This window comes from Cupressus sempervirens, chromosome 10 (genome assembly GCF_028749045.1).
Source record: "Cupressus sempervirens isolate cs-2001-9-10 chromosome 10, ASM2874904v1, whole genome shotgun sequence".
NCBI lineage: Eukaryota > Viridiplantae > Streptophyta > Pinopsida > Cupressales > Cupressaceae > Cupressus > Cupressus sempervirens.
In genome coordinates, this window is record NC_143127.1 from 604,047,834 (window position 1) to 604,119,922 (window position 72,089).

General features: G+C 35.0%; 2 protein-coding genes across 2 annotated transcripts; one reads left to right on the forward strand and one right to left on the reverse strand.

Annotated features, from left to right (window-relative positions):
* Positions 1-733: 733 nt before the first annotated feature.
* On the forward strand, positions 734-35,227 carry LOC149535307 (succinate dehydrogenase subunit 7A, mitochondrial-like). The gene is made up of 3 exons (XM_089803144.1): positions 734-903; positions 10,684-10,786; positions 34,770-35,227. The coding sequence occupies exons 1-3, from the start codon at positions 781-783 to the stop codon at positions 34,841-34,843; spliced, it is 300 nt and encodes a 99-aa protein (XP_089659270.1). The 5' UTR covers positions 734-780; the 3' UTR covers positions 34,844-35,227.
* Positions 35,228-65,781: 30,554 nt separating this feature from the next.
* LOC149535308 (lectin-like protein At3g16530) lies at positions 65,782-67,721 on the reverse strand. Its single transcript, XM_089807562.1, has one exon. It carries the CDS (start codon positions 67,236-67,238, stop codon positions 66,114-66,116), a length of 1,125 nt encoding a protein of 374 aa, XP_089663688.1. The 5' UTR covers positions 67,239-67,721; the 3' UTR covers positions 65,782-66,113.
* Positions 67,722-72,089: the final 4,368 nt, after the last annotated feature.

The window sequence follows — 72,089 nt, forward strand, 5'->3', positions numbered from 1 at the left end:
AAGTCATAATAGTTAGAGATAAATACTTTTATTACTTTGTTAAATACCAACACAATTTTTAGTGTGACACAAATAGATGGATGAGACTAAAATAAATATAGAAATAAATAATTTTTATCATGTATATAATTTGAATATAAATATTATAACAATAATAACAATAACTAGATCCAATAATTTAAGATTTATTGAAATAAGGAACACTTCAAAAATTAAATGAAGAGTGCTTCCCCTAAACTATCCTTAGGCTGGGGTCCCATGGAAGCCAGCTTCCTTAAAAATAGAGCTACACCCGTTTAGATTTTTTAGGAAATTTGTAAGCTGAGCGGTCCTATGGATTTTGTAATTTGTTTCACTTTAAAGTTTCAGCTCCCAAATTTAAGGAAAAATTTCTAAAATTTATTTTATGATAAAAGACTTTTTCAGTTTTAAAGTCTCATTTTTGACAAATGGCTAGATTTTTCCCTAAGTTGGTGAGGGCCCCACCCTATTTTTATCGGCTTCTTAAAAAAGTTGAGCTCCTATTATGAAGGAAAAGATTCTAATTAAACCTGTAGCCCTCAAAAAAATTCTTATGGGACCTCCTATACCTAAAAAATAGACTTGTAGCCCCCTTCATAGGACCCCTGCCTTATTGTCATGAACATCAAAATATTCTGCCACTACAAGTGCTTTTGTGAGAAAGCGATGTTTGTATGTTGTCATAAAACCACCACTTTTCCTTCGCAAAAGTGGTTTCGAGAGTCCGATTCGATTTGAGGAAGTGTCGAAGAGGCGAGAATGCAGAGTTTAAGGAAACACATGATTGATCGCCTTCATGGTACTGGAAAGGATTCGATTTCTGAACCTTCTTCGCTACAGCGACGCCAGATACACATCGAGCCAGGGCTTCGAGAGAAAGCGGTAGACCCTGTCTTCTTTTCTTTCCTTTGTTTGCAAATTGTCTTGATATTTTTTTGCTTCTAAACTTAAATCCTCGAGTATAACTCTGGATTATTTATTTGATTATCGTCACTCGGGAAAATATCAGTTATCATCACTGGTATATTATAGGCCAACGCAGAGAGTGAGATTCTCTACCACAGTATGGCTGGCGATTTTTTCACATTATGATTATTGTCGTGTAAAGGTACCCGGGACATTGTCGTTCCTAGACCGATTGAGAGTACAGATGCTTCCTAGTCCCTCTGCATACTCTGCATTCGGACATCTAACATTTATGGCTGCGATTAATGATATTCTGAACTGTGGACTGCCTTTATGAAGTGTGAGGATTTAAACTTGGGTATCCTGTATATACTTGCAGCCGATTTTTTCTTGCTGACAGCTCTTTGAAGGGTGTTCTGTACATTATAGGTCATACGAACCTTATATATTTTGAAACAATTATGTGCGCGCATGAAACCTAAAGCGCTTAGTTTGCAGCAAACGAGGGATTTGTGGATCTGTGAATGCTCCATGTGTAGGTCACTGATTAAACCTCATTGCAAAATAAACTCGAGAACTTTCCACGGGCTGTGCCCCGAACTGGATTGGATTTTAGGGCGTTTCCATTTTTAGAAACATTAAATGAATCGTGAAATATACGTAAATGTAATTTCCTTGTTATTCCTTTAAGATAATCAACTTCTTAGTTGGGACCATTATATGTGAATGTTATATCTTTATCTTATTGATATTATAAATTCTAAGTTTTTGATTGTAATAGTAATAGAACTGGTTTTTGTCAAATGAGAGTTGTAGTCTTTGTAGTGTTTGCTGTGGTGGTTTTACTTAATTGTTTCATGTTCAGTTCATCATACCTCATGCATCTAGATCTGGATTTCATTGAAACAATTCAAGACTGATAATCATAGTGCTATTTGCAGTCTCATCTTTGTCAATTTTATCATATACGAGTACAGCATAAACAAACATTAATTTCCAGCAAGCTGAAATATTTGAGATTTATAACTCATATTGGTAGCGGGGTAGTTAAATCTTTTGAGTTTTGCTGCTAGTTGTTTTCAGTTTATATGAAAGTGACAAGATTCCAGAAAGAGAAATTCCAGCCTTATAAGTCAGAGATCTCAGATTCTCAACAATTACGTAGAATTAAGAAGGTGAAGAAACTTTTGGAAGCAGAGTTGTTCCATTGAAGGTGGAGTTCAGGTTCATGACAAAGACAAGGAATGCCTTGTGAAACAGCAATGTTGTCTGCTAAGAATCAAGCATCCAAGGATACGTTGATACTTACTGCTGCTAAGAAGCTCGGAGAGGAAGATAATAGCACCTTAATGAACATAATAAAGGAGAAATGAATAAGGAATGGTTTATGAATGTAAAGGAGTGGCACAAATAGACAAAGGCAAAGCTAAGTCAAACAAATTCAATAACCCCTTTTTAAAGAAGAAAAAAAGGTAGACTTCAATGATTTTGATGAAAAGATTAACAAAATAGATGTTTACTTTAGTGTCCATGAAGTCACCAAACCACATAAAACTTCTTTTGTGAGTTTCAGAGTGAGTCTCATGCCCTGCTTTGGTGGGAAAGCTATCTAATAGCTTGTAAGAAGCGTAATTGGCTATTATTGTCTAGTTGGGAAGGGCTTAAATAGTTGCTTGAGAAGAATTTCTATCCTATTGGGCACATATCTAACCAAAATAATGTTCAAGATTTTAGGAAAGACAGCAACCAAAGTGTGCAAGACTATAATGAATTTGGTCTAAGAGGAAGAGGATATGATGGTAATTAAGACTCAAGATAATCCCTGTTTATTTGAATTTTTGATTGTAGGGCAAATTATAGTGTAATTCTGAAAGGGACATTACAATCATGTGAAAATATGAGAGAACTCTCATTCGCTTGGATTGCATCCACTCATGAGGATATACTCAGAATTTAGTTGTGAGGATTTGCATTTATCTTTGGCAAACGTATTAGATGATGAAAAAGGAGGACCACCACCACCCTGTATTGAAGACTTACTCTTGGATTGGATTTTTGAGAGTTGCAGGTTGTGGTGGTGCAGAGAAAGGTCCAAGAAATGAGAACCACAAGGGTTCTGGAAGATCAAACTCAAGGGACAGAAACAAAGGCAAGCAGGATGTTTGCTCAAGGAAGAAGAATCTCCTGAAAAGAGGTACAATTCATACTGACCCAAGGAAAAATTAATTAAACAACCAAGGAATCCATTAAAAACAAAGGTGGAAAAAGTGATGTTGTGTATAGTGGGAAACTGACGAGTAGATCAAAGTGACAGTTTTGTTATTTTTAAAATGTTTTTGCATGTGATACTGGTGGCTGCAGAAGTGTCATGGCATTTTGTCCTACTTTCATGGTGGTTTTGCTCCATTTCAAACAAAGAAGCATAGTAATGACTAGAAAAATTAATTTTCAGGCTTTCTGACACTAGCAAGTCATGCTGTGCACAAAATGACTCTTTCAATAAATTATATCTGTTGAAGGCATAAGCTTATGCAAATATAAGAGTGAGAATTGGAGGGTGGAGCTGGTTTTCAGAGAATGTGATAATAGGAAGGTTGTTGTATATGCTCTTTCTGTTCTCTTTGTAACTACTTTTGGCTGAAGGAAGGAGAGGAAGTTATGCATTGAGAATTTCTAGCTGGTTTCCTCTACACCAGGTTTTCCACTTTAAATTAGCATCATGTTTGTTGTACTTAATTGTTTGATTGCTGTTTCGTCAACTTCTTACAAATACATTATGATTTTGCTCCAAAAGTTAAGTACACTAATTCCAAACTATTTGCATTTTGGCCTCAACCATTTTGAATCATAGTTCATGTATGACAACATTGACATTTATACTTTTTAATAATGAACATAGAACCTTGATGCAATACAATTCAAATAAGCTGCTTCTTTACTACAAACAACATTAAACCTGGAGTCAGTCAGGTTTTCTCCCAACAATCAAGATCAAAATTTTACCTATATCTTCCAGGTGAACTTAGCATCCACGACTATGTTGATGCAGGCCAGATCAAGCAGTATGAGCTTATTCATTTGGAAGATGTTTCTATTAGGATAATATCTTCCAAGATAGAATGTTTCTTTAATGGTCATCTAGCCGTCTTTAGTCTGTATAGCAAAGTTTCCTACTCTGTCTTCTGTCAACATTTTTTTAAAGAAACAACATCTTTGCAAATCTATATAAGGAATGTTCGTTCCCCTGTTTAATATAACAATATCATCTGGCTTGTGTAAAATGGTAGTATTGCTTAGGATTTTTTTTTCAAAAAAATTAATAATTTCATTATAAAATATTATGTTTTTTTAATTTTTCAGAAATAAATCTCTATTCAAATTCGTTTATTCACAGACCCGTCTAGGGATTCTGTTCAAAACTCAGTTTGCAGCATTTTCGGGGTTTTCTTGTGCTACCTCTGTTCAACCCATCTACAATTGTCTGCAACTTGCGTGACCATTTTTACTTGCAGCTTCATTTTTAGCTTATCTGCAAATTTTTTGATTTTTTTTGACAGTGACTAGAGTTTCATTCAAAACTTTCTTCTTTGCATGCTGGTTTGAAAGACTAATTGCAGATTCTTGGTGTGTTTTTTGAGATCTCAACTAAGTCGTCATCAATTTTTTGGGCACCTCAGTTTTTGTGCCTTGAATTCTGTGTAATCAAAATTTTATTCTGATTTCAGATTCGTTCTGGGTCTTTTGAGAGATCTTCTGGGTCAGCCAAAACATTGTCTTGAAATCCGTGCTTGTTTGGTTTTGATCGATGATTTGCGCAAAAAACGTATCCAATCATCTGCAATCCACAATATTTGCATTAGTTTTTGTTTTCTAGGTTTGTTTATTTTTCCTCAAAAATCGTTCTTTGTGTTCTGTAATAGCCAAAGTTGCCTAGGATTTAGGATTTTTACCATTTTTTCTTAGGAAAAAACAATGCATTGTAAAGCTTCAGTCTCTAGGATTTTTGGTTTTTATAAAAAAATTGTGGTTTCTTGCAGTCTGTTCCGAGTCATAGTACTCTTCTACAAAAGTTCTCGGTCTCTAACATTTTGTAAATCCAAGGAGGGTCTCAGCCATTGAAGAATGTGTCGACATCTGTACAATCAATCCCAGAAATATACTGCATAATTATGGATTGTGAAAACCTGCTATCTTTAATCCGTACAATGACCATTAAGGGAGGGTATTAGGTAAATATTTTCCAAGATAAAATGTTTCTTTAATGTTCATCTAGTTGTCTTTAGTTTGCATAGGAAAGTTTCCTATTCTGTCTTTTGTCAACGTTTGCTTCTTTAAGAAACAATGTCTTTGTAAATCTATAAAGGAATGCTTGTTCCCTTGTTTAATATATCTATCATAAGAAGCAAACTCATGTATCCGGTTGCGCTCAAAACTTTTGTACATGCACCAACCAAAATGGGTTCTCCAAGATTGTTTTTGCAAATAATGTTTTTTGTTTCCATTTTTTGCTATTGTTTAGGGGGAAATGGAAGCACTCAATAAAATATGTATATCAAATGAGGCTTCTACTCCCTAACATTCAAATGTAAAAGGAAAGAGGGGATTCCAAGCATCACCCTCAATACAACTCAAGTTTGATTAGCAAGGCCCAAAAGATGAAGGGATGCTAATACAAATCTAAAATTATGCTATAAGGAAATATATGAGAAAGTCTCTTTCATGCAATGTAAATTAACCTTATATGTGTTATGTGAAAGTACATTGATTAATTTGAATTGAAAGCTAGAGTACTAACTTGCTTAGGGTAAATTAATTTGATTACAAGAAACACAAGTACAACCTTAGTTATGCAAGAAAACAGATCTGAAATGTAAAGGGATAAGAAAGAATGCAACTTACCTTGAGAGTATGAAGAGGAAGACACTTTGAAGGTCTGAACATAGTATTCTAGAAATAGCAATGATAGAACAAAAACTAGATCTGGAACTAGGAAGTTGAGTGGAACAAAAATCAAAAAGTAATTTGTAAAAATGTTACTTAGAGCCGATGTATATGTCACAATTTTGGGTATAGGTCGTTTTTGAGGTAAGTGTCTCTTTTAGTTGATGTATCCTTGTGATTGAAACTTTTGCAAATCTCGAAAATTCTACGAAAAGGGTACTCAAATCTATATCCGAAACTCTGATCCCAAACCGGCAAATAAGAGAAGAATGGTTTTGTTTGTTTGGGGAGGGCTTGCCTTGGTGAAGCCCTAAGTGAGGAATTAACCTTGAAATGAACTGAAATGTAAAGCATTTAAGGAAGCAAGATAAATTGTAAATAAATTACCTTGCTTGATGAAACCCTTGTTAGGAAGGATTTTGCAATGCTTGATGTTGTTGATATTGAATTTTCAATATGAATGTAGGAAATCTCCACAAATGCAATGGATCTTGTTAATACCAACTCATGGAGCCATGGATGTATATGTGCTTGAAGGAAGAAGAAGAAATGGATGAATGCAATGGATGCAATGTAGATCTCCTCCCTTGATGGCCAAAAATGGATGCTAATCTCAAAGAGGAGATGCTTCTCAATGAATCCTTGACTGCTTTGAATGGTTGAAGATGAATGCCTTAGGTCTCTTCTCATGTGTGTATGCAAGCCTTGATGATCTTGTGTGTATGTGCAGTGAAAATGAAATGCTCAAGCTCCCTTATATACTAGTTTTTGAGACCGAAAACAAAGAGAGCCAATCAAGGTGTTGTAGAAACAAATTTTTGGGAACCCGAGAGGACATGAAATCCAAAATTCTTTTGGTCCCAAGTATAGGTTGACTTAGGTTGACTTAAACCTGAGGAGATCTTGAGTCCATGTTTGTAGGGTCTCGGGGGTTGTGCCAAAAGAATATGGAAATAAATGCAATCTGAGTGGGAAATAAGGTCAGAAAAAGAGCCCTTCTAGCACAAAACAATCCATGGACCATAAATTCACTAAAGGGAGCTAAAGTCTTGAATGATGGGTGCTTCCATTTTAAGGTAGTACAACTACCATGCTAAAGGCCACTCAAACTAGATCAGTATCAATTTGATCTCCCAAGTTTTCAATTATCTTTGTAGTGTTTTTGATACTATTGTTAAAGACTTTTGAGACTGGAAGGGAGATTGAAAACATTTGTGTTAGTTTGTGGAAACAAGAAACATTTGTGGGCTATTTCTGCATTGTTTAGTTGGTAAGAATTTCGATGTGTCTTGGCTTCATTTTTCCTTGTTTTTTCTCAAGATTTACTTAGAAATTTATTAACTATGCCTCTACAAATGCTCTTTTCACTTTGTTTGTGATGTCCCCTTGTTGAAATAGGATTTTAATAAATAATAATAAAATATATATATAATGTAATGATAAATTTAACTAAATTTAATGAATCATCCAAAGGCATGAAAGGAAGGGTGGTGACTCCTTCGAGCATGAGATATAAAAGGGAGAAGGGTTTATTTGAAAGAGAATATGGAAGGAGGATGAACGAAAGAATGGGTGTATGTAAATCAAGGAAGGATTATTGGAAGAAGAAAGGAATAGTTTGAAGTAAGGAACTGACTCTTTCAAAGGGTGGTAGTTGCATAGTAATGAGAATCGCGACAATTCATGTGATTCACCTGATTCGGTGATTCAATTCAAGCCAAACGATTTTTTGTGAATTGGTGAATCGAATCTGCAATAAAGGGTTTATGAAATAAGTTACTCAGTAAATTTCAAGGGCTTTTTAAATTTAAGGATCTGTGGCCGATTCGATTCCAATTCTTGGCCGATTCACGATTTGATTCGGCCTTGCCGATTCCGATCCGTTTCCGATTCTCGTTACTTTGGGTAGTTGTGCAAATTTGCGACTCTTGCAAAGGGAAGACATGACGGCAAGATATGACTTGTTCGTCACATTGAAAGATACTAAAGAGGAGAAGGTTCATTTGAGGAGGAGATGCAAAAGAGATCAATTTTGAAAATAATTTGTTACTCTCAAAGGGCAGCAATGGAGTGGCGACTCAGTCTTATGAAAGGTGGTGACCCTTTCACCAATGAACTATAAAAGAGATCATTCCAATCATTCAAAGATCACAATTGATCATTACTTGTGAATCCTCAAAGGCAATCACCAATAATCAAATCAAGCAAACAATCAATCAGCAAATCAGTATTCGTTCGCTGTCACCAATATATCGTACCAGCATTCATTACATCATCACTCATCAATCATTTAATCAAGGATCTCTTATTTGTCACTCACCAATACTTCAAATCATACAATCAAGGGAGTTCAATAAATCAGTGAATTAATATTCATACTAAAATCAATCATTCAAATAACAATCGAATGATCACATCTGATTTGAATAAAAAATCAGAAAAAGTAAAGTAATCTAAAATATTAAGGGAAGTGATAGATATGCAATATTATTGTATTTTTTATTTACTTATCCATAAATTTGTTTGGAAGATGCAGCAATACTGGTCATGCCTCAAAATGCATGCCACCCTGGGTTGGATGTACTGGAGGTCCTGCTATACTTGTGGGCCAAGGGGCTAAATGTCTTGGAGGCTCATTCCGTGCCATTGGGCTTGGTTGAGGAAGATAGTCTCCCCATGTCCTAACAAGAAATATAAGATTTGTTATTAACTTATTATTTATTTGGTTGTCATGGAGCAATCATACCCAGAATCAGTGTGAAATGTTTGGTAGGGAGATGCAGCAGTACCACTCCCTCATAAAGTACGCCAACCCATAGCTGGACGTGCCATGCATACTAGCCAAGGGGCCAAATGATTCAGATGTTCATTCCGCACCATTTGGCTTGATTGAGGATGACAGTCTCTCAACACCCTATAATGCTTTTCTATCAAATACTTAATATGGTTGGCTGTTGGAAATAGCTTATAAGCTATGAAATGGATCCAAATGCATTTAAGACATTATATTGTCAATGGGGGATTATTTACCTGATTAATTAATTATGATTTTCTCTAAAGTTTAATCCCAATTATGTATTTTATTTATGTAATACGTATTGTGAATAAGTTGTATTGTTGGAATTTTTATTTTGGACAAAAATCAGGTATTATCCCAAAAGGGGACATTACCCTGTTTCAAGAAGTTAAAGAACTGGCTTGCTATCCTCTTTAATAGTTAATATTTACACCATTTCAAGAAGCTAAGGAACTGGCTTGCTACCCTCTTCAATAGTTAATATTTATGCATGCATATCGGCCTCTCTTCCTCTACAAAGTGGACAAGTTATAAATTTTGAAGCCACTAGTTTAATGCATATCAATGGATCTCCACTTGTCTCCATCATTTTATTTTTATAAACATCAAAGTTATATCTGTTCTTGAGAAGAAAATTAGGTAATCAAACCAAATCAGCTATCACTAGTAGGGAGGTATCAAAATTCCCTGAGCTTCAATTGGACCAGAACTAGGAGGATTAGGAGAATTTGATAATCCTCTAAGCTATCTTATTTTAGCAAGTATCTTTTCTTAGCTATTTGCAAGGAGAACTGGGAGGTCATATCATATCTTGTTGCATGGGATTTAGTATCTCTGCCTTTGTGTTTTCTTACAATGGTATTCTATTAAGCATCCCATGGAAATTGAATACAGAAATCTGTCAAATGTTTTTCTCTAAGTTGCCGATTTGGGTTCGGGGAAGGATTTGGGTTCGAGTTTGAGTTCGTGGATTCGATCAAAAAGATTTTTCCCATTTGGGTTTGTGAGCATATATAAATATATACAAAAAAAGAGAAATGTGCATAATTGCAAAACTAAGTCATTTCACAGTATGAATATATGTTGCTTGATCATTGATCAATGACAAATGTCAATGGTAAACATTAAATACTTGCTCATCAATCTATCTTCATGATTGTAAAGAAAGTTATACATTGAATTACTAAATTGCAAACCATAGACTAGTTCATCAAATAATAAAGTTTGAAACATAATGATAAATAATAAGTGTTTATCAATGATCATAGTATGAAATGCCTTTCAAGGGTCAAATGTGTCATCAAAAAATGAGGGATCAATGGCTTCGTCCCTGGCTGCAACTATATCTAGATCCTCATCATTTGAACCCAAACTGGTTACACTAGTCCCAGATGCTGCTATATCATCCTGAGATTAGATGAGCGAAATGTTTTTTTTAGGTACCTTTTAGGGTTTCATAAAATTAAAAAAAAAAAAACTCTTTAAAGTTGTTTTATTTCACATTTTGGACCCTACTGCCCGGGTCCTCCCAGGATCGCCGTAGGTTCGTTGTGGGTTCTCCTGGGTTCGCTCCAGCATGGAGCCGGGTGAATCCACAGTCCAAAATAAGGACCCTGCCCGGACCCACAGCGAACTTGGATGCGAATCCAGACCTGAATCCAGGCAGCAAGGGACGAATCCGGTAACAGATGTTTTTCTTCTGTTAGGAGTTGATATTTTACTTTTTAGTAGTCATTAATTCTCCAGGATGACACACTGTCTATCAAAGGAATCATTTTTACTAAAAATAGTGTCAAATGTTTTTCTTGTGCTAGTTCATATTTTTAGCAGTCATTAGAAATCCAAGATGACACATCGTCTCAATTCAGCATTTTGGCTAAGCAAGGAGGAAATGGAAAAACCATTGCCTTTGTTTTCAATATCTGTATTGTTATAAAATATTTGTTATTATAATTTTTAAATTGCTTGACCAACTATAATACTTTGTAAGTGCTGTTCTCATCTGTGTTTATAATCAGCTGTTGGAAGAAGATCCTGCACTGAAGAAATTCAAGTCATACAAAAAAGGCATTTGGAGAATTCAGAGGTTTGGGGATGTTATTTCAATAATTGTTGTTTCAGGTATGGTTATTCTCTATTACTTTTTTCTGTTGAAGCTCTTTGAAGTCTTATGGTAATTCAAGTTTATGCTTCCTAGCAATTTTCTGTCTCTTTTAATATCAAAGCTACATGTTAATATGAGCTAATAAATTCTGAGAATTTGTATTTCACCTTGAATCCCTAACACATTTGACAAAATTTTGTTTAAGCAACTTGTTTTGTAGTTTTTTGATTTTTAAATAAGTTCCTGGTAAACTTTTTAACGTGATCAGTGACACTGACATGGCACATCCTCTGGCTCTACGTGAAACACTTTTGAGCTAGAGCTATAAATTGGTGGGCCACAATCAGGGGCCCTTGACAAAATTTTGTTTAAGCAACTTGTTTTGTAGTTTTTTGTTTTTTAAGTAAGTGTTTGGTAAACTTTTTAATGTGATCAGTGACACTGACATGGCACATCCTTGGGCTCTACGTGAAATGCTTTTGAGCTAGAGCTATAAATTGGTGGGCCACAATCAGGGGACCTTATCGCCATTTAATAAAGTTGAGGCTTGCACCCGCAAGCACATTGGATCAGCGAAGGCGCAAGCCCGTTATCACAATGGCCCAGTGGGAGTTTGAATTTTGTTTGACACAAAAACACCACCAATACTCAACCAACACATTACATGGTGAAACTCCTTGTTTTTGCTTAGGTGCTTTAATGCCTTCGTCTCCATTTTTTGCCACTGTTGATGTTTGATGTGTTAGATGTGTGATTGTGACGTATACAGAATTATCTGGTGGTCTTGTAGTACATACGATCAACTCTTATATTAAATTTGAATGCATTTAAATGCCAATGTCAAGTGAAAATGCCACGTGAAAATGTGGTCTAAATATTGAGTCGACAGCCCAAATATTTGACATGGACTCAGGACTCAAAAGAAGCATTATTACACAAAAAGCAGAATTTAATGTGTTATATGTTTAGGGAACAGAAAAAACTATTCTGATCAACATTTTGTCATATTTCATACATTGCATGTCATATGATCTTCAAATGTTCAAGATTTGAAATTTCAAAGTTTCAATCAGATAACACAAATATTAACAATAACCATACAATATAATGTTCCCCTTCTGAAATGAGATTTAATGATAAATAATTAAAAATAGAATAAATAAATAAATTGTAATTTAAAAGTTCAATGAATTGTCAAAAGGCATGGGAAGAGTTGTGACTCCTAACATGAGCTTTAAAATGGTAATCATTTCATTCGAGGACATCCATGAATCATCAGTTGAGAAAGAAAATCATTAATTGATTTGGTACTAAATGATTATTTTTAACAACAAAGGGTGGTGACTCATTCAAATAATGGGTACAATCCTCCAACCAAAGAAGGGAACACTCCATTAATTCATTCAAGCATCAAGCCATCCATAACATAAATCATAAATTCATTCAACAATAAATCAACCTAGAAATCCATATTTCAAGTATCTATTAACAATCAACTCACTATATCAATTTAGAATCAATCAAAATATACAAGCAGAGCAGAAATTCTGAATTGCAGTAGATTTGTAAAGTATTTCTTGTTATTGTTTGATAGCTTCTGTGGGATGAACATATGTATAATTATATAATTGAGTTATATATATATATATATATATATATATATATGTATATGTATGTATGTATGTATGTATGTATGATTAAATATATTATTAATTATCTGATTAACAAATAGACATGTTCCATGAAGGGACATGTCTATTCATTTACTTATTCTGAATATATATCTAAAGAGGATGTTGTATTTGGAAAACATATACCATAAACATGGCAATGCGAATACGTTTGTAGCAGACCTCTAAAAACTAACATGGTATCAGAGCAAAGCCTGGGATAAAGATTCTTGAAGATTATTTCAAACAAAGAAAATCTGGGTAACATTTGGTAGAGTTTCTTGATTGTATGCTCGCTGTGATTCACAAATATTGATACAGAGTTCACGTGAAGTTATGAAATGGATTGGATTACAGATGGCCAATGTCTTTAAATGATCACATATCTGTGAAATAAAATTTCAGATTAAACTGATAGACTGAGAAAGCAATTGTAACCTTTTAAACAAATATTCTCGTTCCAAAATCAGAATTGTGCAGATAAATTTTGCTGCTGCATCTACTGTTCAGTAATGTTTCCTCTTTGCATAAATTGATTTTACTTGGACTGCTTCCAAATAGTAAGCCTTTAATGACCAATATCTACAGATTTTAATATTTCAGATTGTAGTGGTCTCAAAACTAAGTTTGTCTTTGATATTTGAGACATGATTTCATCTCCTATCATTACTTTGAGTACAGAGCACATTCACCACGTTCGGCAAGTATTTATAATAGACAATCTTCAGTTTTAATGGTTTCAATACTCCTTAACAAATGATACTAAGAGAATTACGCTTATTAATTCAACACTTGAACACAGTGATTAGTTGTACCGTTTCATAAAATCATTGAGCTGTCAAACAAGTCAAAACTTCTGTGGTTTCCATGTTAATAAATAGTTACCTGACAAAGTCTCGGTAATATTCACGAAACAAATGTTTCATTTTTCTTATTCCTGTAGTTTCCCAATGATATGTACATAATAACAAAAAATTTAGTGCCACGTCTTGTTAAACCAGGTCTTTGTTAGATTTATTTTCATCGCGGTAAATCTCAAAGGATGAACTGTGACATAAGTAATGCTTTCTTCATATCAATGATACATTGAATATACCTGTGCTTAGCCATTCGTGGTCTTCATTCATGGACTTTGGGTGAAAGACCCTAAGGAAAATAATGAGTAGTAGTGATTAAGACAGGCAGGCCCCATCTTATTATTAGACATTGCAGATATATGTCAGTGGTCTCATGTACTCGACATGCAACATTTCAGGTGTGATTTGTCTCGACAGAAGAGAGAGACTTTGACAACAAACAAGGGCAGTTGATTTAGTTTAACGACTTCGGGAATTGATCCCCTTAAGGTAATTAAATATAAGATGATGATATATGGTTTATAAATAAAATGAAAACATATATGATGAGATTTGATCATTAATATTATTAAATGTAAAATGAATATATAGTAAGATAGAAATAAATTTTATAGGTTAGATTAATTAAAATTTCTATAGTGCTAGTGTAGGAACTACGCTCACTCCTATATGAATGCTATGTGCCAGTGTATAGTATGGGATTGTTCCTATAAGAATGGCTAGAGAAGCAAATAATATGTTGAAAATATAGATTAAAGTATACGTGTATCAATATTATATTGAAAATTATACTAGTCTCTCATAGTTTTTGTAATTTATTACGTACTATATGAGTTATGTGCTTTGATCTTTTCCTTCGAGAATGTTATTGCAGGAAAATGAAGGATTGATATTAGATTCAGTGGGAGTCTGACACTTTGTCAAAGACAAGAAGCTCATAAAATTGATGTTAAGAGGGAGTCTGACATTTCATTAGAGACAACCTTGAAAGAGAGGGAGCAGATAGAGGATATGATTCAACCTTCGGTGATCCAGAGGGAGTAAACCACATTGAGATGGATTCTCCAATGATCATTAAGTTGTACCAGTCAAGAGGACTGTGATTCATGTTCATATACCTTGTGACTATGTGAATTTTTAATGGGCCTACTCCCTGTGTACATCATGAGGAAGTGACGACTTCCAAATGATGTCACTTATATTTGGAGAAGTTGTTGTAAGGTGACGATCTTACAATAACTTGTATTATGATATCAAACAAATTGAGTATATGGTGAATGTCTTGCATCTCAACATTCTGGGAGGCCATTACTCTAAGAGTACTTGGTTAATATCTTTGATATTCTGGGAGGCCAATACTCTTGATATCAGATGTGATATCTAACCTTATTTTGAGTAATTGGGGAATATTGTATGATATTTTGGGAGACCAATACTCGTGATGTCAAATGTGATATCACACCTTACTTGAGTAATTGGTGAATATCATTGATATTCTGGGAGGTCAATACTGTTGATATCAAATGTGATATTAAAACTTTTTGAGTACTTGGTGAACATCATTGATATCCTAGGAGGCCAATACTTGTGATGCCAAATGTAATTTCAAATGGTGGAAAACTCTTAAGGTATCAAATGATACATCCGTAAAATTTGTCATTCTACTAATGGTGTAATATTTGTCTTTTGTTCATCCTCCCTAGCTAAGAGGGAGTGTTAACGTTTGATGCTTCTGTCGGATGAACATATGTATAATTATATAATTGAGTTATATATATATATGAGAGAATTATATATATATATATATATATATATATATATATATATATATATATATATATATATATATATTATTAATTATCTGATTAACAAATAGACATGTCTATTCATTTACTTATTTTGAATATATATCTAAAGAGGATGTTGCATTTGGAAAACATATACCATAAATGCAAATACATTTGTAGCAGACCTCTAAAAACTAACATTTCTGGAGAATTCTTCAATTGATCAACTTCGGGTATTGTCCTATGATCTATTGACTTGAATATATATCATACAATTGTAATATTGAATAAAACATTTGCAATATTTTGAGTAAATGTTAATTTCTTAAAAGAATATCCCAAAAGGAGTCATTACATATAAAAACACTATATCTGTTTACATGTGTCAAAAAACAGTCAAATACTACATACAGCCTTCTCTTCTACCACCTAGTGCAAACGTTTTGGGCCTTGAACTGGAAGCTAAGTCGATATTAAAATGATGATTGGATTGTTTCCTCAAAAATGTCTTTATTTTTCTCTAACATATCCACCACTGTTTCTTTTGTTGCCTCTCTCTCCAATTTAGTAATATTTTCATTAGTAAACATGATATTATTACATACCTTTTTGACAGTTCAATTAACAAACTGATTGATGCCATCCAAGTTGATGACATCATGGGTATTCTTCATCTTTTTGGTTTGAAGGTATATTTTAGAGCTATATTTTGCATAAAATTTATACTTTTAAAATTTTTTTTTGTAAAATTAAAGTGTTTTTCAAGGTTTGCAGTTAGTCTAGTGTATGCTCTTCACAAGCCTCAACATGTCCTATAATAGAAAATCAACATTATGTGAAAGAGAGTCAGGTTTTTCTTACATGAGGTAAGTGTGCAAATAATTACATTTTTTGTTGAAATAAGTGAAGGGAAGATATTGCTGCTGTACATTCATTTTTTGCAATAAAGTAGATTCATCCCCTGTATGCATAAGATGTGATTTCAGATGAATAGTCTGTCTTATCCAGAAAATCTAATTCTTGAGGAATCTTAAGATTTTGAAGATGATGGCAGTAGTATGTATCAGAGATGCCTATCTCTATGATGGAGAAAAAAGTGCGGACCTTTTTTCTATCTTCCAAGTGGGTTATGTTCTTGTTTGTTGAAGGAAACTTGTTTTTGTCACAGGTTTCTAGTCATTGATTAGACTACCTTTTTGAGGATGTTGCTGAACTTTTGGGCACAAAAGAAATGATTCTATACCGGTAGAAGGATGTACTCATCTTTTCAGAAGGGGGTGAACAAGTGTTAGCAAGGTTTGGTTCAACACATACACATATCATGCATTTGAAGAGTTGTTTCATTGACATTCAAGAGACTTCTGGGGAGTGCAGTCCACCTAAGCCAAATCAGAGTGAAAAACAAAGGATGATTAGCAGTGTTGAATCACCATACTACTCATTTGGGAGCATATGCAAGAATTTTAGCTCATAGATTATTGTTTGTCATATCATAAGTCAAGTTATGATGAGTGCCAGAGCAAGTTGAGCTTCCAATCAACACATCGAAGGGGAGCCAAAACGTACAAAATTTTGCTATTTTTCTTCCTGCATTTTTAGTGGCTAATTGTTTCAAAGTTGATATCATGGAGCATAATTTAGTTTTAGATAAACTTGCCTTCTCACACTCCATCATTGCTACTTGTCATTATCACTGAAGGAGCCTTAACAAATTTCATCTTCTAGGTCCAAAGCTGTTTTCTGCTTGTCCATGGAAATAAATTTGTTGATTTTGCAATGTTGCATCTATTGGTTCAAGACTGATTTCTGTGCTATATCTTGCTAGAACCAATTTATGGGTCTTGCACGTACAAATGTGTGATAAAGTAAGTTGGATTATTGACCCAGAATTTGAAGTAGTTCAAATTTCACTAAGTCTGATGGTTAGCAACTTAGCACAACTAAAAAGTTGTTTGGCTATATTGCCTTAAAACTAGCATGCTTTGCTGCATAAGAGGGTGAGAAATTCATTTCACCGCCTAGTCAAATTTGGGAGCATGGATTCACTTTTTTGCTCCATTACCCAGGGATGGCACAGGGACATCTCCTAATCTGCAGTTTTTGCCGGATACATTCTGGAAACTTGTGGAGAGCGCCTCCTGGTGTTGAGGATGTCTGGACGTCCTCGGGATGGTAAGAGGAAGTACCTCACTGTCCCTAGGATGGACAGAGGTCCCTTGCTTGGCAGCCGTTTAAAAAAACCACTTTAAAAAAGAACATTTTCTTTATGAGTATTGACAGTGAATTCTTTTGGACTGCATATAATAGTAGAATGAGCAGGTCAGATGTAAAATGAACCAGTGTGGGACTACTATCTATAGAAAGAAAGCATACAACTCCAGAATTAGAGTCTTTAAATATAATTCTTTTCAAGAATAGGCAAACATGCAACCACATACAGCTATAGATGTAGAATGAAGAAAAGTATGTCTGCATACAACTGTAGAATGTAAGTATACAATTGTAAGGTAAATATGAAAGTTGTAGAATGGAAGCGTACAAGCATGGAATAAGATAATATAGCTGTAACCATTTTTTGTCAAAGGAAAGGATATGATTGCATACGATTGTTGAATAATGATATGCACATAGTATGGTGGGATCTCTATTTAATTATAATTTTTATAATAATAATGTTTTGACAATGAATTCTGATTCGTGAACACAAATTCTATATGTTAAGGTTCTCTAATATATATTTGCATGCTTTATCCATATTTTCATATGAACATTTCAAATTTCCCTACATATTTTAAATCCCTATATTTATATAGCTGTCCCCAAAATTAGCAAAAAGGTCAGCGCACCACAAACCTGCCCCCCGTCCGTCTTGAAAACTTATGGTAACCTTGCTTTTTTGATGAAATATGAATTAAAGGTTTTGTGATTAACTACCTAAATGTTTGAGAAGGTTTGGAAATTGATTATCATCATCTAGGTAATTTTATAGTCTATTATTTTGTCTTTTTCTATTACTTTAGTATTATAAGTTGCTTTGTCTTGGTAGAATCATTTATGTTAATGATCGGTGGTAGTCGACAGTCTTATGGTTCGTAGAAGAGTTCACATCAATTTGGAGGACATTTAGGAAATTGAGCTCAAAAACCAAGTCTGCCAAGTATCAAATCAATTGGAGGATGGAGGCAAAAGTGCTTGGAGGACATTCAATGACTCTTGTCAGTCACTGGCAATGGGGCCATGGAATTGCATTAGTGAAAAATCTATTTGTACCAAAATAACTATAGCTAAGATCAGCTTCCAAGTTGTGGCAATTTGTCTCATACCATTTGTGATTCAAATATATGGTGGCAGAGTACATGACAATGAGAACTTCATCCTTAAGATTTCTTATGAGAATAGGCAAACATGCAACCGCATACAGCTATAGATGCAGAATGAACAAAATTATGTCTGCATACAACTGTAGAATAGAAGTATACAATTGTAAGGTAAATATGGAAGTTGTAGAATGGAAGCGTACAACCATGGAATAAGATAATATAGCTGTAACCATTTTTTGTCAAAGGAAAGGAAAATGGTTGCACACCATTGTTGAATGATGATCTGCACATAGTATGGTGGGATCTCTATTTAGTTATTATTTTAATAATTATGATTTGACAATGAATTCTGATTCGTGAACACAAATTCTATATGTTAAGGTTCTCTAATGAATATTTGCACGCTTTATCCATATTTTCGTATGAACATTTCAAATTTCCCTATACATTTTAAATTTACCCTATATTTATATAGCTATCCCTTTTCCTGTCCCCTAGCTGTCCCCAAAATTGGCAAAAAGTTCAGTGTAGCACAAATCTGTCCCCCCATCCCTGTCTAGGAAACTTATGGTAACCTTGTTTTTTTGATGAAATATGAATTCAAGGTTTTGAGATATTTTGAAATAGTCTACAAGAACAATGAAATTTGAACCACTGATCTCCCGGTTGAATCAACACACAATGTTTTTGCCAAAAACATAATTGTCCCTGTGCATCTGCATGCAAGCTGATTTTTATGAAAGTCGTGTGAGAATGCGGGATGCCGAAAACAAACCATATTTCGCCTGCCAAAACAGTGCAAAAAACACAGTGCACTTACTGTGCCAAAACATACAGAGCATGGCCCATGAAAGGTATCTCAGATCGGTTATCCATGTGGGCTAAAATTAGGTGGCAAATATAGCCAACAGTGATCAAGTTAAGGAAACACATGGGTTCCTCAAGGAATGCAAAACTGTTAACAAATTTCAAAATTGGTTCAAAAAAGATAATTTGCCCAAACTCCAGAGGGAAGTTGTAGCCATGCTGATGAAATTCAAAATGGGTTCAAAAGGGATGATTTGCCCAAACCCTAGGGAGAAGTTGTAGTCATGTTGACAAGATACTTCACCCAACAGCACGTACAATAGAAGCTTTATCATTTTCCAATTCTAAATAACCTAAAGTAAAACTGATTGTATGGTTCTTTTTGAGTTCTTTGGAGCACTTTATAGTCAATGTCTTGCTAGGTAAGGTTGATGTGCCATTATATCAAAACTTTGCTTACTACCTATACAAGTGTAGTGCTAGACTTTTCCCCTACCTATAATGACCCCTTTCTGAAACTGCTGTAGCCTAACCTAGAAAACATAAATTTAGCACAAGTTAGGGTTTGGAATTGAAAACTCACCAATTAAACAAATGAAATTTGTATATGATCCCTCCATATATATATAATGTACACTCATCTCATGATCAAAGTTAGACAAATTCAATGTCTAATATTAAGATAACTCATCATGAAGAATCAAAATATATTACACTGATACTTGATGAAATATAAATTCTAGTTATGCCTAAACTCTTTAAAAGGCAGCCTAATGTTTCTTGACTTGTTTACATATTTTTTGGGTTTCTCTTTATGGTTCTTTTTCAGAAGTTTTTGTTCTGCAATTGTAACTTTGTCTTTGCCATGCATCAATACAAATTAATGTTTTATCTCTTCTCCCATTTAGCTATTTGAGAATATTTCTTGCCTATTATTAAATCTTTTCTTTTCTGCCTTCTTGATTCTTGTGTCAATTTGGTTTGTGAAATCTTTTTCTTGTAGCATCTCACAGATTGTGATCTTTATATGAGTTTTGGAGGGTAAATCAGAGTGAGCATTGTGTATGTTAGGGTGCTTATTTGTGTTATGTGCAGCTACAGCAAGGAGCAACCATAGATTCATTCTAGTGCATCACCCCCTTTAAGTTTTTGCATTCCTTCTCCCTTTTCCTCAACTGTTGAAGTTTAGGTGCATCCTGATTGCAAGGAATCCAACCTTCTCTGGAGACTTAGCCTCAAAGTGCAAGTCCCACACTTGGAGGTTGTTGCAATGTTTCGCAAGGTTGCTTGAGGTTTGTACCTCAAGCATGGGTACAAGCTTTTGTGGCAACAATCAGCTTTTGCAATTTTTAGTCCATTTGTTTGCAGCCTCATGGCTTGTATGTTTAGTTCTTTAGAGATGGTGAATGAGGTACATCTCACATTGTGGAGAAGACAATTTCCTCCCCTCAACATTGATGAAATTCCCAAGGAGCGAATCGTCCCTTGTGCCAACTCACTAAACTAGTCCTCCATAGAGCTAGGGGCATCAAATAATTAACCAAGATTAAGACTGAAGTGAATGCAAGATAAATAATGTCTCTTCTCCACTTAAGATTGATGAAATACACAAGAAGTGAATTGACCCTTGTACTACCTTACTAAACTAGCTAGTGAGCTAGGGGGATAAAATAATTAACCAAGATCAAGACTTAAGTGAATGCAATAATGAATAAACAATGATAACTCTAAGCTACAAACAAATAAAAACATTTTAACTACTATAAATGAAAAAGCTACAGATGAAGTTTGACTGGTGAAATTTGCCAACTCACTGTCTCGAATGCTAGTAGAGTACAACATGCATTTGGGATGCCAATGAGACATGCACGTGTCTTGTTCGAATAGGGTATAGATTTCAAGACCAGAAATGCTTCAAAATAGAAACTAAGCTAATAGAACTCAAAAACTGTAAAATTACGATTAAAAGAATGTAAGTAACAAAACAAAGCAACTATTTGGAATGAGGAAAAGAAGGAACAAAATCACATTAACAGAGGTAGAAGACTCCCAAGGTTGCTATGCCGTCTCCTCCTTCAAAAACTGCATGCAAGATGGCAAGGAAAACTGTTGGGCTGGGTTTGTTTTAGAGGCCTACAAAAGTTAGATCCCTATTTTGGCATTTTCACCTTCACAAACAACAGTGATATAATAGATTTGATGATAGATAAACCAATAATGATAAAACTGTTGAAGATAGCATTAGGTGGATGAACCAAAATGGATTCCTCCCTAGCTAAGAGGTAGTGTTGATGTTATTGTAGCTATGGTTGGATTCCTTTAGGCCAACTTATATAATGTAAGATTTGTGTGAATATAATAATGATACTGTTGATAAATAATATCAATATGATTATTATATTGTTGATAAATAATAATTATATTTATTGTTACTAATATATACATACGGACGGTAACAAGTAAACATAAATACACACATTGAGTAAACCAACATGGTATCAGAGTGAGTGACAATCCTTGAGTAACAGAAGCACACTTATGTAGAATTGGAAGAGTCTCTTATAGAAATGAAATGAATCTGGATAAATTACAAATTTGCAGATTCTAAAGTATTTACCTTCTGAATTGAAGCAGTCATGGCATTCCAAGAATAAATTCTCAGATTTGAGGTGTTTGATGATTATATCTAATGTGAGGAATTTAAACCATTGTTTTCTGATGGCTCCTTTGGTATTAGCAATTTTGGGCAGGCTACATTGTTGTGGGATAGGATAAACTTCATTCCTAAAAATCAGCACCTTACGGCTTAGCATTATAATTGCAGTGGGTCCTGATCAATGTCATGGTGCCTTGTAATAACCTGAATGTGTTAAAGTTGGAGGCAGATATTTAAATAGAAGATTGATTATATGCGAATAATTTTTGAAGACTAGACATTTATTTCAGCTGAGCTTGTATCGTCATGTGTGGAGACATATTTGTGAGCAGCAATAATAAAGGTTGGAGTTCATTGGGTTTTTGTGGTGAATCATATCATGAGCCTACACAGTACAGTTGATATTGTGAATTAACCAATCATAGCTTTTAGAGGTTTCTAAAACCGGCATTGTGGAAGATTAAGATAGATGCTACCCATAGAATATTATCAAACCAAGGATGAAACTCAGTCATTTGTAAATCAAATAGTGCAATGTGTTTTATGAGATTACTACCAGTTGTACATGGTCAAATGAACGAATGTTATTGAGCTTCATAAAGGGATGTTGACAAGGAGTAAGCTATAAGAGCTATATTTTTTGCCTGTGCTTGCCGTGTGATTAATAATTGAGCCAAGTCTTTGAGAAAGTGTTTCTGTAACAAAATTTTGGGTGTAGACTTTGACTATTTATTTTGTTTGCCGAGAGAACTATACTGTTAGCCAAGAAATATTGTAATGACACTTTGAAAAACTATTCCTTTTTTGGTTGTGCCAAGGATTCGTTAGCTTATACAAAGTTCAAACTTTTGTTGAACGTAGGAATTTAGCTGATTTTGTTGAGCATGGGTATTATATTTGTTGTGAATAATCTATTGAGTGACATTTGTGTAAAGAGGAACAAATAAATGAGTGGAGTTAATATATTGCCGAAGTTCATGCATGATTGAGCTAAATGCAGAAGGCTCTATCATCGAACAATGATATTTTAGAATTTATGGTTTTAGCGAAGTCTTATAGAGGTAGCATTTCTAAGATAAATACCAGTGAAAGGGATTTCCAGAGATTCGGGTTTGGTGAAGAAATTACAATGCCTGGTTGCATATTGAGGCATTATGAGCGAGAAAGACACCACTAAACCATCAACAACTAAACCTAAATAGCACACTGAAGTTTACTTAGTAATATCTGGAGATGATAAAATCTCCAATGACAATCACATTTTCTTTTTCAGGTTGCAGTCAAAGCTAATTGAGGGTCTTATTTCTCCAGTGCCGTGCATCAACCTTCAGAAAATGTCCGGTAGCTTGTGAGAAAATTTACAAATAGAGAAAGCATAGTTGCTATGTAGAGACTAATTGATTACAAGATCAGAATAGTAGATAAATACTTATATATTGCTAAGATCAATTGTTTATACTGATGATTGTAGCAGTGTAAGTCCATTTTGGTACTATAGCAGCATATAAATCCAATTTGATATGCCATACATAATTAATGACAAAATAATTCTGGAGTACATGTCGCACTTGTTAGACAGATGGATATTTCTAGTGAGTTATTATTTCTCCTTAAGTTGCTGATATTAAGTAAGTCAACAAATCAGGACTGTATCTGAAGTTATGTTCCTACTATTGCTAGAAGGGAAGATTCAAACAATACCTAATCATGTGGAGGGAGTTGTATGTGCTTGCCTTGTTTTGTTAACACACCTTATTCTTTGAGGGACTATATAAACCAGTTGATGAAATGTTTTTGAAATAAAGAGAAAATGTACACTGCAAATAGACTGGGGACTGCATATGGATGTAACATAATAGAGTTCAATGTAATGTAACAATGTTTAGTGATTACTCATACTTCGACAAATACCAGAAGTAGCACCCTCAGATTGTGAAATTACATTTGGATCTAACAGAGTTTGGCGGCAATTCATACTTGATTTCTTGGAGAAAGATATCTTCTATAATTGAGACCATATGAGAAGGGTTTGATTCCATGACAAAGGGAGTAGCTAGAGGATGATCTTCAGTTGACTTCTAGGATATTGGTCATATTGGTTCCATGTCAAGATGGCGTCTCTAGTGATCAGGGATACTTCCATTTGGACCATGACTTATTTAGTTCTGTCATAAGATAGAAGTTGCATCAGTGGGATATGATGATCAATTTCCTCCTTACGAAATTGCAACAGTCAGAGGACTCTGATTCATTGGATGTAGTCCCATGTTTGTAGTGTGAAGGGCCTTTATGTTGATGCCTAGATTGGGATATTCATGGATAGATGGATACTTGTTAGATGAAGGAGCACTCAATAGAAGAGCTTGATGCATCTTGTGTGAAATTCTGCAAATTGATGAATAAAGACACGACTTGCAGCCATAAGGCTGTGTTGGCAACACATATCTAGACTAGTTTCCCCAAAGAGGAAGAATTAACATTATTAAGTGGTCTAACAATTCATCAAAGGAACCTTGGACAAGGAGGTCAAGAGGTTGATATGAAATTCGGAGGGAGCCTGAAATTTCATTAGAGGCAACCTTGGACAAGGAGGCTAGAAGTTGATATCAGAGGGAGTTTTACATTTCACCTGAAACAACCTTGGATGAGGAGGTCAAAAGGTTGATATCTTCTTAGCGAGTTCTTCATGAGAGAGAAGTTGAAGGTACAATCCCTTGTTAATGAGTTATTCTCCGTGAGGAGAAGTTCAAGATGCAATTCCTTGTTAATGAGTTCTTTGTGAGGAGAAGTTAAAGGTGAGATCCCTTGTTAATGAGTTCTTCTTTGTAAGGGAGAAGTTTGAGGTGCAATCCCTTTTAATACATTCTTCTTTGTGAGAGATAACTTCGAGGTGAAATCCCTTGTTCCGCCCTCTAGGAGTAGCTATGGTAGATCCGCCCTTTGATATGGTTCATGCTAGATGTCATGTGAGTGATGCCATGACAACACCATGTGAAAGATTTCATGGTAACTTTCTTGTACTTGTGTAGTCACCCTTTGGATGAGCCATGCTAATTATCTTTGTGGCGTGATGGTCTTATAATGATATAACATTTGTACTTTTCACCATCTCTGTGAGGCGATGATCTCACTTTGATGGTTGATTTCTCATGAAGTAATGTTAAGGATAGCCATATTGGTAGATATCACATGAGGTGATATATGAGGACATGCCATAATGGTGGACATTACTTGTGGCAACATGTAAATCCATGATGTTAGATATCTTATAATGTTTAAGGGTAGCCATATTGGCAAATATCACATGAGGAGATATCTGAGGACATGGCATAGTGGTGGACATTACATAGAAGATATTAAAATCCATGATGGTAGATATCTTATAATGTTTAAGGATAGCCATATTGGTGGATATCACATGAGGTGATATCAGATGACATGCCATAGTGGTGGATATTACAAAGAAAATATCTAAAATCCATTGTGGTGGATATCACCTCATTTGAGGACATGCCATAATGGTGGACATTACAAAGAAAAATATCTAAAATCCATAATGGCGGATATCACTTGAAGCTATATTTACGGATAGCCATAATGGTAAATATAATAACAAGTCATAGTAATACTTGATGACATAACTTGAAATGAATTATTATATTGATAGTATAATTATTGGGGCAATATAATTATTGTTGTTATATTTTTTGGGATGATATAATTATATAACTAATATATAAATAATGAGATAATTATTTTATTATAATAGGGTCATATGTGAAGATTGGTGACTCTTGGTAAAGGGGCACCACTAATATATATATAAAGGAACAATATCAAGTAATTAGAAATATACACATTGAGTAAATCAACAAAAATGACAATAACAAGATAGAAAATGATAAGAGCTACGTTACCCTAAATCGAATAATGTTAACGTGAATGAGATTACTCCCCTTCAAAGCCACAAAGCCAGAGCTTGATGGGTTGAAGGCAAAAAGGATTTTGCATGCATGAAGGATAGTGTTGGAGTTGCAATATGATGAGCACAATAAGTTGGAAGCTGTCAACAATCGTGGATGAGAGCTGAACAGAGTGATTGAAAATGTTCAAGAATGATTCCAATGAATGAAAATGTTCCAACAGAGTGTAAGAGAGGGAAAATGATGTAAAACAAGGGAGTATAAACATGTCAATGGATTCCTTGTGTTGGTGGTTTGCCTAGGGAGGTGTCACACTACCAAAATCAGCAGTTGTAACTTCCAAACGACCACCTTTGGTCTGCAGATTTGTGGGATGAATGCATGCTGTGTGAAGGTCTTTGCAACACACATATCTTGAACCAAATAAGCCACGTTGTCAAGAATCCATATATGGGATATAAGGAAAGTGGAATGGAACGAGATGACGAGGCAAGTGGGATGAGATGGAGGCTTAGGTGGAATTCTGATTTTCAGCTCTAGTAGATGCATAATGCGATGAAGAATTACATGAGGTGTAACTTACGACATTGTACACATTAACTACCTTGGCTTTATACATAGTCTTTTTCTACTTATTTTATTACTATTTTTGAAAACCTATTTATTGATGTTATAGATCTAGAAACCAACATTTGAAAGGGAAATGTATGATGCCATCACGAGGATGTTGTCAAATGAAATAAACCAATCCCCATGGGGATCTCTAAACCAACATAATTGACATGTTACTTGTTAATACTTCAGCTTGTGGCAAGTCAACTCATCTTTATCTCAAATAGTGGCTTAAAACCAACTATTATTGTAGTATTCATTCTTTCCTTTTTACTAATTTTTGAAGGTAGGGACTCTACCTTGAATAAAATTCGTGATTTCGAATCTTGCACCGTAGGTTGGTAAAAACATTTGCTACTTGATTGTCCTCATGATAGGTTTAAAAGATATAGTATTTCTACAATTCTTAACAAGGTCCACAGCTCGAAGGATATTTTAAGTTAAAAGATCAACAAGAGGCTTGTCCTTAAATGTTCCAATGACATTTTTGGAACCTCCTTCACTAAGTTTCAGGTATTAAGACTTTTTACCAACTTTATATTGAGGAGAGAAACATGAACTTCGACAAAATTATTGATTTGGGAACCTAGATTCATTGCATTGTTGAATATGGTAGCTGTGATAGAAATCAGTCTACCTTCATTGATTGCTTGTGATTCTATTTAGTTGTAATGCCTCTTTAATTTTGTGTGTGCTTGTGTGTGGTATTCTGCAGTATGCGCTCTAGTTGCTTTCACAGTTTTCTGATTTCTATCATACTCCACCAAGGCTTGCGGCTTTTTTAATCTCTGTTTGTCTATCGTTTTGGCTTTATTATATGCTTGATGGAAAGAATTATGACGTAGACATTATTTTTTCATACCCCGGCTCATGTTTAATGTGTTGTTGACTAGGCCTTGACTGTGCATTGATATCCATTTCGCTTGTTCATTCACATTAGTTGAATATTTGTGTTGAAGTTGACAATTCTCCATGGTGGCACCGTTTCTAGACTTATTCATCGCTTTCTTTCTAGTGGTGAATTTATTAGTGTTTATGTTACCACTCTCTATCTTTGTAACCGATGACACTTGGTATGGACGCGTCCCTTCATTACTCACCTTGGTATCAATGTTCAGGTGTGATATTGGGATTCGGTCTCACAACTTAGTCTTTGGTCTTGAGAGTGTTATTATTCATATGCTCCAATGATTGAGCATTATCAAAGTATTTAATAATTTATTCTTTTTGTTAGTTCTTTGTGTTAGAATATCATACCATTTGCAACAATTTAATTTTTCTGGTTTGCATATGAGCAATTGTCATGATATATTTAAGAGTCTTACATGTTTAGCAGTGTTTGGTTCATGTATATTGTCTATCAGAAGCTCTCAACAGTGATTCTCCATTGTGTATGTAAGCTCTGATCATTGTGTGATTAGTGAAGCATTGAAGACATGAAGGGAGCAAAGTTTTGTAACATTTTAATCTGAATAAAGGCATCATAGTTTTTGCAGGTTGGGTTGTTTCTGTCAGAGAGGAGGGTTTTTCCTAGGATAACTTTTGTGTTGCTTGATTATGTTTGTATTGTGAGTTTTTATTTGTTATTAGTATGTACTTTTGGTAATTAAATTTGATGTGGTATTAGAGCAGGTCAAAGGAAATGATCTAGAACCAGAAGCTTCAAGTTACTTGTGTTTTTCTATTCTCTCAGTTGTTTATTTTTCAGCTTGTGACAATGGGGAATGTAAATATTAAGTTTCAAGGTACTTGTATTTTTCTATTCTCTTTCAGTTATTTATTTTTCAGCTATTCAAATTTCTCTTCATGGAAACGTAGGATTCTGATTGCACTTGAAGAGAATGATCTTCAGGGCTATGTTAATTGCGATGTTACAAAGACATCTGAAGAAATTGAAAGAACTCAATGGAAAAAAGAACAAGATCATGACAAAGAAGATTATGATCGATTTAGTTATAGATCATTTGATTTCCGTTATCTCAAAACTGGAATCAACCCAGGAGAATTCAGCAATACCAGTAGAGCTCTAGCCCTGAGATGTCAACTACTGAATGTGAAAATGGCTAGAGGAGAATCAGTAGTTTCATATTTTATGAAGATTACAAAGTTAAAGGACAAACTTAGTGCAATTGGTGCATCTTTTGCAGATAAGGATTTAATTATGTTTGTGATGAATGGGCTTCCCCAATCTTAGCAATCCTTCATTCAAGGTGTCAGTGGCAGAGATGAGCTTCCTATGTTTGATAGGTTAAGAGCTGATTGCATTCAAGAAGGATTTAGATTAGAAGCTAGAGAAAATGGACTCAAAAGTCATCACGAAGATGATCACACATTATAGCCCACACCTCAAAAGAAAAAGTGAAGAAAGGGAACTTCAAAAGATTCAAACATAAAAGACTTTTACAGGTATCAAACCAGACATTAGTTATTTCAGAATTTCTTGGACACCCTGTTTATATTCATGTTCCAAAAGCATAGTTGTCGGATTCGTACCCTGGAGGCTGGATTCAGATTCAGATTCATGCCCGGATTTGTCCTAATTCGGGCAGGGTTTGTGTTTTTACCCTGTGGATCCGGACAGATCTACAAGCCGTGGACCCGTCCGGATCCACAAGGTAAAAACACAGACCCTACCCGGATCGGGACAGATCGTGCAAATCCAGCACAGATCTGTGCAAATCTGCGAGGATCCATGAGCCAAAGTGTGTTTGAAGTGAGTGTAACTTAATTAAAAATAATTTTAGTAATGGTTCTTTTCCTCCTAACCCTATAATGACCCTTTTATTCAATGTGAATACGTTGATTTTCTTTATAATCGTGAAAATAGATCAACAATCAAGTATAGTAGATTTTTAAATTCATACTAGAATCATATGTTCATACTATGAAATGATTTAGTTTTAGAATTATGTATATTTCTCTTAATTTTTTGTATACACACACACACACACACACACACACACACACACACACGAATCTTTACAAATCATAATGGGTTTTTTTTTTGACAAATCCATGATTCCGATTCACATGCCCGAGTCTGAATTGACAACTTAGTCCAAAAGAGAAAAGAACAAAGTTAGATCCTTCAGGAAGGAAAGGCATCTTTGTTGGTTACAACGAATCTTCAAAAGCATATAGAATTTACATTCCAGGTCAAAGCATGAGCTCGAATGTAAATTCTCAATAGAGAATTACATTCCAAATACAATGGGGGTAATGGCTACTCAAGACAAATTCATGCTTTTGACAAACACATATTCAGATATGTTTGTGGTACAATGAGCTATGGCTTGAATATTCTTCATGTGTAGAGTTGAACTTGTTGGGGTTCTCTGATTAAGATTGGGTAGGGTGTGTGCCTAACAAGAAGAGTACTTCAGGTTGTTGTTTCATCTTAGGTTCAACTATGATTTCTTGGTGCTTGTGTAGCTTAGAGCACAATTAAAGCAGAATATGTTGCAACATGTGTGGCTGCAAGAGAAGTTGTGTGGCTTTGAAAATTGCTTGCAGGTTGTTTGAGCAGCCTTTGGAACCTACATTGATTATGTGTGATAATCAAAGCCGTGTGAAGCTTTTCATTAATCTGATTTTTCATGATGTAACCAAACATGTGGAAATTAAATTCTACTACTTGAGAGATATGGTTCAAAGGAAATCAATTGAGCTCAAGTGCATATCTACAGAGGAGCAAAGTGTAGGCATTCTCACCAAGCCACTTTTGAGAGTGAAGTTTTGTTACTTCTGGGATAAGCTTGGTATAGTGAAAATGACGCTCTTGTTGAGAGAGAGTCTTAGCTTCTGTGATTCTCTTCATATTGTTAGTGAGTTCTTTTCTGCAAGAGAAGTTCGAGGTGCAATCTCTTGTTAATGAGTTCTCTGCAAGATAAATTCGAGGTGAACTCCCTTGTTCCACTGTTTGGGAGTAGCTATGGTGGATCCAGTCTCTAGGAGTAGCCATGGTAGAAGTTGTGTTTGACTCCATGACTTTATTTGCTGTTCTTATATTTCACCCTCTAAGAGTAGCTATGGTGGATCCACTCTCTAGGAGTAGCCATGGTAGAAGTTGTGTTTGACTCCATGACTTTATTTGCTGTTCTTATATTTCACCCTCTAAGAGTAGCTATGGTGAAATGTTATCTTGAGGCAACAATGTTATTGAGAAAATCTATGATGAGATTTTTGTTGAGATTATTTTTGGTTGCAGCTGTGTGCAACTGCCATGAGATGGCATTTCGACGATCTATCTCTTGGGAAGAGGGAGTGTTGAATATGGTAGTTGAGATAGAGATCGGTCTGCCGTCATTGATTGCCTGTGATTCTATTATGCTTGTAATGCCTCTTTAATTTTGGGTGTGCTGTGTGTGATATTTCTGCACTATGCGCTCCAGTTGCTTTCCCATTTTCGTGATTTCTCTCATACTTGACCAAGGCTTGAAGCTTTCCTTATCCTTGTTTGTCTATCATCTTGGCTTCATTTTATGCTCGATGGAAAGGATTATTGACTTGGCATTATCTTTTCATACTGTGGCTCATGTTTTATGTGTTGTTGACTAGGGCTTGACCGCGTGTTGATATCCATCTGGCTTCTTCATTCACGTCAGTCGACCATTTTGTATTGAAGTTGACAATTCTCCATGGTGGAATGGTTTCTAGTATTCATTACTTTCTTTCTAGCAGTGAATTTATTAATGTTTATGTTATTACTCTCTATCTTTGTAACTGATGACGCTTGGTATGAATGCGTCTCTTCATCGCTCACCTTGGTATTAATGTTCAGGTGTGATATCGGGGTTTGGTCTTGTGGTTTAGTCTTTGGCTTGGTGTTGTGAGTATTATTATTTGTATGCTCCAATGATCAAGCAGAATAATCTTTTCTTTTTGTTATTTCTTTGTATGGCAGAATATCATATCTTTGTAACAGTTTGATTTCTGTGTTCTGCATATGAGCAGCTGTCATGATATATTTAAGAGTCTTACATGTTTAGCAGTGTCCGGTTCATGTATATTGTTTACCAGAAGCTCTCAGCAGTGATTCTCTGTTGTGTATGTAAGCTCTTATCATTGTGTGATCGGTGAAGCATTAAAAACATAAAGGGAGCAAAGTTTTGTATCTGAATAAAGGCATCATGATTTTTGTTGGCTGGGTTGTTTCCTTCAGAGAGGAGGGGTTTTCCCAGGATAACTTTTGTGTTACCTTATTGTCTTTATATTTTGAGTGTTTATTTATTGTTGGTATATACTTCTGGTTATTAAATTTGACATATATAACACTGGACTCCCCCATGCTATTCCTTGTAATGTCCCTATTTTGGGATTCACATGAATTTTGTCCTGAAATAATAAATCTGACTTAAGAAGAGAACCTATTATCTTTACTGATATAACCTAATATCTTTACTGATATAACCTAATAGTTTATAATAATATTACCAATTGTCATGCCCTTTATGGGATATTCTTGTTTTAGCATCTGCAAATAGCATTAATCACTAGATATTGACATTAAAAGTAGAACATTAAATATCAAGAACCCATGATGACATCTAAATCTACATAAGCATCACCATTCACATTTAAATCTATACACCCTAGTATCAGTAAGATTTGTTCCAATGCATGTTCCTTGGATTTGAGTATATTAGGAATTCATTGGAAAAGCTTGTAAACAGCAATCTCAAGGATGGTTGTCTTTGTATTGCAAACACATGGAAGAATTTTTGGTTCATTCCATCCTTGAGTTCACTTTGGAGGTTGGCCGTCCTCAATCAAACCAAGGAGTGGGAAAATGATTTATTGTCCATTTGGACTCTCAGCCCACAAGATGAGCATTGCGGGATTTCTGGTCCATCCATCCCAGACAGCGTCTAAGATGCATGAAGAGCATCCTTCTCTACCAAGCCTGAGAGTATGGGATGTATTTCTGGTGCATCAATTCTTGTGAACTTGGAAGGCTGGTCGCCTTTCATATTTGCAAGTCACATCACAAATCCAAGACATGATTTTTCAAGGAATTTGCTAAACTATCTCCAACAAAATGCATCTTCATAAAATAATAAATGTATTCTTGTATGACTGGTACAATTATATTTCTGAATTTTTTAGTATTTGTTGCAATCAGTTTGATTTCCTTATGGATTGCTTTTGAATCATTGATACTTGCTTGATAAATTGAATGAGGTCCTTTGATTGGATGATTTGAGACGTTTGAAACCTTGGACTTGGACTTGGGACTTGGCCAAAATAAAAACACTGGTCCATCAATCTCAGGCAGCATACTTGATAAGATGCATGAAGGGCATCCTTCTCTATGAAGCCAAAGAGTACGGGATGGATTTCTGGCACATCAACACTTGTGAACTGGTAAGGCTGGTTGTCCTTAATAATTGCAACTCACGTCGCAAATCTGAGACATAATTTTTCAAGGAATTTGCTAGATTATCTCCAATTAAATGCATGTACATAAACCAATAAAGGTGTTCGCAAATGGCTGCTATAATTATATTTCTGAATATAATTATTTGTTGCAATCAGTTTGATTCCTTTATGGATTGCTGTTGAGTCATTGATATTTGTATGATCATTGATTGAATGAGCTCCTTTGATTGGATGATTTGAGACAAAGTTTGAAAACTTGAACTCATGCGGAATCAGCAGCCAACATAGGACTTGGACTTGGGACTTGGGACTAGGCAAAAAAAAACATAGTTTTACCAAAAAAAATTAATGGAGTTAGAGAACATCAAAGCCTGATTTGATTGCCAATTTGTCATAATTCAATCATTACTCATGCAATATAATCTTCAAATACTCAATGCTTGAAATTTCATAACTCATATTGACTGTCAAACATTCGAATGTATAACAGCTTTCATAAGTTTATAATTGTTTACATATAATGATATGTTAAAATGAGAAAAACAACCAATACAATCTACATTTTTCTCTTTCCCTTCCTAGTTCAACTCAATTTTTATCTCAAATGCTCTTCTCCTCTCCTTCCCTTCTTATTTCCTTCTTAGTCCTGTATTGAAGAAACCAGATCAAAAAAAAAGTGAAAGAAGATTGATTTTTTTATGCTTTTAACTTCGCTGCCAGGGCCTAGGCAGATGCAGGAGTTCTGCATGAAATCTCACGAGTTCTGACTGAGAAACCAGAGTGTTCTGGCCGAAAAGTATGTCAGGTACTTGCCAGGCATTAGGACTTGCGAGGAGTATGCAGTGTTTTCAAACTACGATTTGAGGTGTTGGCGAGTGATCAACAGATTGTTGATTAGATGAGTGATGATGCAATGAATGCCAATATGATTTATTGGTAAACAATGATGAATGAATACTGATTTGAGAGTGATGATTTGCTGAATTGATTGTTGGCTTGATCTTATAATTGACGATTACTTGATGAATGAATGAGTGATTGATAATTGATCCTTAAATTCTTGGAATGATTTCTCCTCATTTTATTGTAAATAATTTCCATTCCTGAGGATGATTGGTTATATCCTTGGTTTATTTATGAGGAAAGATTTCTTCCTTGGTGACCATAATTGGTACGAATGGTGTTTATTTAGGCATTGGGTGGCACTCTATAAGATACATTAATAGATGTGCAAGCCTGCAAAGAAAATGCATGCACTGATTGGAAGTGAGTTTCCATTCCCGAGGAATTATTGGTGATATGATGATATTCTTGGTTTATATATACGAGGAAGTATTCCTTGGGACTGGAGGGGGCATGTCTATTAATGTTCTTATAAAGACCCTACCAACGCCTAACAGAATTTATTTGATTGAAAATTAGGTAAAATTAGTTTTACTTATGGATGTCTCAAAAGTTATTTTTGATAAGCAGATTTATTATTATTATTAGCATTTTCTTTTTGGGATGTTCCAATTTTAAAGAAATAGAAGTAAAGATGTATTTTCAAATCTCAGGATGATCATTAATAATCAGTATCTGTTTGCAAAGATTGAGTTATGTATTCCATTGATTGGAAGTGTGTTATAACATATTTCCCTCTTCCTGAGGATGATTGGTGATAAGCTGCATTTAACAGTCTGAGCATTATATAAAATAAATTGTACCTATGGTTCCCTTCAAAATTATTAGTGAGACTGATTTTTTATTTTTAGTATCCTCTTTGGGGATGTTCCAATTCAAACAAAATCTGTAGTTAGTCAATGAAAATACAATTACCAATTTTGATTGGTTCTTTTCAAATTTTTTGTTTCCCACCAAAAACTAAATACCAAATTTTTTTGAAAAGAGAAATTTTTCTGTAAGAACAAGCTCAAGTTTGCTTTGCAAATTTAGAAATATAAAGGTATTGTAGCTAATATTCTATGTCTGTCATCAAACCTTTCTACAGGATGTTGCTATGAGATTTACTATAGGACAATGAAGAAAAAAGCAGAGCGAGAACAGCAGAGTAGTAGTCAGTAAGTATGGAACACAGCAGATGTATCAGTCACAATGATTCCTCCATAAATGTTGGTTCACGGTTAATGTTTTCAGCCTGGTACCAATAAATTTAATCCCGCTCCAACAAAAATACAATTTGTACATTTATTTTACTGAGGGCAACCGTTTTGGCAGCATCAGACTATCTGTGGGGCATGAATCAACATGAATAATTGTTTGATTTACTATTTACACAAACTATCAGTTTTTCCTAAATATGTTAAGACTGCCGTAAAGTAAAATTTAAACGAAGCACAAATGGAAGCAGGTTAAATATACTGCCCTCATGTACCAGCTTAGATTCTCAAACAGGGAAATATGCATATTCATATTCATTTACTAGGCTCAAGCTTTTTTTCTTTCAAATGTCGGTAAATTCTAATTTGGAGCAAAGTATTTAGATTGCTAAGCATATAGCATGATTAGAAACTGATTTTGTACTTTCACTTTTCTTCAGAGTATAAATTAGATAAATTTCAATATATTAGAGGTAACTGACAATGTATTTGTCAATGATATTATATAGGTTCATAAATTATTGTGTTTCCCAATTAGCATTAATACGAGCATCTTTTAATATAGTAAATTATATCCAACAATTTGATACATTATTTAAAGGAAATAAATAATTAGTAATTAAAGTTTAATTTTTTCAATGTTATTAATTAGTAATTTTGAATATCTTTGAACAATAACAAGTTTGGTATTTATCTGAGTTAGAGGACTTGGAAGAGGTCAACCATATCTTAAGAAGATTTTATTGGTCATGGTAGTTATGGCTATTGTACGCTTGAAGTTTAAATCATAGTGCTAGCTTCAAACATTTTGAAGAATTTGGAATCGCCAAATACTTGGCAAAAAAATCGGCACTTTTATCAAACATTTGAAAATATATAATTTTTATAGAAATATATTAATAAATAATTATGAAGATTATAAATAAATATATTTGTTCTCTATAATGAAATTATAATTTATAAACATTATAAACTTATAAATGTTGTTAATAAACAATGCATATGCATATTAGCATTAAGAATAAATATACAGTATTATAATTTTTTAGATATACAGTTATTAATTTATACTAATTTATAATTTTTTATAATGAATTTATTAATATGCAATATTATACTACTCTAGTATAAATATATGGTATTATAAATTTATATTATAAATTTACAAAATCAGTTAAAATAAATTAAAATTTGTATATTATAAGCTTATCTATAAACTCGTGATCATCAATTCATAACTTTTATAAATTTACAACTTATAGCTCTATAAAAATATATATAGTGATGTTGATGTTTATACAGGAGCATAATAGTGATGTGTATATGAGAAGATTTGACTAGTATGCCATGACTTTCCAAATCATTCATGGGGGATGAAATTTAGCATACTTAGACAAATTTATATTAAATTTCTAAAAATGTTTTCTATAACCTTCTAAAAAGCAAAACCATTATGTGTGTATACTACAATTAGCACTCCATGTGATGCCATCTTTGAGGCATATTGCTAAAAATTGAAAGAGTCCCTGTGTTTGAATCTGTGCTTCTATGTTTTCTCAGCAGTTTGAATTTGTGTGCCTTAATAGTCGTCCTCAGTAATCGCACCTTTCTTCAGCAGTCATCGCAGCCCTTTTGTTAGCTGTCACAGCCTGTGGGGAAATGAAAAAACTCTAAATGTTTTTTAAAATATTTTATTGTTTTTCAAGTTGACTTAACCAGTGGTTTTTTCATCTCAAATGAGGTGCAATTTTTTCAAAATATTGTCGGCAACGTAGCGATATATCGCAGATTTTTTAAACTATGGTTTAAATAGAGGTCTTATTCCGTGCACGGGAGGATATACATGACAACAAATTAACTGCCCAACGAAGTTCTAGCAAGGGAATCTTGAGTGTATTCTGTACGTCAATTTGAACACAATTGTGTCTTTTCTCCAATCGATGTCGCCCGATATATATATCTTCTTCCTTGAAAGAACTCCATGTCTTTTCCGAGTCTTAAAATTGCTTTACAAAATCCTCAAAGAAGCACACTTTTACAGAAGACGTTTTCTATATTTTATTAATATTAACAAATAGTATTGTTCAAATTTCTATAGCGGAAAACATCAGCATTCAGCGACGGAGCAAATAGTAAAAGGAGGAGAGCAAAGAGCAAAAAATACAAAATTGACTTATGTAATTTAGAATACCATTCATCAAAAACCTAATCCGCGCCAGATAATTGAGCTTGGGCTCACGAAAAATGGCAGGCAGAAGTGACAAATCACCCAATGAATAAAGGGTGCAGCAAAACGGAGGTGAAATTGGCCCAATCGACCAAGCCTTCATCAAAATTTGTAGTCTCATAAGATCAAAGGCATCTATTGCCTGCGAAAATAGTTTCGAAGCCCTGTTTTGCTTCATGATCAGAAAGGGAAATCCATAAATCAGGCTTGGAAAGATCACAAAAAACATCAATAAGGTAGTGAAGGAATTGAAGAAGGATCAGACATCACCGATCCCCCTAAAATAGCTTGGCACCAAACATTGATTAATAATCAGGTCGAAGATAAAATGGTGAACTGCTTTGCGAATAAAGCAAAATATGGAAACTTAGATTTTGAAAGCGATCAAAAGCGTGCGCAGCAATTAAAACATTTTGCCCACACGAAATATGGGAAGGTACAAAATCTCCTAGGGCATATCAGTACGCACACACCTCTGTTATGCCAACACTAATTCGAAGTATTAGCAGGTATCTTGGAGGATCACAATACAAAACCAAGACAATCAGGACAAAAAGTACATGAGAATAACGGGTCTTCTATTATCAGCTCTCATTCTTCGTCATGTTGGAATCCTGATAGACGAAATGAATTCAACGAACAAAAATTGGAGACGGGTTGGATCATAGCCGGGAAGCGTCTTAAGGACTTGATTATGCGACATAAGTTTGGAATAAAAAATGCAACCTACAACCTGAACACCAAAAGGAACCCCTCCCATCAAGACAACCTCATGGGAAAAAAAGAATGGCACAAGAGGGATTTCTCCAATCGAAATCCCAATCTAGGCCAACCTGTGAGTCTTAAAAGATTTAGGGCTGACAGCTATCAAGAAAATTCTACATACGGCGAGTAGGCATTTGGACGGATTAATGACATTTCAAGGTCCAGCGAGAATGATAATAGCGAGGATGGCTTCTTAATCATCTATAACAATCACAATGAAATCCGCTAGATGGAGTACCAAAAGTTATTGCATTTTGGAATGGTCCGGATTCAAGTGATCGTAATCTAGCAAAATGGTTGGAAGACTTTGTGGGACCAGGTAAGTATCTCCAAGTATCTGTACATTGTCCAAGCATTTGGTAATATCTTCAGTGTAAAAGTAAATAGATTAAGGATGAATTTCTTTCTGAATGTTTATGTTTTTAATAAGGCTTCAATGTTAATTTTTTCAAATGGAAGCTAAATTTTAATGAGTCTCCAGTAAACAAAATACGATCCGCAACTTGAGAATACATCAAATCGTTACCAGCAGAATTAGGTAATTTCTAAATTTAAAGACATATAGGTTCTTCCATTGGTGAACTCATAGGTACCGAATCTAACTATTTAAATTCCAACGACATCAAAATTTTAATCAATTTGGAAGTAGGGCAAAAACATTTCAATCTTATTAAAATTATCACAAACCAATCAATTTATGATATTAAATTTGAAAAATATGAAGGATATTTTTAAGAAGTAACTGTAATGGAATATAATAGGACAACAATCCCAAGATTTACTGAAAGGAACATAAATCTTAAACATGTCTTTCCATCAATCTACAAAAGGAATAAGCCTCAAACAAGAAACCTTTATTCGATAACTTGGATCACCAAAACTCACCAACAATAGAGAAGGTTAAAAAGAATAATTCAAGTTTGCAAAAAATGAATCTTGGTACTGAAATTTGCTACACAATAGTGGCCATAGTAGATGGGGAACTAATATGGAGAAAATGATCATTAACAAGGATATCACCCAGTCACATGAGCAACAAATAAACAAGGATCAAACAAAGGACATAATTAACTCTTCTAGAGAATGGTACGAATATATTGGAAAGCAATAGTATTGAGGAAAATATCAATAGATTACAAAAATGTGAAATTTGTATACAACATTGAACAAAGTAAATATAGAGGATCGATTGGAATCCCACACTCTTTTGGATGAAGTTGACTTAGGTGAAGAAGATTTGCCTGAGGATCTCAATGCTGAAGAAGAAGATGAAGAAAGTGAAGAAGCTATGAAAGTAAAAACACGATTAATTGAAAGAATCATCGAAATGTATAAGGAAGAATTTGAAGATGAGGACTTAAGAGGATAATATAGCAAAACACAGTTTAATAGATACCAAGGAAAATAGTGAATCAATACCAAATAAAAACACAATCTTAGGCACTTCAGTAGGAATAGGGGAAGATAAACAATCAAACAAAATAACAAAAAAGAGAGTATAACAATGTAAAAGAAAATGAAATAAAATCTAAGTCACCTTTTTGAGAAAAAGTAGAGAAAAGAGAAGGTGAGTGTAGATATATTCTAATTAAGTTGGAGACACTTTTGAGGGAATATGAAATGATAGATCAAGAAGAAACACTAGATAAATGGGGATTGGATAATCTAGATAGGAGCAAAGTAGGAAAATTCCAATATTGGGAGGAGTTTGGGATCCTAGAATTAGAAGAAGTTAAGCAAGATATAGACAAAACATATGATGAAAATTGTCAAATTAAGAAAACAATAGGTAGAGAAATAGACGAGAATGATAGAGGATTTAGTAACAAAATTATGAAAGAATTAGAAAAAGAACATTTAGATAAAATGGAAGATGAATCTATTGTTGCAAGTGTGCAGAATGCTAATAAAAATCTAAACAATCTTAGTATTGTGGCAAACTTACAAGGTTTAGAACATCCAATATGTGGAGAACAAAGTAGGAAAAGAGGAAGGAATGTTGGCAATGGGCCAACATCACTTGCAGGATTTACGACATGGCTTAGTTGCCTCCTGTGCTTCTATAAGACTATTGGTTTTATTGGGCATTGATAGGTTGATCTTTTGGTGCAATGACAACCTTGTCCTTTCTAATAGTTGGTATTAGAGCTTGGTTATAGGTTTGAATCTCACAGGTCATGACGAGTGACGTTGGGAGGGGGATTGCTGGTAGTGGGCCAGCATCCCTCACAGGATTCGTGACATGACTTAGTCGCCTCCTATGGTTCTATAAGACTATTGGTTGTATTGGGCATTGAGAGCTTGATCTTTTGGTGCAACGACAACCCTGTTCTTTCTAACAAAGAAATCTTAGTTGAACTTAGAGCAGTTACAGGAATGACTAGCAACCATAAAAAGATTAATGATTTAATGAATGCAGGGAAGGAGTTCCTTCGCACATAAGCATGAAGCTAACATGGAAAGTTAGGGGCCTAAATGCCCTTAACAAAAAATGCTTACTCAAGTGCAATTTAACATTATTTGAATTAGATATAGTATTAATAAAGAAAGAGAAAAATTTAGTAGAAAACTAGGTTCTACTAGTTGATTGAGTAGGGGCCTTAGGTGGGATTGATATTATATGAAACCCTAGGAGGGTAGATATCATTCCACTTGTTTCTAACAATAATTGGATCGGGGGAGAGTAAAAAGCAAAATTCAATTCCTACTTATTAATGTGCATGGGCCAACACTATCAACAAATAAGAAAGAAATTATTTTGAAGTAAATCCACAAGAAAATGTCTTCATTGGGGGAGATTTTAATGCTATTTTAGATTCAGGAGAAAAAGCAGGTGGATCCACAACCATTAATAAGGTTATGTTAGATTTCAAAGCATGGTTCGCAAAAGATAACCTTATTAACATTCCAACCTCTAACAGGACCTTCACATGGTATAATAGACGAGCTGGCTCTTGTAATAGAGTAGAAATATTGGTTTGATTTTTATTGAAAAGAAATTTATTCTCTTTTAATCATCCTTTCAACTAAACCATTCTCCCTAATGCAGTATTTGGTCATTATAATCAAGAAATCCATTTAAGTGTGAAAAATGTGGTTTCTAGATTAAAAAAATTCTTAATAATATATGTCAATGGTGGCACGAAGAGAAGTATGAAGGATCAAAGATGTTTTGTTTTATAACCAAATTGAAATCTTTAAAGGAAAAAATTAAAAAAATGGAATAAAGATAATTTTAATAACATATTTGAAGAAAAACTAGAGAATGAAGAAGAATTGAAAAATTTTAATGAAGAAATCATTAGGGTAGGAACGAATAATGAAAATTATAAAAAAGAAAAATAACTTCTAGCTAAACAGGAAAGTATCCTAGCAAAAAAAAAAATTCTAAAAGCAAAAATCAAGAGAAACATGATTGTTAGAAGTTGATAGAAATACAATAATAGTTTTATTAATAGAAGAAATATTAATATAATAATTAAAACCAAGGATAATACATGAAGGGTATTTTAAAACCCAAATGAGATAACATAAACTTTTGTGAATTATTATACATATATCTTTAATAACTTTGACTCATCAAATTTAATAGTTCAAAATAAGATTTTAGGATCTATTCCAAATTAATAACTACAAAGGACGATAAAAAATTAAATAAGAAATTTACCAAATAAGAAATTAAAGATGCCCTCTTTCAAATGAATCCTAATAAATCAATGGGCTTGATGGCTTTCAAGCTTTTTTCTTTAAAAGATGTTGGGATTTCCTAGGAGATAACCCTTAGAAGGTTATTGAGGTGACTATGAATTCTTGATCCCTTCTAACTGAAATTAATAATATATTTCTAACTTTAATTCCATAATATAAGATAAATTTATTAATGTCCAACAAGAGACCACAAGGGTCTATGGGACTGAAAAACATACAAGATAAAAGATCGCTAGCTGCTAGAACACCAAATAGTGCCAAGGAAAGAAAGCAAACAAGAAAAAAAAGAGATACAAGAAGAAGCAAGGAGCACAAGAACAAGGCAAGGACTAAGGGTCCTTCCTCGGTAAAAAGAAGCTAGGCACCAAAGGGTACAGACTAGGGCAAGTAGGTGCCCTAAATTGCCGCCGAGAAAAGCTGGGAGGGTGTCACTGACGAGTAGAACAACTACGAGGTCTCAGATCTAGAGTGGTTGGTGATGGTGGCACTGGATCTAAGAGAATTTATAGCTGTAAGGAAAACTGAACATAGAGATGGTGGCTGAATCGGGGTCACTCTGGGGGAATAAGAGCTGTAAGGAAAATTGAACATATGGATCCAAGAGAATTTAGAGCAATAGCCTTATGTAATACAATCTACAAAAAGATTTCAAAAGCACTAGCCAATAGACTTAAAAAAGTACTAGAAAAACTCATTTTAGAGGAACATATAGGTTTTGTTCCTAATAGGTCAACTCTCGACGATATTATCAAAATTCAAGAATTAATTCATTCTATACAAATGAATAAGGAATCTTGTATGCTAATGAAGCTAGATATCCAAAAAAGCCTATGATAAAGTGGATTGGAGATTTTGATGTAAAACACTTGAAGCTCTTGGGTTCTCTTGACAATGGGTCAACTTAATATATAACTGCATTTTGACACCAAATTTCTTCCTTCTCATAAATGGCACCCTTGAAGGCCTTTTTAGCATATCTAGAGGTATCAGAGAAGGGGATCCTATATCACATTTTCTTTTCATTGTTATGGCTGAAGCTTTTGGTAGAGCTATAATAAAGGCTTAAATTGAAAGGAAAATTAGAGGAATCACAATAACTAAGGAGGTCCCTAAAATAACACATCAACAATTTGCAAATAATACAATTCTACTAGGAGAAAACACTTTGGAAGAAGCTCAAAATTTTAATCAAATAATAAATAATTATATGGAAGCATCAGGTCAAAAAGTAAACGCTAAGAAATTAGAAATTTTATTTATTAATACCAAAGAGGAAGTGGAGAGAGAAATTTGTAGAATAATGGAATTCAAAAAAGGAACCCTCCCATGCAAATACCTTAATATTCAACTTGGAAAAGACATTAGAGAAAGTAAAGCTTGGGATACAATTTTTAGAAAAATGGATAAGATAAGATAAGATAAGATAATATTAATGTCCAGCAAGAGACCGCAACACGGGTCTATGGGACTGGGAGCTTACAACCAAGAAGATAGCACCAAACGGTGCCAATAAAAGAGCAAGCACAAAACCTTAAAAAGAAGATGAAGAAGAGAGTAAGAGTCACCCCAAACATGATTAGGGTTTAGGGATCCTTCCTCAAAGGGAAGGACAACAATGAAAGAGAAGGACGGGGGAGACCAGGGGCTTTGTTCTATCGTTGAGTGTTGCAGGAGGAGTGTCGCTGGCGGAGAGGAACCCTATGAGGCTTCATTGATCTGGAGTGGCCAATGTCAGGGAAACTATACGGTTGCTTTGTACCTCGGGTAGGAGATGAGGGTGAGAAGGATGTGATAAGTTGTACTTGGGTCCGACTCGTGAGAAAAGATAGTTGGAAAGTGTGATTGCGAAGTTGTATGGCTTCACAAATATAGAGCGCAAGGCAATGCTGATCTGTGTACCTAAAGAAGTCCAAGAGGAATCTGCACTCTCTAAACAAACAATATAATCTCCTTATGATATCGTAGTATATGGGGCATCTAAAAAGAAAATGGGTCTTAGATTTTGCCTCCGCCATGGTACAAAGTCTACAAACCCGATCTTCTCTATCTATATGGTGGTCGATTTGAATCCAGAGTCGGTGAGAGCCCACCCTGAAGGAGCCAAGAGAGATATATAGGGCATGGGTCCAGTGTCTATGTAAGTAGTCCAAGTGCCAAATGATCTCATCTCAAATATCCAAGAAGTGTTCGACATAGAATGTCATTCTCAGGCATAAACCCTCTAAAGGATCGACCCTAGTTTAGATAATATACTATTTGTGATGTCAAGTCTGATATATCTGTTCAACTCTTGCCGAGAGGGGAGGAGGTGAGATCGAGCATCCAGTGAGAAGAGGTAGGGAGGGAGACGGTTGATGTCTATCCCGACCAATTTGATTAGGATAGTAGCCTGAGTGTACCAACAACGGGCCTTATATGTGAGATCAGAGTCTATAATAACAAATGAACAACAATATGCCAAGTGAGGGTATATGTGTTGACCTTCAACAGAGTCCACAAAGCCACGAAGGTGATGGAGGAACCAGATCAGGTCAAAAATGGTTGCCAATTTGAAAGGGTGGGCACCAAACTCGACCAAAATAACATTGTGGGGGAGGTGGATCTTTGGTATCTGATAATCCGACGGAGGAGCAAAATCTGGATATGCTCAATCGAGGCCCAGTCCAAGTCCAAAAGGGAAGGCCCCCATACCACCGAACCATAGAGCATTGAGGGTCTAACTAAGGAATCTAGGAGGGATAACTTAGTCGAGGTGTCCTAGACGTGATGTGTAAAACATTGTCTCTCAACCATGGCAAGGGAACCCAATGCTTTGCAAATCTGAGGCTGAATGGCTGGTTCCAAGCTAAAGTGGGTCCCAGAGAACTTAACCCCAAGGTATGTGTAAGATGAAGCAATCTCAAATTCCCAACCTTGGAGGTGGAAATGGAGATGTGAGGTCTTCATGTTGTCGAGGACGATAACACGAGTCTTCTCCAGGTTCACAACCAACTGTCTCAAGTCACAAAAAGATGCAAGTCTATCAAGGAGCCTTTGAAGCCCCTTAGTAGAAGAAGCTAAAAGAGCCACATCATCAGCAAAAAGAAGGACAGAGATCAGTACTTGGTGTAGATGACAATTGTCACCCACAGAATAGGAGTCATTGAGAAAGGTCTCGAGCTCATTAATGTAAATCTTGAACAAGGTGGGTGAGAGTGGGCAACCCTACTTCACCCCAATAATGCCCTGGATAGGATCGGAGAGGCCCTCAGGGGTTTTGATTCTACTAACCACCTTATTGTATAACCTCATGATTGTTGTCAGCAGGATCTCAGAAATACCAATATCTTTAAGACTTTGAAAAAGGGATGCACGAGGGATGAAGTTGAAAGCCTTACGAAAGTCCACAAAATAGCCATAGACTTTCATCTTGTAGTGGTGGACCTCCTCAATAATAGCTCGCAATATGAAGATATGATCCATGGTTTGGTAGTGTGCCCGAAAGCCTACCCGATCCTTGGCCCTGCACCCTCTCATGTCTAGCTCTCTAGATACAATGATACTCAAAGATGTGGCATATAGTTTGGCAAAGGTATGCCCGATCATGATGGTCTTGTAATTGTCGGAGTTTGAAACCAACTTAGACTTATGGATCGGGTGTATAGTGTGCATCGACCAAGAGTCTAGAAACCTAGTACAAACCACTCTATTAAAGAGTGCAGAGAGGAAAGGACCTAGGATCGATGCATCGATCTTGAAAAGATGCATCTCATAAGCCTGATGGCCTCAAATGATGGAGGTGGAGAATAGGTGACAATGGGGAGATGGGATGGGATGGGGAGCAAGCTAACCAGGGATGTCATAAAGCATGGAAATGTGAGAGGCAAGAGAGCAAAGGTTTGGGGTAGATGGAGGTTAGGAGCAATGGGGGAACATGATGTGCCAAAACAACTTGGGACAATGAGTAAGTATGTCGTAGAGGGACCTACATTGCGAGGTAATGAATAATCACTTCTTATGGTGAAGAAAGTGATAGTAAGAGAGCCGTAAGTGTGTAAAAGTGGGGGAATGAGCATCAAAGGTCGAGCACAAGGAGTAGTGGAAAGTTTTACAAGTATCATCATACCATTGGTTCATGGGACACATATTTTGTCGCATAGATTTGGGGGTGCGAGGAGAGGGGCAATGGGGGATAGAGAGGAGAGCTGACTCCCAAATTGCGAAGGCAAGCATGTGGAACATGGTGGACACCTGGCTGTGATCAGTAACAATATCAAAGTAGATCAATCGTCTCATATGGAGGATGAAAAGGTCTTGGTCATTCTCATAGAAGCATAAATGAGTAGGGGGCAGAGAAAAGCATTAGGGTAGTGAGAGATGGGAGGTAGAGGGTGGGAAGAAGAAGAGACATGAACCAAGAGGTTGAGGAGAGCATGATTGGCTAGGGGGAGGTGGGAGATGGTAAAGCTATGGATGAGAGGGATGAAGAAAGCAAAACTAAGAATGTAGTCAACTACACTCACACCCCCACTATGAGGCCAATAGGTAAAAGTCTCTAAGCTCGGGAAGTAAGATAGGTCGTTCAGGATCACCAGGTCAGAGGACTCACAAAGATGGAGAAGGTGGCGACCGTAGCAAGAAAGAGGCCCACTGTGATCCTCAGATAAGCGCTGAAGCCCCATACTGGTAAGATCTCTCTTTGAAGTACAAGTCAAATTGGAACTTCGGTCATGCTGAGGAGTCTGAAGATCTCTAGTCCGTGCATTGAAGTTCCCTGAGATGATGATGTCACCTATAGCCCCAAACTTGGAGATGAAGTCATATAAGTTAGTAAAAGGGTCCCCATCCTCCACAGTGTGCAAGACGTAAGATGAGGAAACTATCGAGAAGTAACAAGAAACAATAAAAATATCTCTGTGATGATGGCTGGTGTGACCAATGCGGATCAAAATAAATCTAGCATAAGTATCAGAATGAACCACTGAAGTAGTGCTAAACTGATCATCTCTAACCAAACAAGCAATGCCACTAGATCCTCATACACCCCCAGAAGCACAAACCTCCTCCCTACAAATTGAAATCCACTGATATCTAACATAACCTGGAAGAGGACGAACAAGACTCTCACGTGTCTCAGTGACTACCAGGATATCTGTAGAACCAACATCATGGATGAGATTCGAGAGGGACCAGAGAGCCAATACCATTCCAGCATTTGATAAGAAGGGAGTTAGAGGAGAATCCATCCTTGACCAACTGCTTTCGAGGGCGTCACACGACCTTGGGAGCCTGTCTCAATTCCCAACTGCTAGGGGGAGAATCCTGAATAATTCCCCTGAGGTTGCGGATAACTGCCCACTTACCATTGCGTCTTGCCTTAGCCACAAGGCTCCTGGAATACTTCAATTCTGCCAATTAGGATATTGTGAGATCCTCATCTAAGTAAATGTTAGGAGAAAGAGGGAATAACTTCCTGTTCACCCTAAGAGCCTGCAACCTATCAAAGAGGGAGAGAAACTAGATAAATAGAGTTCCATCTGGGCCTAACCATCATCTATTGAGTGTGATGTCTGAGATGCCAAGTTGGTCCTTAAGGAAGGAGTGCCCAACCGCTAAGGGGTCAGCATTGGAGGGGAGACCACGAACCCTTACATTTAATTCACGAGTCTGCCTCACACACTCATCATCCATCTTCCCTTGAACCAACTTCTCAACATCTGAAAGTTGTGCAGTAGCAACTGAGTTACACAAAGAGGCCCAAGTATTTACCTTAGCTTCAATTTTGTCAATAGGGAGGAGTGCCTCTCCACAACCTTAGATTGTATCTATTTGATAGTATTCAATTCCTTGAGTTGCTCGATAACTGAGTTTAGATCTGATCTAAAGCCTGCATTTTTAGTGATTAGGGATTGCACAGTATCTTGAAGAGTATGGTTCTCAGCTTCCAATATAGCCAACTGATCAAGCATTAAAGAGTGAGGATGATAAGAGAATTGCATCTTTCAAGATTGCATTCTCAGACTCCACTTTTGTCAAGCGGTCAACGAGATGCTAGAGAGTAACTGGGTCAAGTAGGGGGTCCATGGCACGTAAGGAGGTGCACAACCAGCCAAACGAAGTCAATTGCTAAGGACTCACTGTGTTCATACAACTCTGGCATTCTGTCAAATAGTTTTTTGATCACTTACCCTTGCAACAGAGACCCACATCAGAGGTTTACTATCAAACAAAGGACATATATTCTGTCAAATAGTTCACCTGCATCCCGTCTTCACTATGTTTTGTAGAATGGTATTATGTCAAACACAAGGCACACTCCTCTAATTCGATAACCCATGGCACTAACAGAGAGATAACGGTACCAGTAGAGAACAATATTGCAGGGGGATTAAATAGGTTTCAGAAAACCCATGGCACTAGCAAAGATTACTAGAGAAACCCCAGCAGAGAACCCATCGACACGAGATCACGACATCCATGACATGACACAGTAAATCATTTTTTTCCAACCTGCAACCTTGATGCAACCATTCTTGGTGCCTATTGTCCTTTCTTTTGTTTTGATTCTTTGTGCCTAAGAAGGTTTAGCACATTAAAGAAAAGATTCATCTCTATGGTTGTCTAGATTCTTATCAATAGAAAAATGGAAAGTTAGAAAGAGAAATGGTTAACTAAAGCTGGTAGAATGACTATAATCAAAGCACTATCCCCACATATCATATGTCATGTCTTCCCCTACCCAAAGGTTTAAAAAGGAAATTAGACCCTAAACTTAAAAACTTCTTATGGCAAGGAACTAGAGATGAGAAAAAATAAGCTTTGATAAAATGAAACAAAATATGTAGATCCAAAGAATTTGGAGGCCTAGGCATATGAGTTTGCAAAATGAGGCACCGGGGCAAAACTTATTTGGAGAATTTTTAAAGAACATAATAGTAAATGGGCCAAATTTTTATATCATAAATATTTAAACAATAATCCTTTGTCTTTTTTCATAATTGAAAATCATCCTAAACATTTAAGAATTTGGAACTTTATGTTGAACAATGACCCATTAATAGCTAATAACTTAAGATATTGATTTAGGTTAGGAGGCTTTATTTTGGGAAGATTCATTGGATGGGTTCCCATATCTAGATAGTGTAAATCTACCTATAAACATCAAAAACACTCTTTGAACTCTGTGGGGTAAGAATGTGAATGATTATAAAACTAAAAACAATGATAATTAGTATGGAGGATGACAATTGAAAACCTTAGATGAAACTCCACTTTCATCACAGGAAAGGTACATTTTTAATCAATCTAAAAAAAAAGGCAGACAAATCATAAAGATAGGAAAGACATTAATTTTGGAAGCCTCAAAAAATAGAAATTATAAATTCAAACTAGGGTATGAAAAGATAATAAATTCTCAAAAATGGGATGACATTGACATCTCTCTAGATCTATGTTGGGATCCGACATGTTTTTCGAAAGAAGGTATATTCCTTTGGGCCACTCTTTAAAAGAGAATTCTAATAGTAGACAGGTTCACCAATATGGGTTTCGAAGGACCATCTAGGTGTCCAGTTTGTGAAAAAGAATTTGAAACATATGAACACTTGTTTTATGAATGTCCCTTTGCTAAGAATTTCTGGTAGTGTGTATGTAAGAAATTAAATTGGCAAACTACATTTCCTAATAATTGTTTTTTTATAAAGTTGGCCGAAATTGTTCTTAGGTTTATAATAATTTATGGAAAATACCCCCTTCCATACTCCTATGGGAATCATGGAAAGAAAGGAATAGAAGAATTTTCTGTAATGAAAAGATGGATATAACATCATTTTTTAATAAATTAGAGGCTTGTATCATTGAGGTAGCTAACAATAATATCAAAAACTCATAGAAGCAAGAAGGTTCATTTTCAGAATGGGATATAGAAATGTGTAAAAAATGGTTTAAACTAATTAACCCACCAATGATATACTCAAAATCCAACAAGACCACTAGGAAAGAATATAAATAGGGACATCCTCCTGCCAGATGGTCAAAGTCAAATTTTGATGGGGCCTCTAGAGGTAATCCACGTCCAATAGGCTTAGGAAGTATTATTTTTCCAGATAGCGGATTATCCCTAACTATATGCGCCAAATCTTTAGGAGTTATGTCTAATAACTTAGCCAAATTAGAGGCATTGATATAAAGCTTAACTCTAAGTAGAGAAATAGGTATTAACAAATTAGTTATCAAAGGAGACTCACAAATTATCCTAAATACATTAAGAAAAAGAAAGACCCCAAACTGGATCCTTAATTCTAAACTTGAATATGCCCTAGCCATCATTGATTAATCCAAAGAAACGTTCATAAACCATATTTATAGGGAAGGTAATGGAGAAGCAGATAATCTCTCTAACAAAGGATCAGATGGAGAAGAGAATCTAATAAGACAAGCTAATATGATAAGTGTAAGTTAGACACTTGTTCTTGAAGCAAAATTGGTTTAGAACTTTTACAGTCAAAACAAAATGTTAAATTTAGCTAATATTATGGAAGTTTAATGTTAGCAAGCGACATATTTTTAGGTATTCAAAATATTTTCTTATATATCATTTGATTTTATATTAAAGTTAATAGGAGATAAGCTTCATTTTTTATTATGAAAGATAATTCTTTACGATCTAACAACTTGATCATAGCTAAGTTTTATTTTGAGGTTATATTCACAAGGAAGAATCAAGAGAAAAGTTATAAATTTGGAAATAAAAAATAGGCACTAAAATTGGATAAATCACTCTGAAATACTTATGTTAGGGCTACACCAAGGAGGCCTATCTATCTCTGATCTTTGGTGCTCAATTGAGATGGTTTAAACACAATTTTGGGCCTTATGGCCTTTTACCTATCAAACAAATAAAAAATAAAATACTATTATTCATTTCTATAAGATATCAATTAAGAATATTCATTATTATCTCTAGTTTTATCTAAAAGGTCATATTCTCTATTTTTGTGGTTTAATTTAAGATGGCCATTTTAAAGAAACATGTGAATTTTCTTCATTTTGAAAAAATGTCCAAGTTCTTTCCATCCCTTAGTTTATGGTAACATTTAACTTTTCTCTTATGCAAAGGGATTTTTAATTGCTATGTTTTCTTCATATGAAGACTATGATTTAGTGTTGAGCAAGTTGTGGCTTTGGGAGAATCACTCTTTACCAAACCTTTGGCAATTTGCAACCCCCTTATTGTGGGTTTGGTCCCTAGTCCCCCACCCCATTTTTGAGAGATTTCTTACCGGAAAGCCATTGGAAACAAAATGTTAAATTTAGCTAATATTATGGAAGTTTAATGTTAATAAGCGACATATTTTTTAGTATTCAAAACTTTTCCTTCTATATCATTTGATTTTATATTTAAGTTAATAGGAGATAAGCTTCATTTTTTATTATGAAAGATTATTCTTTACATTCTAACAACTTGATCACAACCAAGTTTTATTTTGAGATTATATTCACAAGGAAGTATCAAGAGCAAAGTTTTAAATTTGGAAATAAAAAATAGGCACTAAAATTGGATAAATCACTCTGAAATACTTATGTTAGGGTTGCACCAAGGATGCCTATCTATCTCTGATCTTTGGTGCCCAATTGAGATGGTTTAAACACAATCTTGAGCCTCATGGCCTTTTACCTATCAAACAAATAAAAAATAAAATACTATTATTCATTTCTATTAAATATCAATTAAGAATATTCATTATTATCTCTAGTTTTATTTAAAAGGTCATATTCTCTATTTTTGTGGTCTAATTTAAGGTGGCCATTTTAAAGAAACAGATGAATTTTCTTCATTTTGGAGAAAATGTCCAAGTTGTTTCCAACCCTTAGTTTATGGTAACATTTAACTTTTCTCTTATGCAAAGGGATTTTTAATTGCTATGTTTTCTTCATATGAGGACTATGATTTAATGTTGAGCAAGTTGTGGCTTTGGGAGAATCACTCTTTACCAAACCTCTGGCAATTTGTAACCCCCTTATTGTGGGTTTGGTCCCTAGCCCCCACCCCATTTTTGAGAGATTTCTTACCTGAAAGCCATTGGAAACAAAAGGTTAAATTTAGCTAATATTATGGAAGTATAATGTTAATAAGTGACATATTTTCAGGTATTCAAAACTTTTCCTTAAATATCATTTGATTTTATATTAAAGTTAATAGGAGATAAGCTTCATTTTTTACTATGAAAGATTATTCTTTACGTTCTGGCAACTTGATCGTAGCCAGGTTTTATTTTGAGGTTATATTCACAAGGAAGTATCAGGAGCAAAGTTATAAATTCGAAAATAAAAAATAAGCACTAAAATTGGATAAATCACTTTGAAATACTTATGTTAGGGCTACACCAAGGATGCCTATCTATCTTTGATCTTTGGTGCCCAATTGAGATGCTTTAAACACAATCTTGGGCCTCATGGCCTTTTACCTATCAAACAAATAAAAAATAAAATACTATTATTCATTTCTATAAAATATCAATTAAGAATATTCATTATTATCTCTAGTTTTATCTAAAAGGTCATATTCTCTATTTTGTGGTCTAATTTAAGATGGCCATTTTAAAGAAACAAGTGAATTTTCTTCATTTTGAAGAAAATGTCCAAGTTCTTTCCAACCCTTAGTTTATGGTAGCTTTTCTCTTATGCAAAGGGATTTTTAATTGCTATCTTTTTTTCATATGAAGACTATTTAGTGTTGAGAAAGTTGTGGCTTTGCGAGAATCACTCTTTACCAAACCTATGGCAATTTGCAACCCCCTCATTGTGGGTTTGGTCCATAGCCCCCCACCCCATTTTTGAGAGATTTCTTACGTGAAAGCCATTGGAAACTCTATTGGTCATTGCTTGAAGGTGGATGAAGCTATGACTTTGTTTGGTTGTTCTATGTTTGCTTGTGTTTTGTTAGAGATGGATATTTCCACACCACTGTTGGGGGATACAATGCTCATGATTGGGATAGGTCTTGGATTCAATCACTAAAGTATGAGGCACCTCCTTTAGTGTTGATGTTGCTTTTCTATTGGTCATCTCGATACAAAATGTTCTTTTAATTTTGTAAATGTGCTACTACTTGGTGGAAGGATGCAATTGATTATTATTTGACTATTTGAGCTTTTGATTCTCTCTCTCATTCTACCTCTAAGAGCTCCTCACAAGTTTTTGATGACAAGGATGATGCTCCTGCTACAAATTTGGGTCATGCTCATGTTGCTAATTTGGGTGATGCTCTTGCTACAAATCAAGGTTATGCTCTGGCTGGTATTCTGAGTGAAACACCCATTGTAAACCATTTGGATATCAATTTTGTTCCTGCTGGTGTGGTCCCCCCTAGCCATTGGACCATTCCTTCCCTTCGAATCTTGCTATGATCCAAGCTTCACTTGACAATGTACAACTTTTGCAACACTTTGGACATTGTACTACTAGATGTCCAAATGGAGTCAAATACAATACAAGAAAAATAGTTCTTCAAAATTTTACTCCTCTTCATAAGAGGTGACTAAGTGGCCCTAACATTCTTGAGGAGGGATACTAGCCTTTGTGCTAGTGTATTGTTTATTTTGTATTTAATTTTGACAACAGTCATTCTATTTGTGTGTATTTTAATAAGTCATTTTTGACCTGTAAAAGCCAACACACTTGTTTTAGCGCTCTTTTTGACACATTTAGGGTTGTTGTGTAAGGATGAACCCCCTTGTTAGGTTGATTATAATAAAAAATAACTAGAAATTCAAGAGTGAAAATTAGGTAGATGTGGTTGGTGGCACCATCTCTATAAATCTCACACATGAAGGAGAATATGAACACAATCTCAAAAATAAAATAAAAATTACACATAAAATCAAATTGGACATAGACATCTAGTAAATAGGAGCTTAGGCTTCTACCTCACAATTTGGTTCCATCATGAATTACCCCCTTTTAGGTTCCCCCTTATAAAATTTCCATAAGCTATGGGGGGTTTGTTCATCTCATTATTGTCTTGGACCAACACGAATTTTATTTCTATTTGTAGAATTTCATTTCTATTTGTAAGGTCCATATGTCATTCTAGGTGTAGGTATAGTCTTTCTTTTATATCAAAATTATCCTCTTTACCCTCCAACACATTACCAAAACTCTAACCTTCTGAATGTAATGAGCACTAAAGCTCATTTTCAATGTCCTTTCTAATATGAGGAAGTATTTATTTTATTACAATATTATCACGTGTCATGGTTCTTATATGTTTTATTTTGTTTAGGGAAGAGACCCCATTAGAGAGGCAAGCTTGGGAAGTTGGAATTTGGTCTATTTATTGTAAAGACAAGACAAGACAAGATAATTTATTAATGTCCAATAGGAGACCACAAACGGGTCTAAGGGACTGAGAATACAAACAAGAGCCAGAAGGTAGCCAAACCACCAAACAATGTCTAAGTACAATAAAACAAAATAGAAACAAGCAGATCAAGAAGTAAAGAAAGAGGAATAACAACAAAAAGGGGGGGTTACAAAACTAGCAATTTGTAACCATGGAAAAGTAGCTCGAAATAGAAGGATAGCTAGTTGTGTGCAGAGAATTCTGAGCTTGATGCTGGGTAGAGGATGTATGTTGCTGCTAGTGGTGCAAGTGGTCTCTATGTGGTCTCCTCGATCTGGTGAGAGTATCCGTGGATGGGCATCGAGACCACTTGGCTCCCTTAGGAGAGGTAACCATAGTGAAAAAGGAAGTGATAAACAGATGAAGAGATGTAGACCTAGGGGTAGACAACTCCCGAAGGGTGAAATCTCGAAGACGGAAAGCCTCCTGTAGAAAAAGAGCAAGGCACCATTGGTTATCATACCTGAAAAAGTAGGACAAGGACCTGGACTCTTTGAATAAGCAATGTAACCTCCCTCTAATATCATAGTATATGGGACAATAGAATATAAAGTGTATCTCGTTCTTGACCACATCCATGTCACAACACTAAGAAATCCTCTCAACTCTGTTGGTTTGATGATTTATCTGAATACAGAGCCAGTGAGAACCCACTCTAAAAGAGCCCAACTGGATACGTAGGGCATGGGACCATCGTCGAGAAGAGTAGTAGGAACGAACAATGATACCATCCTAGATGCTAATAAAGTGCTCCACATAGAAACCATACGAGTATGGAGACCCCTCGATGGGTCGACCCAAGTCACTTGGATATACCTTAGATGTTGGAATGTCAATAAGGTTATCTTTTGCAAACCATGCTTTGAAATGTAACATAACCTGATTAATGGTTGTGGATCCACCTACTTTTTATCCTGAATCTAGATAAGATAAGATTTGGTCAATTATTTTAGATTTCCTTATTCTTCTCATCCTTTTGCATTCTAGTAACCACATCAATGTTAGACAAACTTTTTTATTTCTCTCACATGAATATACTAAATTGACGCTAGAAATATATTAAATAGGAAATGTTGGCTATTGTAGGAGCTATAATATGTGTTATTGTTTATCCCAATGCATCCCTTGTGATTGATGACATAATTCTAGCCCCTCTTTAAGGCTTAGGAATATCAATCTTTTGCATTAAGCTCAACAAGTCATGTAGGCATATTGGAATCCCATCTAGCCTTATGTTGTCGTAACCTTTTTGGTGATCCTTTTGAACTATCTTTTTCTCACTAGGTTCTAAGGTTGATTTTGATTTTCTTCTTATCACATCTCTAGTGTTAGAAACATTTACTTCCTATTATTCCATTAATTGTTCAATTTAAACATTATCTTCTTTATTTACCCAACTATCTTTTCTAAGAATAGGAATCTCTTTATTTTCTTTTCTCAGTATCACATCCTTCCTTTTTCTAGTTGTGATTCATTTGGAAACTTCAATTGGTATGTTTCTTGATTTCTTTATAAAGTTATCTTTTGAGGTGATGAGACACCCTTCTTTGAGTGGCTCATTGACCATCCAACTTATGCTTTAATAACAACCTCTGTATTAATTGGCTTATTTTTTCACAAATAATATTATATTTATCTTGTTCTGTTAATCCTTTAGGAACCTCCAAGTTAATCTCTTGAATTATATATGTTATGCTTGAATTAGTTGTTTTGTTTTCTTCCTCAATAATGTGCCCAAGGTATTAAAACCTTGTTATATTTTCTATGCTCTTTTTGAGTCTCATGTAGGCTACCATTAGGTTCTTTTTGTTTATTTACCACCCCTTCTTGTATTAGAGAATCCTATTGTATATTATGCAAAATTGGTGATTTGGCACTCATAATGTTGGTGACTTCTTTGCCAACTCTACTCTTTCTACTTCTTTTGTCATATTGATCATGTTGGACATAGATGCCACAAATAAAAACATTATTTGGATTGGAGAGGTAGCTAGTGTTACCATTATTGGTTGTTTACCTTTGGCTACCTTCTCTTGTACCCTATTCTCTCTTAGAAATTCTTGACTCTAATGAGTAGTTATTGAAGATGAGAAGTAGATGCAATATCTCATACCACTAAAGTGATCGTTGGTATAGTGGTTAAGTGTTGAGTGGTAACTAAGTTTGATCCTTTTGGCATTGGTGTAGTGGCGATCTTAGGAATTAGAGGCACCTTCGTTATAATTGATCCTTTTCCTTTTCTTCTCTTGGTTATATCTTGACTATATGTCAATACCACTTCCCTTAATTGTCAGGCATTTACATGAGAAATCAATCGCTAACTAGTAGAAGCATCTAAGATATTCTTTGTAAGATCTTGAATTGAAGATGCTTCATTCTCTAACCAATTAGGATTGGATATTGGTTCATAAAAAATTTCATCCGTGTCTTAACTAAAGTCTAAGATCTCACATTTAATTTGTTGAGTGTTCTCGTCTATTTTATAGCAGGCTTTTGATAAGACCACTTTCTTACCTCATTCCCATCAAGAGAATTGACCCAAAAATATTTAATATTATTTACACATTACATGGAGAAAGCAACTTATTTTTTCATTCTTCCTTATAGATCATAACTTTGTCTTGCCTCGTCATAGAGTTTTAGTTTATGTAGTCATTTGTTTATGATGTCTTTGCGCAAATGAAACTATTATAAATATACGGTTAAGTAGTTATAGGAAAATTTACCCCTGCTCTAAGTTTGGCTTCCAAGAGACTTTAAGATACTATTATTTATCTTCACAACTATAACAAGATAATCTTATTGGTAAGATATCTAGGCAATTCAAATAGTCTCCTTGGGAATCCTCTATAGGTCGAAATAAACCATATTCTCCTACTACCTATATTATTTTGCGCCTCCACAAATAATCTCTTATCTTCGACTTCCCACATGGTTATCACTAACCAAATAAAGAAGGCACTTTTCATTTTCTGTAATTAATCATACATTACTTATTTTCTAGATATAGGTAATAATAACACATAAAGTTCTATCTGACTCTCTCCTTATTAACTACTGGAATGGTAATGACTCTTTATGGCCCCTTTCGGGTCTCCTCCATGATGTTGGCTCAACGAACATTCTGGCAATCATTGAGACATGAGATTCTTGTTTGTCCTCTTCCAGGTTACACTAGATATCAATGGCTTTCAGTATGTAGAGAGGAGGTCCGTGCTTTTGGGGGTGTTCGCGAAACTGGTGGCGTGGCATGCTTGATTAGAGATGATCTTTTCAGTACTACATCAGTGGTTCATTCTGACACTTATACTAGATTTATGTGGATCCGCATTGGCCATACCAACCGTTGTCAGAGAGATATCTTCATTGTTGTTTGTTACTTTTCGCCGATATCCTCACCTTACACCATATACAGTGTAGAGGATGGGGACCCTTTTACTGACTTATATGACTTCATCTCCAAGTTCAGGTCTATTGGAGATGTCATCATTTTAGGGGACTTCAACGCACGGACTAGAAATCTTCAGACTCCTCTGCATGACCGCGATTCTAACTTGACCTATACTTCAGAGAGAGATCCTACTAGTATGGGGCTTCAATGCTTATCTCAGGATCATAATGGGCCTCTTTCCTACTATAGTCGCCACCTTCTCCATCTTTGTGAGTCCTCTGACCTGGTGATCCTAAATGACCTCTCTTGTTTCTAGAGCTCCGAGACTTTTACCTGTTGGCCTCATAGTGGGGTTGTGAGTGTGGTTGACTACATCCTTAGTTTTTCTTCCTTCATCCCCCTCATCGATAGCTTCACCATTTCCCGCCTCCCCCTAGCTGATCATGCTCTCCTTAGCCTTTCGGTCTATGTCTCTTCTTCTTCCCACTCCCTTCCTCCTCCCATCTCCCCCCCCCCCCCCCCCCCATGATTTGCTTCGCTCCCTACTCACTTTTGCTTCTTTGAGAGTGACCAAGACCTTTTCATCCTCCACCTTAGAAGCTTGCTCTGCTATGATAGTTTCACCGATCACAACTAGGTTTCCACCATGTTCCACTTGCTTGCCTTTGCGATGTGGGAGTCTTCTCTCCTCTCCATCCCCTACCGCTCCTCTTCCTGCACCCCTAGATCTATGTGGCGGAATACTTGTCCCATGAACCAATGGTATGATGATACATGTAAGACTCTTCATTGCTCCTTGCACTCGACCTTTGATGCTCATTCCATCACTTATACGGACTTACGACTATCTTACTCTCGCCTTCTTCGCCATAATAAGCAGTTATTCATTACCTTGTAGTGTAGGTTCCTTTGTGACACACTTACTCATTGTCCCAAGTTGTTTTGGCGTATCATGTTCCCCTGTTGCTCCTAACCCCCGTCCATCTCGGACCTTCGCTCCCTCACCTCCCACGTTTCCATGCTTTATGACATCCTTGGTCAGCTAGCTTCCCATCTCCTACTGCCTCCCCATTGTTACTTTTCCTCCACCTCCACCATTTATGAGGCCATTAGACTTATGAGATGCAGTAGGGCGACTGATGAGGAGGGTTTTCAAGTTGAGCTCTTCAAGCTTGGTACCTCGATCCTGGGTCCTTTGCTTTCTACACTCTTCAATAGTGGTTTGTACTGGGTTTCCAGACTCTTGGTCGATGCATGCTATTCACTCGATCTACAAATTTGGGTTGGCTTCAGACCCCGACAACTACAAGACCATCATGATCAAGCATACCTTTGCCAATTTCTATGCCACAACTTTGAATACCATTTTATCTAGGGAGCTTGATAAGAGAGGGTGCAAGGCCAAGGGCCAAGTAGGCTTTCGGGCATACTACCAAACCATGGACCATATCTTCACACCGCGAGCTATTATCAAGGAGGCTCGCGACTGCAAGACGAAAGTCTATTGCTGTTTTGTGGACTTTCATAAGGCTTTCGACTCCATCCTCCATGCTGCCCTCTTTTAGAGGCTTAGAGATATTGGTATTTATGAGATCTTATTGATAGTGATCATGAGGTTATATGAGAAGGTAGTTGGTAGACTCAAGACCCCAGAGGGTCTCTTCGATCTTATACATAGCACCATTGGGGTGAAGCAGGGTTGCCCACTTTCACCCACCTTGTTCGAGATCTACATCGATGAGCTCGAGGCCTTTCTTAGTGACTCCTCATCATCGGAGGACGATTGCCATGTACACCAGGTACTAATATCCGTCCTTTTTGTTGATGATGTGGCTCTGTTGGCTTCTTCTCTTGAGGGGCTTCAAAGGCTCCTTGATAGACTTGCATCTTTTGTGACTTAAGGTAGTTGGTTGTGAACCTTGATAACACTCGTGTTATGGTCTTCAATAGTCTGAAGACCTCTCATCTCCATTTCCACTTCTAGGGTTGAGAGGTTGAGATTGCTTCATCTTACACATACCTTGGGGTTAAGTTCTTTGGGCCTTGTTTTAGCTTGCAACTAGCCATTTAGCCTCGAATTTGCAAAGCAGTTGGTTCCCTTGCCATGCTCGAGAGAGTGTTTTACACATCACTTCCAGGACACCTCGACTAAGTTATCCCTCCTAGATTCTTTAGTTAGATCCAGATCCACAACACTCTATGGTTCGATGGTATGGGGGCCTTCCCTTTTAGACTCAGATTGGGCCTTGATTGAGCGTATCCAGATTCTGCTCCTTCGTCGGATTATCAGATGCTAGAGCGCCAAGTTTGGTGCCCACCCTTTCAGATTGGCGACCATGTTTGACTTGATCTGGTTCCTCCACCGCCTTCGTAGCTTTGCAGACTTGACTAAAGGCCAACATAGATACTCTTACTTGGCATACTGCTCTTTAGTCACTATTATTGACTCAGATTCTGCCTCTAGGGCTTGCCGCTGATACACTCAGGCTACTATCCTTTTGAGATCAGTCGGGATAGATATTAATCGTCTCCCTCCCTACCAGTACTCATTGGACGCTCTAGCTCACCTCCTCCCCTTTCGGTAGGAGTTGAACAGATATGTCAGATTTGACATCTACACGCAATATATTATCCGAACCTGGGTTAATCCTCTGGGGGATTTACGCCTAAGCATGGCATTCTATGTCGAACCTTTCTTGGATATTCGAGTTGGGATCATTAGGCGCCCTGAATACTTGCATAGACAATGGACCCATGCGCTGTAGATCTCTCTTGGCTCCTTCAAAGTGGGCTCTCACGACTCCGAATTTAGATCGACCACCATATCAATAGAGGATCCGATTTGTAGACTTTGTACCATGGTTGAGGTTGAATCTGAGACACATTTCCTTTTCAGATGCCTTATTTATTACAAGACTAGAGGCAGATTCTATTGTTTGTTTAGAGAGTGCAGATCCCTCTCAGACTTCTTCACGTATAGAGATCAGTGTCACCTTGCGCTCTTCATGAACCCATACAACTTCGCAACCACACATTGCAGCTATCTTTCCCCATGGGTCAGACCCAAGTATAGCTTATCACGACCTTCTTCTTGCCCTCACTTCCTGCCAGGGGCACGAAGCAACCATTTAGTTTCCTTAACACTGGCCACTCTAGATCAATGAAACCTCACAGTGCTCCTCTTCGCTAGCAACACATCTCTAGTAGTTCTCAAAGACAAAACAAAGCTGTGGGTCACCCCCATCCTTCTCATTCATTGTTGTCCTTCTTCCCTTCGAAGATGGATCTCTTTTCATGTTCAGTGTGATTCTCGCTCTCTTCTTCTTCATCTTCCTTTTTTTTAGGGTTGTGCTTTCTCTTTTGTCAGCACTGTTTGGTGTTCCGTTTGTTGCTATCTTCTTGGTTGTAAGTTCCCAATCCCATAGACCCGCGTTGTGGTCTCTTGTTGGACATTAATATATTTATCTTATCTTATCTTATCTAGACTTAGTTACAAGATGTCAACACTTTCTAATATGATAAATGTAGATAGTATTGCCAAAGAGTATACTAGATTGGTTGTCATATAGAACCTCCTATTGGCACCTTGATCAATGCTATCACTAATAATCTTGTCCTTATGCATCACATCTCATGCATAGCCAAGATGATATCAATGTTATATTACATCGTGGTTAAAGTTATTGTATTACCAAGAAGTTTAATGATTCTGCCTAAAAGTGTCATCATGTTTCCAATTTTATTTTGAAGATAACTAGGGAAAACATAAATTTGTCGAGTGTTGCATCTATATTATGTTACAAATGATTTTTTTGCAGATTTCTTTTCTAGGCACTCTACTTTTGTGTAGAAAGGAATATTGAGTATCATTTTCAGGGCACCAATACTTAAATCTACAAAAATATTTCCTCCAATAGTCTCTTGTATTATTATTGGATTATAGTTTCTTATACACTTCATCACTAGTTCAAAGAATCACATGGACATGGGAAAGGTTGCAACTTTATTCAATCCATTTTATTTTATTTAGCCCAATGGGCAATGGTGTTATCCTTCACACTTTGGTGAATTTTATACGAGTTGAATAGTTACTCCACGTTACCCCAAGATCCCATGAACACCAAAATAACTTCCACAAGAGAGAATGGTAAGAATAGTTTGTTTTCACACTACAAAACTTAATAATGGGTATAATAATGTACATGAGAGGCCTTGCTTACAAAGGTGAGGTGATGGATATGATTAAAAATACTACGAGACGTATTATTATCCTATATAACGAGACAACTAAAAATTGACTTAGTAAATATAAGCAATAAAAACATGTGATGTCTAATCAATCTTTTAGGACACCCAAGACCAAAGTAAACTTAGGACCAAAGTAAATCTAAGTCATGTGAATGTAACTTACTAGGAACAAGTAAAAATACAAGGTAGAAGACATAAATGGGTCCAAAACCTTATTCACACCAATGCTCTATTTGAAGTGCAAAGATAAAAGATTATGAAATGGTTATATATTATTATGCAAAGGTAAAAGATTATCAAATGATTATGGGTCCAACTACTAAACTATTTTAGGTACCCATGTACAATACAAATGCATACTTTAATAAAAGGAGAAAAAAAAGATAGCCTTGCAAGATAGAATGCTTCTCCAAAAGAGAGAAAAGGAAAAGAAAAATGAAGGATGATGTATGGAGGACTCAATGATACCACTCAACATCCATCATGAATATACAATCAATGATTACCTCGTAGAAAGGAGAGAGAGGCTACATAGTCCCCCCACAATGTACAAATCATACAAAAATAGTGGGTGCTCGAAGACTAAACAAAGTCCAATGCTTACAAATAACATCTATTCCCTTGAGAAGAAGATACACCAAATACAAATGCGACAATGCTTCCTATTATGGATAGGAACTGAAATCAAAATGTTAAAGATGATGTCTCTAAAAGCCACTCATATATTACCAAGTCCTTAGATGACAAATACATGCATATATACAATAGAAGATGAAAAACAAGAAACATATGAAACTTGAAGTGAAAACATCTAGGAACTAATGATTTGCAGATCTCCAAATATCCCTCATATCTTTTCCCAAACTATGTATGATCACCCAAATCTTGAAATCTTATGATAGGTTTCTTTAAAGATGTTTGCAGTGGAACTACAAGTAATTAATCCTATGATGTGATCATTCTTATTACCCCAAACTACTTTCTTCAATGACATCTTTGACTCAAGAATGATGTCATAAACATGAAGCAAAATATTAAACCACCTATAATATCTACAATACCTTTATTCTATGACTTATTATTATCTTTACTCAAAATGATTACAAAAAAATCAGTAGAATAAAACATGAATAATAAACTTGTGTAAATTTCAAATTTATATTCCCAATCTAAAAATAACTCAAAAATAGTGACAATGAATACAGATGTGAAATAAAATCAAGAAACTATTGGTAGATACAAACCTTAGATGCATTGGACATACTGTTGAACACATCATAATTTGATGATGAAGGATATTGGGTGATTCATAAATTCTTTATTAGTGATGTGAAAGCTAAGGATTTGATCTTAAATGAAGGAGACTCTTTACTAAGAATGGTGAAAATAGTTGTAAAAACTTCTTAGTGGTCTCTAAAATAGGAGTAATTACTTTATTTATTTATTTTATTAAGTTAGTTTTACATGCTGATAATAACAAAGGATTAGAGGATTATAATTAATGTGAGTGGGTGATATAAAATTGTTTGATGAATTGGAAAATAAGTGAAAATAGTTTCATTTATTTATTTTAATTGAAATAGTTAAATATTAAACTAATAAAAACAATAACATCAATTATTTAATTATTTAGTAGTGGTCAAAGAGAAGGGGATTGGACTAAAATTAATCTTTGGATTCTGTCTCTTTTATGCATATCCTTTGAGAGTGGAATGGTGTGGCTGATTGCTAGGCTAAATGAGCCTCCGAGCATGCGCTGGATTGGAACATTGTTGATCATAGGATACTTCCCCCCAACTTATTTTATAAGCTGGCTCAACTTGTTGACCAAGATAAAAATCTTTAGTGCTTTTTGTTTCCTCTGTTGTTCTGTTCTCTTTGGTATTCAATAAAATTTTTACCCCTCTTTTAGTAAAAAAAAAGAGGTTATTTGACTAGAATTAACAGATAGTAACAGAATGCAACATAGAATTAGGGCATTATGTTGTTATCATATTAGAAAGTGGTAAGAAATAAATATTTCCATATAATTTTGTACAGTTCTTAAACAACCTGAAAAATGCTCAACTTCTCTGTTAAGAAAAATCATATTAAAAAGTGGTAAGAAATAAATATTTCCATATAATTTTGTCCAGATCTTAAACAACCTGAAAAATACTCAACTTCTTTGTTATGAAACTTACCCTATACCACTTACCCATAAACTTATGTATGCATACCTCTCATTTCATCTTTTTGTCAAAGAACATACATGAGAGTGAATTATAAAAACATAACAAAGAACTACAAAACAAAGAAAACTAACAGCAATGAAGATAGAGACAAATATACCCCAAAGAAAACCCACTCCAGGTTAATGCTCCAAATATAAGGTGATTACGAACTCCAAAATGGCTTACAATAAGGTTTAAGCCAACTTGAACACCCCTGCTGGCAACACAGCCTCTAGAAACACTTTCAAACTGACTTTGCTCTTACAACAATCCCTAACAGAGAATCACAATAGGAAAAATCTCTCTACATCTTTCCAAACTCGGATAGCGAGCTTCTAAGATAATTAGCCCTTACCCACATGGTCCATAAATAACTTCATAATGCTCTAGTGAGCTGAAGACAAAGCAAATGCACCGAAATGAAGAAAAAATGATTAACTGGAGTGCCACAAACTGACGCAATAAATTTACCATTTTGCATAGACCAACAATTTCTTTACCCAAATGAATTTGTTTTTCTGCTAACTGCAAATGTTAATTTAGTCGCAGAGAACAAAAGACTTGGTTTCTAATCTTAACTTTCAACGCCCCATACCACCTAATACCATTTTCAGCATTCTAAAGACTGTCCTTTGCTCAGAGACATGGAAAGTACAAGATACGAATCAACTTTCATTGCTCAGTTTGTTTCTAAATACAAACGAATGCCAAATCCTTGTGCAGAGATCAAAACCAACTTGTGCGTTTTTGTCAAACTGCAATAGACCTTTGGAGGGCAATATGAAATGATGGGCAAGTCCATAATGTTTTTGATAGGCAATCACATATTAGATAAGGGAAGGCAGGTGAACACCCAAGTAACTAAAATGACTCGCCTATAAGAACGAATCATTATATTTATGAACTTGGTAGAAGCAACAAATTTTGTAAATATGAAATCATTTTCTCGAAAACTTCCAAACTACTTGAAAAAAAATGGAATAACGAAAATTCAAGACCACATCCAAATTCTGGCAAGCAATTCATCCGTCTTTGAGTCCGATTTGCTGGAGTATAAAAAATGACCAATAAAACGAATTAACACAGAAGGAATCATTCACACGGAGTTGCATCAAAACTCAATCTTCACTGAAAGATGCACCAATCTAAACCAGCAAGCACTTAGTTACCTGGATCAATTAAAAGTATATTTCTTGTACATCAAATTCCTGTTCATGTGCATATTATAACATTACAGTTTACTAAAGGAATAATAACAGCTGCTCTTATATCCATTAAAACTACTTTTCCTTTGCACAAGACTGGCTTAAAAGAGTAAAATATTCTTTGCATAGTCTTTAAAGTTGCCAGTAAGAAAGACTGAATTATCAATAGATCATTCTAAGCAAAGTAAGACTAAATCACTAATTTTTAATTCCAATCCAAACTAACAAATTGACTAATATATCATCTACTTCCAACTCTAAGCAGGTTCACTTATTGAAAGTATGTGAAAAAGTAACTACTGAAAAAGGGTAATAATTCTTCCTCGTGAGAGTTCATCTACAGGGGTTCTGCTAAATTTGATACCTATTATATTCACATAGAGCACTTTAGTGAACTCTTTGCCTTCTTATCTTTCTCTGAATCCAAATTTCTCTTTTCATAATGAATTTTTGTAAAGAATTCTTCTTTTTATCAACAGAAATCTGAAAAACAACATACTCTTCATCATATTACAAAGACCACATTGATCACATCACGATCTATATAAAATTGCATGCTTTGAATTCTGAGATTCGGGGAAGTGAGGAAAACAAATTTTGAGTAAAAGAATCCAACTATCAAAAACCCATTTCCCCATTTGCGTTGCTACAGATCAATGAAAAAGGACTGCATTATCTACATTCTGGGAATGGACAATAATCTTCCCAGAAGAAAAAAACAAATTAATCAAATTAGCTATAAAACTTCAAAGAAAAGCGAAGAGTAATAGTTAAGGTTAGCTATACTTTAAAAATTGACAACGTATATCATATATACAAATTTACAATTTCCTGCTGCGAAATTAACATGAGGGTTCAGCACATGTTCTGAGTAACTCTTCGAAATAGTACTACTTATAACATCAACATTTAACGTCATTGACACTTAAACTATCCATCATATAGTTTTGCCACAAACTGTTCTCTACTTAAAAAACAAGTGTTCCTGCAGCCAACTGTTTACTACGCATTACCAACATCTTCAAGGAATTTATGCTGTACACCATATCCATCCATGTAAAAAGTGGTAATCAACCAGTTTATTTGCAAAACCCTACTAGATGTTGTCACCGAGAGCTTCCGTGTCATCTGAGACTGCAGTTTTTCTGCACCCAAAATCTTCAGGGTGCGTTGCACCAGCCGATGCAATTTTTTGGTAACCAAACTCCATGGATGTAAATACCGACCTACTAATAAGGAGCGACCACACCAAGAACATAATCAAAGCAGCCAACGCACCGCATCCAATACCGAACATCAGAGAGAAAAGTATGCCCAAAAGATCATTAGATCCCTGGCGTGAAGAATCTGGTCCATTCTGCGAAGAGATTCCATGAGGATTTGCAGGATATGAGTGCTGAGGCCAACGGAAAGGGCTGCTAGTGAAGTTCCATGAATAGACAAGATTAGTCTGAGAAGGGTCCCCACTGGAGGAACTAATCCCAATATACATTTCATCCTTCCAAAGCCTAGAGAGATCAACAGGATGGGAGATCAGTGGAAGAGAAGGCCTAACAAGACCCGATTTACTCAGTCTAACCTCTACAACTTTGGACCATGAATCATAATCGATCCAAGCGTGCAGTTGGGAGCCATCATTGAGAATCAGTTCAATCTCAGAAACATCAGCACTCTTTGTGGAAATTAAGCTCTCTATATCAATACCCACATGGTTAGCATTCACATCCATAACCTCCCTGTTGAGTGCTGAATCAAACTCCACGGCAAATAAATTTGGTATATGGGAAACAGATCCGTGTCCATTGTTTTGCGAAAACAACCCAAACCACTGCCCATCCAGGCCTCCAGAGGGAAACCCACCCGGCAAAATCACAAACGCGAGACCATCCCCATTACCAGAGGACATTGAAAAGGAAAAGTAGGAGGAAAAAGAAACGGATGATTTGTGGTTAAAGGGCTCGACCAGCCTAATGGGGTTTCCATACATAAGACGCCCTGCACTTCTAGGTGATGACCCACTTACTCTCACGGCATACCCTTCACTGGAAGGCTGCACCGCTGCATCTCCCACCAGGGTTATTGGGGAGGAGCGATGATCAAAGTTTGGGAAGGAGAAGGATGTGTGGCATGGATTGGAGTGCATAACAAACCTACTCTGTGATTGTATCAACAGCAGAAAAGAGATGAGGCAGAAAACATACCTTGACGATAATGAACCCATCTTTAAAAGCAGCTTACGAAGACGCTACCTACAAATCTGTATATGTCTGCACTTCTCCTGGTGTTCTGCAGACTTCTGAAACGAAATACTTGACCAAATACAATGATGACCACTGAAAGAAAGTGAAGTTCAATAGTTGTTCTTAACCATACACGGCAAGGTCTTCTGAATGATTAATGACCCTATCCTAAGCTCATTCGTCCCGTGGTCTGATGAAGGGGCCCATTGAAACTATTACAGTACCTTGTTTTGTAGTAATGCTTTCTCTTTATTATAACTTTTCAGCGCTTGACCTCAAAGCTTTACACTGAATCATGCCTCGACCTCAATGAGCCATTCCTTTCTGTTTTGGCCCACATGATTTTGGCCTATTTTTCGAGGCGGTCCTTTGCCTTTTTATCTAAACTCATTTTTTTCTCAGCACAAGATCATTTATGGATAAAATATCATCTCAAGACTTTATTCATATTAGTGGTTCCTGCCAAGGCAGGAATACTTATGCATTCATGCATTCATTCAATTCAAATATAACATTAACACTAATCAATCAAATTAAAAAATTTAAAAGATTATATGAGATTTCAAATGTTTATATCTTTTACTAATTTTTCATTATTTTATAAATCACATTTTTCATCCATTCTATTCGTCCATACTATTTTTGGTGGGGGAGAAAATTAATTTTTTTCAACAAAAAATACAAATATTTTCTAACAACTTCATCTTGCATTAATGAATGTATTAATTATAACTTTATCTTTTTCACATCTGTGATAATGTGATAAGATTTTGTTTTTTCAATCATTTTATCTTCCACCTCACACAACATTTCTAATCAATATTAATTATCACAATCTATTAAATATTTTTAATTTCTTATTTTAAATATATTTATTAATAGTTTTACATTGATGTTTATTTTTTACTATTTGATATAACTTGTTCATTAAACTTCATGTAATGCATAAGTTCAAATTATATATATATAAAACTAATAAATATGTCTTTTTAATATAATTTTAATATGTAATATCTTTGTATTTGATTTTTTTTTTAAAACTTTGCTTTTTAAATAAAAGTAGTTAAATTATTACTATTATTTTACTTTTATAAAAATAAATTAAACAATATTTTTTTAAATTATATTTTATAATAGTGTTTGTAATATGTATAATTGATAAGTGTTACAATTTTTAAATTATATTATTTTTTATTATTAATATTTTTTATTTAAACAATTTATCATTTAGTTTAAATACATTTAAACTTAAATATATATTTTAATATTAAATTAATAATTATATTTTATATCAAAAAAAACTAAAGAAATAACCACGAAATAGAAATAATTCAACTCTAAAAGATATATAAATTATTATTAGATTTTTATAAACTATGTATTAAAATTAAATAGTTATAGTTTATTTCTTATTTATTACATAATATTTATTCATCAACATCAAATTTATATGTATTACATCTATTTATTATTTACAAATGTACATATTAAATTATATAGATATTATTTCATAATTATAAATTACTTAATTTTATGAAAAAATTTGAAAATATAAAACATTAAATAGTAAACCTTCTCTAATTGTGTAAAATTAAACAATTAGTTTTACTTATAAAATATTTTTATATTTCAATACATTTCATTTTTTCTTATAGAAGTGTGAGTTTTAATATAAAATTAAATTCTTAGTTTCATTAATAAAAATATAATATATTTTAATTCTTTATTATAACCATGATTTTATTTTGACTATTTGTTTTATTAAAAAAAAAAATTATATTTAATTCTCTCTCTCTCACACACACAACTTATGTTGGTATCACTATATCTCACTATTTTATCTCTCTTCCTCTTCCTCTTCCTCCTCTATATTATCTATCCTTTTTTCCTCTGCATATATGTTTATTTTGTTATTGTTGTATACTATTATTTATCTCTATCCTAGTTTTTGTCCAATGCTAATGATTAAAAATAATGTGAGTTCCATTTGATAATCAAGATGAGAATAATACATAGTTGGGGGCGTTATTCCAACTACCTATGGTTGTCTAGCATGGTATGTTTAAACATATAATGTGATACTCCAAATGCTTCATCAGTTCTTCAAGTTCTATAATTCAAATATTGGTATTTATATCTTCCCTCATTGCACATAATTTAAGTTGTCAATGTAAAAGGTGCAAAATTGTCTAAAGCATATGTATTGATCGTAGTATGATATTAAGTACATAGTGCCATATTGGGGACTTTGGCCTCTTATTCTTGGGCTTAAATGCCCAAAGATATAATAATATAGCACGAGAACTTAACAACAAAATATGAGTCATCCTATCAGATCACAAGCGCATTTCTAGGACGAGAATTTAACAACAAAATATGAGCAATCCTATCATATCACAAGTGCATTTCTAGGCAAAAATTAATGCATTCATAATGTTAATTTAGATTCTCACTCATCTACACCTCTACAACCATTATGCGTTAGGCAGGAACTATGACGCATTGTGTCTTTCTTATTATTTGGGGATTAATTTTTTTAAGTCTTTCTTTTAAGGGAGGAGACTAATGTTTATGATAGGTTCTATGTCAAAATATTTGTCAAAAAGTATATTCTCATAGTAATTTTAAAATTGCACTGATTTAAAAAATATACAATTTTTTTTTTTCCTTCTATTTGTTATTAGCATTTTTCTATGGAAATATTAAGAAAATTGTGATCGTTCTTAAAACAAACTTTGTGGGGGAATTTTTTAATCAAAGCGATCTATTTGGCATCCTTTCTCTTTGACATCTATTTGGAAGTGTTGTTAGCTAGACATTCTTCTAGAAGGCACATGTCATGAACCGATCCTCTTTATGAAACTTATTCAACAAGTTTCACTCTTTAACTTTTATTTTTTACATTTTTATCAGCCTAGTGATTAAAGTCGAAGGCTTTTGTGCATGATTAACATTTACACCACCAAAGGGTTTCATGATAACTTTGCACTCAATTCTTACTTGATAAATATAACAACAATTTGAGTGTTGCGAACATGAGTTCATTCTCCTCTAGTAGGTTGCTTGAGCTATCTAGAGTTTTAATTTTGATGGTCTTTCTAGTGGGACTGTAGGAAAATATCTAAGGAAAAGATATTTGTTATTTTCAATTTCTTTGTCAAGAAGATTTCCTTTTTACTTTCTATTGCATTGAATGCTCCATATTCCATTTAGTATTTAATTAAATTAAATTTTAATGGATGTAAAAAATTTCTATAGAATTTGCAGGCATAATGAGCTTAGGGTTTGTAAAGTTGTTTAACATAATCATAGAGATTTTGTACAAAGAAAAATAAAAAATATTTGAGGAAGAAAGATTTCCTCTAGAAGAATTAGTAATGTTTTTTGCTTTCATTTTTGTGCAAAGAGAATTTGCGGTTTTTGTTTAAGATTGAATTTAATTTCACTTCACTGGATGTAGGAAATGCCTACAGAGTTTTAACTAGAATGACTTTTAGGGTTTTTTAAGATGTGATTCTCATGAGACCAAGTGGTCATTATGACATGCAAAATTATGTTGCATTGGTGTTTTTCTATCTTAATGGAAAGGATTTGTTATTGACAATTGTATAAAATCAAGAAAAAGACTCTTTTTAGGCATGTCAAGGATAACATTTTGTTGTGCAAGTCTTATCTAGAATTTAGTAGTAACACAAATAAAATGAGATCAATAAATTTTTTTTTTCGTAAAGAAGAAATCCTCTAGGCAATTTTCAATCAAAAGAGTTGTGAAATCAAGGAAGAATGACTTGGCGAATTCTCTCACTTTAATGTTGGTTCAGTTCCAGATGTTGGATCTTCAGGTAAGAAAGTTCAATAGTTTATTCCTCAATATCTCAATTTTCCCCCTTACACCTAGAGTGTGCTCTTTTTATTTCTTCTTCTTCTATTTATCCAAGATTCTCTCATGTTTTGAAGCTCATCCTTAGTAGAGTTATTCATTAATAATAACCTACAAAATTTTGGATAGTCTCTAACTCCCTCTTCAACTCAACGCTTAAAAAATATGTTTGAAAAGGTTGTAGAGATAACCTTGCACATATCAACAAAAATTGTAGGTAGTTATTGTTTCCACAACATCTTCGAAATTTTATGACTTTTCTTCAAGACATTTTGTTAAGCAAGTCACGAGAATTGAATGTGCTTCCTCAACTTGTATGCATGATGTATAGAACAATTTTTGATCATACTCGTACCTTTATTCTTTCATAACTTTCTACATGTTGTTAACATTTGTCCAAAAGTTCTTAGATCCTTTCGATACTTTGATTGATATAAAAATAGAATTGAGAAGATGACAACCAGAAGTAATCGTATTAGTGGAAACCGTGTCATTTGTAAATACACTTGTTCTTTATTATCAATTAGGCCTACACCAACTTTGTGTGCTTCCTAAGACTTCTAGTGTGAGAACTTTCATCAATCTCCATTTAGTTTTATTCACTAGTTTGGCTTCTATTTTCTTTGCTACTTCTCAACAAAAGAAACTTTCATATTCTTATATTGTATTTCTTCTTTTGTGCATTACATTGTGGAAATCTCCAACTGTTGGCATATTAACATGCCATGAATTGACGTTGGAGCAAGTTCATGGATTGCATCCATGTTTAAAATAAAGAAAATGGAAGAGATCACTTCTACGGTCAAATTCCTATTGACTTGTGTGACTAGATGACTCCATCTCAAAACTTAGATATTTGATATTATTACATATGCAAAAGATATGATTAGTGTGAGTAACTATTTATTTAATATAGATCATTAATTATTTTCTTTGTTTGGGATCATGTAGC

What these genes read in the sequence shown, in the direction of transcription:
- LOC149535307 (XM_089803144.1), top strand. Translation starts at nt 781, where the DNA reads ATGCAGAGTTTAAGGAAACACATGATTGATCGCCTTCATGGTACTGGA. An exon ending in CAGGGCTTCGAGAGAAAGCG is followed by an intron (nt 904 to 10,683) that starts GTAGACCCTGTC and finishes GTTTATAATCAG; the next exon opens with CTGTTGGAAGAAGATCCTGC. An exon ending in TTCAATAATTGTTGTTTCAG is followed by an intron (nt 10,787 to 34,769) that starts GTATGGTTATTC and finishes ACCTTTCTACAG; the next exon opens with GATGTTGCTATGAGATTTAC.
- LOC149535308 (XM_089807562.1), bottom strand. Translation starts at nt 67,238, where the DNA reads ATGGGTTCATTATCGTCAAGGTATGTTTTCTGCCTCATCTCTTTTCTG.